A 63,453-nucleotide genomic window follows, 5' to 3' on the forward strand; every position below is an offset into this window, starting at 1 on the left:
TTTTGGAAGGTGTGTGTCCCATTACATCTGGCGTAAAAGTAACACCGCATTTCAGAAAAAGAACATCATACCAACAGCAAAATATGGTGGTGGTAGTGTGATGGTCTGGGGCTGTTTTGCTGCTTCAGGACCTGGAAGACTTGCTGTGATAAATGGAACCATGAATTCGGCTGTCTACCAAAAAATCCTGAAGGAGAATGTCCGGCCATCTGTTCGTGACCTCAAGTTGAAACAAACTTGGGTTCTGCAGCAGGACAATGATCCAAAACACACCAGCAAGTCCACCTCTGAATGGCTGAAGAAAAACAAAATGAAGACTTTGGAGTGGCCTAGTCAAAGTCCTGACCTGAATCCTATTGAGATGCTGTGGCATGACCTTAAAAAGGCTCATGCTCAAAAACCCTCCAATGTGGCTGAATGACAACAATTCTGCAAAGATGAGTGGGCCAAAATTCCTCCACAGCGCTGTAAGAGACTCATTGCAAGTTATCGCAAACGCTTGATTGCAGTTGTTGCTGCTAAGGGTGGCCCAACCAGTTATTAGGTTTAGGGGGCAATCACTTTTTCACACAGGGCCATGTAGGTTTGGATTTTCTTTCTCCCTTAATAATAAAAACCTTCATTTAAAAACTGCATTTTGTGTTTACTTGTGTTGTCTTTGACTAATATTTAAATTTGTTTGATGATCTGAAACATTTAAGTGTGACAAACATGCAAAAAAATAAGAAATCAGGAAGGGGGCAAGCACTTTTTCACACCACTGTATATATATATATATATATATATATATATATATATATATATACTTTGTGGATGTGTTCAGTAGGTTGAGTTGTGTTCGAGTTTGAATATCTACTTGATAACTTAAGAGTTACTACTGGTTAATACTGGTTTGTATTTGACCGATCACAGGGTCTGAGTATGTATGTGTTGACAGGCTTTGATAAAATGAGACATTGTTTGTGTCCCTGTTTCTCCCAGGGGACACATTTCGATGTACGTGACACTTCTGGTTTCTGGGGTCTTCTCATTCTTCCTGTTGGTGACTGGGTGTGTCCTAAGGTTTGGTAGGAATCGCCTCTGCGAGTCTATAATCAGCCTGCCAGGTATAACCAGGTGAGGGACAATTATACTCTGCATTTGTGTATCTGTGACTGTTTTGAATGTTTCACCAGGAGAGCAGCAAGGGGCCTCAGCCACCATTGAAGTCAGTCTCCAGCAGGTTCTTGGGGTTTGTTCAGTACATGAGCAGTTACAGACTGCATCAGTGTATGACCATCTGAGAATCTCTGTGTTGTGTTTAAGGTGTGAGGAGGCACAGGACAAGCCTTGGTCCGCCCCGTACGTAGGGACGCGATTCTTCTTCAATCTGCTCGATGCAGAGGTCAGTGCTGATCCACAAAGTACATACCACACAATGAATGCCAACTTCAGATGCAACCAACTATTCAGTTATCATGGATGGAACAGCATGACTATGGACTGAATTATATAATATATTATTGTAACTGCATGGTTATAGGAGTGATGAACTGCACATTTGACTCCAGAACTACAACTCTGAACAAACCTAACATTACCTAGAATTGGGATGAATATATACAGTACTTAAGCATTTACATGTTGTTTCCACATTTTCCAACTGTGGACTCCATTAAACACCATTGGTGCGCATGTGAAAAATGTATTTGTTGACACTGCTCAGTTGGCTTATTGGTGCATTATGTTTGTCAAATAAAATGTAAATGTATAATTAATACTAATTAAATATAATAGGAATGATAATGACATTTTAAATTTGGCATAACCACACTGACATTATAGTATGTCACACTGACAGACTTGTCAGTACATGAACTATAACTATTATCTTTCCACCCCCATTGTCACTGCAGTGTAGTGTTCATGTGTTGCTACTACTTGATTAATGTTATTTTACATTCAGTTACTTGTGTAGTTGCTTTCCCTAATCTGTTCCCACTACAGCACGTTTCTCTCTTCCAGACTCATGCCAACCCTACTGTCATTACATTACATTACTTTGCATGTCATTTAGCGGATGGTTTTATCCAAAGCAACGTACAGAAAAGTGCATATGAAGGTCATATTGCTCTCTCATGCCATATGTATTTGTGTAATTCTCTGTCAGACATCAGTGTGGGTGACCTTCTTCTCCTGGCTGGTGATCTTCATTGCAGTGGTTATCCAGAGGTGCCTTGATTCAGCGGTCACGGCCAGGGGATACGTTCCCAGCGTGAGCCCCTCGCTGCCTGAGTTCACGCCCAGGGGAGAGGTCTCCAGCGTGAGCCCCCGGCTGCGTGAGTTCAGAGCCAGCCGCTCTGAGACTAAATTCCTCCTCTCGGACCAGAACGGACACAGTTATTATCATAGTGTTCATGAAACTGTTATTTATAGAGAGTGAGCTCCCATGCTCTTTTGCAGCAACGCCCTGTTAATGCCCCCCACCCTTATTTCTTCAAGTTATCATTACCATATTTTCTTATTTCTTTCTGAGCAAATGTCTGGTTAATGGCACTACAAGATTACATTTTATGTGATGTTTGATATTTGAACTTAACAAAACTTTAACACGTAAACTTAACAAAATGCGTAAGGATAAAGCCATTTATTAGGGATTAATTGAACATATTAAAATGCACCAGAAGCCTCCAAAAAAACGGGGACATCATCTGAACCCCCTGGTTGGCCATTTGTTCTCTATTGCCTACTACTTCATGTCTTAGAAAACTGACAGTAGACACACATATTTACATAACATGTAATTTATTTTTTAATTAATTAAAAAATCTCCATTGTTGGGAGAATTGCTGACTTTGTACCATAATGTTCTGGAACATGATATGTGATCAATTACATAATTGGCCGTTGCATGAACCAGACTATTTCAGCTTAGGATGGGCCATTCCACTCCGGCAGAAGAGGAGGTTCTGAAGTCTTGCGAGTAAATTACACTTCCCCATAGCCTCTCTCAATCCAAACTACTAAAATGAATTCAAAAGTCAAAGTTCTGAGCCAAATTGAACAGGTCCCACAATCCTAATCTGTGGACTGCATCCCCTTTCAGGATGGTTTCTGTTTAAAATATTGGGTAATGAATTATCCCCGGGTGTGTTGACTTCTCAAAGAAGTAAATGACACAACTTAAGGTTTTAAGGCTTTAATTTATGTGATCATGAGGTTAATGTGAACCCCAGCAGGCTCTGTACCCTCTGGGACTTGAATTCCATTTCCCTGGTCTACGTTTAAAGCTGCTTATGTGATCTGGTTATCAAATACAAATTATGCGGTTGATATAGTCTCATCACATGTTAGTAGGCTGTTGACTCGTGTTGACTCACCGTCTACCTGTGTTTATAGTCCTTAAATTCAAGTTTCAAAATATACAGTTGATGACCTGACACTCAAAACATTGTATGACTGTACAATAATTCAGGTTCATTGGTTGAAAATTGGTTCTAATTGCCACAGCCAATGACATTTCAACATCAGCGCGTTTACAGAGAAGAGGGAGGGATAAACAGTGTTGTAGTTTGAAGGTGTTTGTTGCTGCTATTCCTCTCTTGACCAACAGAATTCCGAAATTACCTACTGTACCTTTAACTGCTGAGCCTAGATTAGCACTGTGTGCAGCATTTGTATGCAAAAGTCCTGCCCCTGAATCAGATAGCCAATGTGCACTCCAGGCTGCCCAAGGCCTGGAAATGGAGCAAGAGTAAGCTATAGTCCAACATTCACCCTCCCACTAAAGCTCTCTCTTGTGATGCAACATGAAAATTTTGTTTTGTTTTTGTTTTTTTACCAAGTCCATGAAAGCAGTATTTCATAGTATCTGTTTTCATGGGACAGTTATTTTTCCTCTGGCTGCAGTAAAGGTGTTGGTGTAGCAGTTGAAGGTTTTCTGGTGGCTGCTGGCTCTTTGGTAGAAAGGCACTTAGTCAGCTTTAATCCCTGAAGATCACTGAACTACAGAAGCGTTCATGTGGATCTTTGCTTGTCTCTGCTCCCCCTGCTGTTGGTTTTTATGTATAGTATCATGTCAAACCCCACAACCTACTTAACAGATTTTTTATGTTTTCTTTTCACCTACAATTCATTATTATTACTATTTTGTGTTAAAGTAGTCAAGATTTTAATTAATCCCAGACTTTATACAGTGTGACATGTTTTAAATAGGTTATTCATTTCCAAATAACTGCGATGGACTGGCGACCCGTCCAGGGTGTATTCCTGCCTTTCGCCCAATGTATGCTGGGATAGGCTCCAGCCCCCCTGCGACCCTGTTCAGGATAAGCGGGTTCAGATAATGGATGGATGGATGGATTTCCAAATAAACTCTGTTCCAGTTTACTGAGAAGGCTTTTTAAAAAAAAATATGTATAGGTTTTTATATCTTTTTTTTTTTTTTTTTACCAGAGCCAACGTGAAATGCAAAGTATATTGCTGTATGTTGAGGGTGCATGTAGGCTATATGTATCCTCCTGGTTCAACTGATTGAAATTTCTAGTGTTGCTTTTTCAAAGATGCACTGCAAAGTTAAATATGTGACTTGCTGCCTTTGGAGGGATGGAACATTCAAGCCATATTCTTCAGGTTACTAGCATTTTGGAGTTCATTATTGGTTGTTCCAGAAAGGGTGGCTTCCTCTGGGATGGGACCACCAGGTGGGGGGTGTGTATTACATTTTGAATATGTAGAGATGTTCATGGACATGTTCATTCAACTTGGATTTCAAGCTGTAGATACAACCTGGTGGCAATCAAGCTAGTAGCTTTCAAATAACATCAGCCTTCGCCATTGTTTTTCATTTATTTCCACTGCATTCATCCCCCCTGCATATAAAGGGGTTTCCTTCATTAGACGTTATACCTATTGCAATTCCTATTACAAAACCATGCCAAGATACTGGTGAAAGACAAAATCTTATTTTTGTATATAGGTGTCTACATGTATATATGAGTGTGCATGTGTGTGTCCATCTTTACATTTGAGAGTAAAGTGTGTTTTGACCAATGTATGCCAATAAAAATCTCTTTTTCGGAACTTCCTGCATTTGAGAGTGATACTACCTTCTGATAGTCTATCAAATGTTTTGGTTCTGAAATTTATTTGACAGTGATTAAGTGCAACTGTCAGTATTTTCTTTGTAATCATCAACTACGTAATATGATGAGTTCCCGCTGAAAAAAACTGCTCAAGCTAGGTTTTGAAACAGCTGGGAGCTGGTTGGCCAGCTCCATACTCAACATGGCGTGACCAGCTGAAGTTAAGTATTGAAACAACTGGTAGCTGGTCATTTCAAGCTGGTCATTGCTGGATTCTACAGCAGGAGTGATACATATTTTAGAGGTACGACACCATCTCTGGTTTTTCTCTGTCCATGCGGTCTTCCATGGCCACACAGAATTGGAAATGATTGAACTGAAAGCCTCAACCTCACGCTCTTGGGTTGGGTTGTGGTTAGAATGGTTTTTGGCAATAAATCAGGGTTTATGGTTCAACACAACTGCATTTCCTCCCATTCATATTCATAAGGAAATGCAAACGGTGACCCTGAAAGTAATGTTTAAAACACTATTCTATTCTAAAACAAATACATTGGCATTGTGTCTCAAGGAACATAATGATTAATGTTAGCTATGAATACAATATTTACCCATTTCATTGCTCGGTTAGGAATTGCTTTGTGAAACCACAACTGGAAATTATGGAAATGTGTTATTGTTATAAACACGGACATCGGAGTTCACAGGAAGTGAGACTGCCTTGCAGGAAGCTGTGCAGCCTCTGCTTTGATAGGGCACAAGTGACATAGGGGAGCACGGGGGAAGGAGGACAAATGGCGTATTAGAAATTACATTTGAATTCTTAAAATTCAGATTTTTATTCTTATTTAAATTGAAAATTGAAAATAGGGGGAGAAAATGAGAATGTGTTTGCCCAATACAAATTTATTCAGCTGTAAATTCCTATGAATGCGACCATAATGTATACTTTCAGTGCAAAATTGTCTGGCGATTTTGTGAGGAACTATCCAAGCACTTATTTCACCCTCTTCATTTCTCCTCTCTCCTGGTACAAACTTGCACTTCTTTTCCATTCTTCTCTATGTGAGTGTGTGTGCATGAGTGTGTGTGTATTGCTCTCTGTATGAGTGTGTGCGTGAGTGTGTGTGTGAGTGTGTGTGCATGAGTGTGTGTGTATTGGTCTCTGTATGAGTGTGTGTGTATGAGTGCGTGTGTGAGTGTGTGTGCATGAGTGTGTGTGTGTGTGTGTGCATTGCTCTCTGTATGAGTGTGTGTGTGTGTGAGTGTGTGCATGAGTGTGTGTGTATGAGTGTGTGTGCATGAGTGTGTGTGTGAGTGTGTGTGTATGAGTGTGTGTGTGTGTTGCTCTCTCTCTCAGAGCCGTTTGCTCAGCTTGCGGGCCTGTCTCTCTCGGGCCTCGAAGGCAGCCTTGGTGTCGAGCAGCTCCTCCAGCTGCCTGCGCATCCTGGCCATGTCCAGCTGAGCGGCCTGGCACTGCTCCCGCAGACAGCAGCTCTCCTCGCGCAGCTGATTGGCCGCTGCGGCCAGCTGCTCGCTGTGCTGCCGGCACCGCGTCTGCACCTGCGCCGCGTCCACCAGCAGCGCCTCCACGCTGCACGCCACCGAGCCCGCCCGGTCTGCAGACATCGTCTGGGTCAGGGGCGGACAGAACGTACAAATCCAGCCATGTTTTTCACCCGCCCATGCACTCACCCAGCCGTTTTCACTCGTTAGGTCTACCGCCTTTGTGCTAATTAGCAAATGCAGATGATTTCAACATAGTACTGAGGTGGACTTTTACTTTTTTTTTTTTTTTTTAGATATTTTTTCTTTATTGGACAGTATATAGAGACAGGAAGAATGGGGGCGAGAGAGAGGGAAAGACGTGATAAATTGTCAGACGGTCGGATTCGAACCGTTGACGTCGCGGCTCACAATGACCATGCGGTCAGTGCTCTGCAGGCTGCGCCACCGAGACACCTGACTTTTACTTTTTGAACCTGGATTTTCACCTCTGTTCCACTGAGCAGGATAATTGAGTTAGGTGGATAAGTGCACGGACTTAAACCCAGAATCTAATGGACAAGTAACAAGAGCTGTTCTAGGTTTTACTCTGTGCACTTATCCAGCTAATATGACATTAAAGTGCAGACTGTCGCGTAGAAATCGCATCACTTTTTATACATAGTCTCCCCATTTTAGGGGACCAAAAGTAATTGGACAGTTCACAGCTTCACAGCTGTTTCTGATTAGTGGGGTGTATTCAATCACTTCCGTAGTGCAGGTATAAGAAAGCTTTCAGCATCTAGTCTTGATTCTAGACTTTTGACTACTTTTGGAGTCTGTTATTCAAGTTTGTCAACATGAGGACCAATGTGCCAATGACAGTCAAGTAAGCCACTATGATGCACCCGACTAATCAGAAACAGCTGGGAAGCCAACTGTCCAATTACTTTTGGTCCCCAAAGATGGGGAGACTATAAAAAGGGATGTCATTTCTACACGTGTGAAATACCCTCAAATTACACGACAGTCTGCACGTTAACCTCATACTCATCGTTTAATTCCAAATCCAGTATACAGAGTACAGAGCCAAAACAACAGAAATGATAGGGATGAGACATTTTCACTTCTCAAAGTCATGCACTGTACTCCACGTGCTTTAATGTGAAAAAGATCTCCCTGAACCCCGGACGTGTCATTCTATGGCTGTGGTTAATGCTCACGTTTAATCAGAAAAAAGTGAGGGCTTCACATATATTCTCAAAATACTCTTATAATATTCTTATAATATCAGAATTTTCAGCAGACGTTTGGATGGCTTATGTGATCACAACCTATCTGGGTATTAGTGGACTGCACAACCTACAGTCCAGTAGATTACAGAACAGAGCACAAATAACCAGGGAAAATGTGTGGCCACAGCGCGGCACACAGTGGCCCGGCTACAGCACCAGGCCGACGGCAGCCAGCTCTGTCCAAATAGCTTATAGGAGCTTATCTCCCTTATCCCCTTTCTGTCCCACGCTCTCCGCCTCATCCGACTCCTCATGAAGCAGGCCGGTCCTGCACGTTATCCCCAGGGTTTTTGTCCTCAGGGTCAAAAATGACCACGTTCTGAGTTTAACAGCAGTTGCATGAAATTTGATTGCTTTACCTGGAGTCAGCACCGTTAGAAAAGGTTAATCAATGTCCATTTTCATATATTTTTTATAACAATACATCATCGGGGTACAAAGATTGTCTTATGTGCCTTTTTTAACAGTGCAGTTATGAAATTGCAAAGTTAAGGGCAACACATCTATTGCAGTAATGAAGAAAATCTATTATGATGTGTGTTTTGCAGAAAGTAGGAAAACAGTTATTCACTGATTAATGGATGGTTGACAGGTTCTTTCAAGATGAAATATATTGATTTAGGGTTTAAAATGAGATGAAGAGGCATTATCACAGGGGATCCGGTCAGGATGGGTCATTTTTGACTCGGGGAACACGGGGTGTGTACATCATATGAAGACAACACAAGGGTTAAGAGAACTGACCCCATAAAATCCAGCGCAGAAATAATACAGTGCTTAACATTTCATAACCGTCATCATTCCCATTACATAAAGGTCAATAGTCACAATGTGTTAAGTGTTAATTGTGATAAATGTGTGTTAACATATTGAATAAGCCATTTACACCCACACATACAGGAGATTTTACAAATGTTCTATAAATTTTGTGTATATTTTCAAAATAAAAACACATAACAAATTCCAGATTATAATTTACCCAGACTCAATGATGAAATGTAATGTACTTACCAAAGTCAGACTGGTTTGAAAACTCTCAGAATATAGGAATGTTTAGCTGTTAAAATGGCCTTCCTCTCTTCTTCTTTACTTAAAGTCTGTCTTATTTCCGTCCCTTCAGCACATTAGCAATATAGACATTTAGTTTTGTTTTCTAATGATTTCAAAGCAGCTCTTTGTGCAAGCCTGTCTACAGATAGTATGTCTTACCAATTTGTCACTGGTCGCTAGAAACGTGACCCGAATAAGACCCATGGCTAAACCCAGATTACACACACACACACACACACACACACACAAGTGAGAGAGAGGGGGATAAGAGAGGAAAAACATGAGTGCTGATGTAACCCATCTCCATATACACTCAGTGAGCACTTTACTAGGTATTTATTCGACTTATTCTTTAGACTTCTGCTGCTGTAGCCGATCCACTTACTGCTTCTATGCATTTAGTTGCTCCCACCTGATTGGCTGATTAAATATTTACATTAACAAGCTGCTGTACAGGTCCACGTAATAAAGTTCTCTTTGAGTGTACAAATTAACAAATTCACAAAAAAACAAACAAGTTTTTACGAGTGGGATGACGTGGACTTTGATTTAAAAATGAACATTTTAGAGTGTACTCATCTTCCCTTCAGTCATTTTTATTTATTTTCCTCTCATCGTTCATTTTTGTTATGATGCCATTTATAGCAGGGATCATCACCTCTGACCCTCGACTACGAAACCAGCCCTGGTTTTCTTTTCTCCCGGGTAATTAGTTCCTTTGATTGGCTGGACTGTCTTCACACCTGACTCTCAGGTAAAGGGAGGGTGGAAAACCAGCGCACTCTCGGGAACCTTGAGCTGCTGATCACTGATTTACAGATTCCATCTGTATTCTAAATGTCTACATACCACTAGATGGAGCTACGGGACTGAAGAGCGTCTGTTCCATGGAGTACCACATGTTATGGACTAAATAATGATTTCACTAAACTGAATAGTGTGTGCCAATGTCATTTTACAAAAATACATGAATTTCAAAGTTTCAGCCGCACCTGATTTATGCATGTTGTTTGAGGTCAATCATACACACACACACACACACACACACACTCTATTGTATCAGTCATTTGGCGGAGGGCTGGAATGATGCTGATGTCATTGGTCAATAGTGACCTCAACACACCAGCCCCCTGGAGCAACCTGCTGGGCCACAGAGACAGGCAAGCTGCTGACCAATCGACTCGCTCTAAAACTGTGTGGCAGAAGCCAATGCTGTAATGTAATTACCCTGGCCATAACTGTGGCCCTGGAGGGCCAATCTGCACGCTGGTTTTTCTCCCAACCAGTTACTTTAGTTTTACTTTTCTGACAGTTCTATAAACGACACTGGTTCAGTCCTGTACTTGAACATAGTAGGATCCTTAGGATAGTACTGCAGTCAGCAGCTGTAGCTGATGCTTATACAAATGTCAGATCAAGACAGGATTGAGCAAATTAAATAATTAAAAGCGTAATATTGTTCAAGCATCCTGAAACAGATCGGCCCTTGTTGCGCACCCCAGCTGCAAAACATCACCGCACAAAAGAGAGAGAAATCATTTTAAATGAAGCAGTTTGATTTTATTTATGTCTTCATCTCCACCACCATCATCATCCTCATCGTTTTATAGTAATAGTAATAGTAGGAATAGCAGAAGTACCTTTTTCAACATTGGGTGTAAATTTGAGTGTAGTTTGAAGATCTGATAAGGTCTTACCCACATTCCCACTTCCCCACCAAAACAGATCAGCCACAAGATAAACACAACTATGACCTACTGTGTCAAGAGTGTACATTCTCTGCTTTTACAAAAGATCTATCTTTTCACTGTCAGTACACATTCATGTTGCTTGCACAAAACATTCTGACAATGTAATTGGGATGCCACATCAACGTTACAGCACTGTCACATCAATATTGTGAGAACGGTTTCCTGCCCAGACTGAATCTGTGTAGGGGCATTCGTGTGGTTTGTGCCTATATTTAGAGGGTGTGTGTAGTTCTGTGCCCGCCCACCCCACCCCACCCACAGAAAACAAATGAACTAAAGTACAGACTTAAACAGAGGCAAATTAAAGAATTCACTACAACAATGGCATTCACTCACGCACACACTCACACATGCACATACTCACACACACGCATGTGTGCACACACACCAGATATGCTGATCTTGAAAATGACCATTAGATTGGCTAATTTGAAGGCCATTTTTCCAATATTCTATATTAAAATAGGTCAACATTGTTAAATTTGGTGAAAGTAAATTAATACTACAGTATGTCATACTATGCCAGTAATCAAAGTATGATGTTAGGCTGACACAATAAATTCATACAAGTAAAACATTTTACCCAAAATGCCCTCGATAATCTTACTAAAGGCATGCTTGGAAGATGTGATGTAAGCCCTCCTTTATTTTCAGGGTGTACTGTATATCATGATGTCAGCTTTGACAGTTCTCAGAAGCCCAATGACACTGTGTCACCATAGATATCTCAAAAATGTACAGCACAGCAAGAACCATTCACTCCAACAAAGAGACGACAGACTAACATCTGACAAACGTGTAAAACACATTATGTTTGTAAACAGCAATATTTATACTCGTAATTCAAATAATTTCCTGCCTTGACTGCATGTGCCTGGCTTTTGTGTGTACGTGTGTGTGTGTGTGTGTGTGTGTGAGAGAGAGAGAGATGATGAACACATCTGTGTTGTAGAATGCTGAAGTTCTAGAGTCCTCTGAACATGGTGTCCAGGTGTGCATATTTCTGGACCAATCACAGCAGTAGGTCAGCTATCTCTCTGGTAAGCCTGACATATTTCCAAGGCAAAATGATGTGGGCCGACAGTATAACAAAACCCTGATGAAATTGACGGCCAGAGCAAAGGCCAGGCATAACCATATGACCACTGACATGAATCATCGGCTGTCTGCCAGCTCAAAACAAGGTAATGGTAAGGACACAAGTTATTGTTATTTAATTATTCATGTCAGGGTGAGCGAAGGCAGAATTTGTTGGCATAAACCCAGGGTCATGGCTCTTAATAGTATTTTCAGCTGAGAGGCTGAAAAAAAAGAACCTGGGTAAAACTTAGCAATACCCCGGATCTGTAAGAAATTTCAAAGAAACAAATGCACAACTATTACACTTAATGGACACTGCACAGTTTTCTTGCTGAGGTTATAACTGCATTAGGAATATTAGAGAGCAGCACACCACAGAACAGATTTGTTTTAGCACAACTGCATAGTCATCCGAATGGGGCTTGCAAGCTTCTTTAGCAATGCTATGCCTCTCGCTTCAGTGGCAGAGTTCTGGCATCATGAAAAGATTGCACTCGGATAGGAACGATTACATCCCGGCAGATCCATGTATAATCAACTGAAAGCAATCTCTGCCTCGACAATGTGTATGGCTGGCTGACCTCACTGCAGGAAGCCACCACACTCCCTGTCCTGGTCTCACTGGGCTTTCTCCAAATTGTCCACATGGAGGCATCGATGGCTTATGGCGCTAATCACAGAAAGTTGGATGCCTGGCAATCGGCAGCTGCTGCTGTCAAATCTTTGTTATGATTTCAGCTGTTTTCATTCTTGATTTGGGTTGTCTTTTCATTGTGTCTGTGGTCCGGGAGCAAGGGGTGTCATTATGGGGGGTTGAGGGGTGGGGGGGGAATGTTCTTTTCTTGAATAAAAAAAATTTCATCACAAAAAAACTACTGGAAGCAATAGCTCTCCCTCTCCATAACAGGAATAAGCAAAAGCACAAGCATCACAATTCCTCCTTCCAATATCCACCAGTGAACCAATATACCTCACCTGCACATTTATATTAAAAAAACATGGGGAGATGGGCAGGTCTAGGGGGTAAATGTCCACCGTAACAACTTTTTGGGCTCACCAGCCCGTGAGCGATCAGTGAGGTCCAGTAAAATGGAATGCAGTCTACTCTACTGGTGTACATTAGAATGACACACGTCCGGCTAAGGCAGATGACAGCAGGCCTGGCTTGTGTCTGCCCTGTGCGTGAGCATCAATGCAAGAGTGGCTCTGAATCATCAAGTCATTTTACAACAGTCCATATTATCAAACTTATACAATTACAACAAATTTCTTCATGGCTAAACAATAAAAAATACCACCCCGTGTGGCACAATTGTGGGATGATGTATTGAAAATGAAATAATTCTGCAAGTTGAATAAGTTCTGCAGTTGAAAGAGTGACTATGTTTTTTCAGAGCAGTGTAAAAAAAAAAAAAATAATGTCCCGAAGACATTTGATGTACTAATGTTCGTGCAGTGACCAAAATCAGCGAGTCCGCTTTCTCTGATTGCAATTCACACTCAAATAAGACCGTGTGACCAGTCTGGGCCAATCATAGACAAGAGTACACATTGTGTCAGGAGAGAACAGTGGCTTGCATCATGTCTAACGTCCTTCCGTACGGCAATGCTGAAGAGCACAGTGCACGAGTCAGAGTCAGGGAGCAGTCCCTTGTGCGAGGCAAGACGGTGTTTTACACAACGGCACGATGCAGAGACAAATCAAAACAACAGTGCAATAACGATGTGATTCTTTCACCAAAAACAAACAGGTGACAGTCAATGTAAAGCTACAAATACCTCGAGAGCAACATTCCTCTCCCCCTTTCTTTCTTGCTCCTACTTCCTCTTCTCTTTGCTCATCCTCCACATCATTTTCTTTCTGTTGTTTTCCATTTCAGGAAAAAAGACAAGCAGGCAGAGGTAAAGCTGGGAGGGGTTGAGTGTCTCTTAAAACCCCTCTCTTTTCTTTCAGTCATCTGTCAGGTGGTGGGTCCATCTTTTGGTCAGTAAGCAATGAAAATGGAGGAGAGAAATTTCACTGGGGTTAAAGTTCAGTCATCCATCTCCCACAATCCTGAAGATGGAGGGGAGTACATTTCTCCCCTGAGAGGTAAGCAGGGTGTACAACATGGTAGGTTTACAGACACAATTGACACATCAATATTTTCTGTTTCTTTCTTCTTTTACAGTTGACTGAACATAAAAGGTGTGGCTATGACCCACACACAGGTCAAGAGGTGGTGTAGAGAGGCCGCACTCTTACCGTACGGAGACCGTTTGGGCGTTAAACCTGGGCGGTTCTCCAAAGCCCTCCTACACTTCCAGCCCCTCTCAGAGGGCCCTCTGAGGTTCCGGACCGGGAGACGCAGCACTTCTGAAAAGGTGACGCATCGAGAAACAGATCCATTCTCCTCCCATTGCTTTTTCCAGCTGTAGCTCAGAAAGGATGGATGGCGTTGAAATGTGATTGACGGGGTTGATGCTGCTGTAGACCCCTGCAGATCACACGCACTTCACAGACCACATGCGCATTTCGTGTTTTGAGAATGCAGCGGCTTGTGATGATGATGGCGGCCAGCAGCCCCTAAACCTTCCTGATGTGATACGAGAGGTCAGCGTTTGTTTCTTTGTTCGACGTGAGCTCAGTCAGAGAGAAAGAGAGAGACAGACAGGCAGCTAGGAGAGAAGAGCCAAACGTGTTCCTCTGTTTTGAACCGATTCCAAGAGGTAATGTCAGATAGTTTGTTCAACTAAACTAAAATAAAAGGCAACGAAGCAGAATTTTGCCTCCCTAAAAACAAAAGGACATTCCTGAACAGCTCCAGAGTCAGTGACAGCTCTGAGCTGTTTGTGCTCCGCGTCAGTTAGCTGGAAGACAGGCACACACTGGAAGAAAAAGGCAGGACGATCCCATCCTCCATCGCTCTCCAAAAGAAAATGAAGAAAATGTACTCCTGGTGTCAGATCTAGCTACAGTGCCCTCAAAATGTATTCCCACCCTTGATGAAGATGAGCAAAGAAGCCTTTTTTATGCTAACACAATTAGCAAAAAAGATCTGGCATTGCCTGTCTGTTATCGGACAAATAATCTACTGAATGTCACAGCTGTTCACACCCATAACAATTATTTTAAATAAGATTGGACTAACATATTCTATATGAACATGCTATTTTTGTAAATTCACCTCAATGTGGTGGCCTTCCATGACTTCCTATTTTAATTTAGTACAGAAAAAGAGAAATCAACGAAAAATAATAGTTTGTTGGAAAAAAAACAAAAACATTTTGATTGGACCAGGTATTATGGACAGATTGAGGCAAAATTTTGTTTTGGTTTTTGGTTGTTTGCGTCTACTTGTACTGCGATTCTTGTTAAGGTCAAAGGAATCACAAACTGCAGGAAGTACCATTGTGGCCTAACCCGTTTTCCTCTCTCAGGAAACTGAAACTGGGCTGCAAACGGATCTTTCAGCCAGACAACGACCCCAAACATTCCTCAAAATCATCGAATAACTGGCCACAACATTAGTCTTTAGTAATGGCCATCTAAGTTTCCAGACTTGAACCCGATCTAAAGTTTGCTATTTGAACTGAAGAGGGCAGTCAAGCACAGACCTGAAAGATTTGAAGGATCTTGAAATATTCAGTATGGAAGAATGGTCAAAGATCCCAATGGAATATGTTAATTAATTCATCTTAATATGCTGTTATCTTCACTGCTGTGAAGATAACACAGCTGTCTTTGGGCACCATGCTCTGGCTGGAAAAGCACTATACAGTATAAATACATTTCTCCTTCTTCTTATAGAAGATTTACTCAGTAATGTTTTCCTTATGAAGGGAGGTTGAACAAAGTGCTGAAAATTTGAATATTTGTGACACATATCTTTGGGTAATACATTTGAGAAAGGTGCTATTTTGGCTAATTCCACAGAATCATTATTAAGGTTACTATTCATTAAAAATATACCTCAGTAGCTAGATTTTGTGTCATTTCATTGTCTTTGTTCATTTTCATCAAGGGTGAAAACACTAAGGGCCACGGGAGGAACCCGTTAAACTGAACAGCCTGTGATTTCTCTCCATTCATCTGGCCCTGTGCCCTCTTAGGCCTAACCACTTCTGCTCTCTCTCTCTCTCCCTCTCCTTTTCCTTATCTACATTTACCTCCCATTCTTTTCATCCCTCCCTGTCTCTCCCTTCATTGGTCCTTCTCACTCTCATATGCCCACTCCTCCGTGGCAGCTCTCCTCCCCGTGCACAATCAGCACAGGGAAGAAGAAAGCATCCTGATAGGCTGGGGGCCTGTCTCTCTCCCCCTCCCTGCCCTCTTCCCCCTCTCCCTCCTGCCCCTGCTCCTCCTCCGCCTCCCTCTCTCCCACCTCCTCCTCCTCCTCTCCCTCCTCGTCCTCCCCCTCCCCCTCCAGCACGCCCCGGCTCTCCTCGTCCTGCCGGCCCCCCAGGCCCAGGAACCCCCCCCCTCCTCCCCCATCGTCCCCCCGGCCCCCGACCCCGCCGCCCATGCTGAGGGAGTGGAACAGGCAGGTGGGGCGCGAGGCCTGCAGACGCCCCAGGGAGAAGCCGCTCCGGCTGGGCACCAGCCTGCCCCCCGCCCCCCCTCCCCCTCCGCCGGCCCTCATCCCCGCCACCGTGCCGTTCATCAGCGCGTGGCCGTTGGCCCCGCCCAGGGCCACGCTGCCGCGGATCCGCGAGGGGAGCGAGGTGCTGCTGGAGGACCGGCGGCAGCGGGGGCAGCTCTGGAGGAAGTACCCGGCGCTGAGGGCCGGGGCGTTCCCGGCGGCGGCCTGCGGGGGGGGCGGGGTGGAGCCCGAGTCCAGGTCCATGAGCAGGGCCTCGGAGTAGCTGGGCACCATCTGCTGGTTGCAGCGGATGTGCCACTCCAGCTCGGTCATGTCCACCGTGTTGACGCGGGAGATGGCGCGGTAGCTGGAGCCGATGCCGCCGCCGCCGCCCCCGCTCTCGTTGCCCGCCTCGCTGCCGTCCCGCTCCTCGCTGTCGCCGAACAGCTTCTCCACGTGGTAGTGCACGTAGGCGGTGCGGAACTCGGCCACCACGCGCAGCGGCCAGGACAGCAGCAGGGCCGAGGCCAGCCAGAACACCCTGCGCCGGGCGAACCAGGGCGGGCAGGCCGGGTCGGGGAAGGCCAGCATGTGCTCGCGGAAGTCCACGTTCTTCAGGTGCATGCCCTCGCGCGCCTCCATGTAGTCGTCCAGGCCCTCGTTGTCGCCGAAGAAGCGGGCGCGCTGGGTGAGGTAGGCGGCCTCCGCGCGCGCGCTGGCGAAGCTGAAGCACTTGGTGAAGCGCAGCCGCACGGCCGGGTGCTCCGGCAGCCCCACCAGCTGCTTGGACACGTCCTTCACGCCGTGCCGCGCGTAGTCGAACTCCGAGCCGGCCGCGTGCGTGTTGACGCGCTCGTGGTACACCTGCGTGGTGGTGTAGGCGTCGCCGTTTCGGTAGCGCGTCACCTGCGAGAGAAATGCGCAATTTGAGGAAAGTGTTATTTTGGCTTGTTATTTTTAAGGTAATGTTCTACTCACTAAAATGTCTGTTAGGAGTCAGATTTTACTTTATTTCTATGTTCATTTTTTATCAAGGGTGAAAACCCTGTCTTTTTAACAGCTACCTCCCTCAGCCCTTACAAACATCTCTGAACAGCCTTTGATTTCTCTCCACTTATTTGGCCCCGTGCTCTGGCTTCCAATCTCTCATGCCCTCTTCCCCCTCTCCCTCCTGCCCCTGCTCCTCCTCCACCTCCCTCACTCCCTCCTCCTCCTCCCCCTCATATCCCCTCTCCTCCTCCTCCTCCTCCCCCCCCTCATATCCCCTCTCCTCCTCCTCCTCCCCCTCATATCCCCTCTCCTCTTCCCCCTCTCCCTCCTGCCCCTGCTCCTCCTCCTCCTCCTTCCCCTCATATCCCCTCTCCTCCTCTTCCTCCCCCTCATATCCCCTCTCCTCCTCCCCCTCATATCCCCTCTCCTCCTCCTCCTCCCCTCATATCCCCTCTCCTCCTCCTCCTCCTCCTCCTCCTCCTCCTCCCCCTCCTATCCCCTCTCCTCCTCCTCCTCTCCCTCATATCCCCTCTCCTCCTCCTCCTCCCCCTCATATCCCCTCTCCTCCTCCTCCTCCTCCCCCTCCCCCTCCTGCCCCTCTCCTCCTCCGCGCGGCGTACCTGTCGCGTGCGGCGCACGTAGTGGTAGCTGATGGCCTTCCACCAGATGCAGGGCGTGGCCTGCTGCAGCCTCTGCACGCGCTCGTAGACCTCGGCCACCTCGGCCTGGGCCAGCGTGGCCGTCTTGGAGTAGCAGTGCCAGCACTCCACCAGGTACACCACGTACAGCATGGCCAGGAAGGCCAGCGGGATGTACACGTAGCCGCTGGAGCAGGGGCTGTCGTGCTGCAGCCGGGCCCGCTCGCCGGGGTGGTACCCCCCCCCGGGGTCCTCGGGGGCCAGCACGGGCACGCGACACAGGCCGCACCACGCCAGCGTGCAGAAGCAGCCGTACATCAGCAGCGTCAGCAGGAGGCACTTCCAGTGCGACTCCCTACAGAGGGAGCCCGTCAGAGACTGCTTCAGGGGACGCTGCTGCAGAGGGGGACGCCGGAGGACAGGGGGCAGGACGTGAGCGGAGGGACAGCATGGGGAGAGGGGGCGGACAGAGGGCGGATAGAGGAGGAGGGGCGGATAGAGAGGGGTGGCAGGTAGAGAGTGGTGGAGCAGATGCAGAGTGGGGCAGAGAGAGAGTGGGGGCAGATGGAGGGGGGGGGCAGATAGAGGGAGCAAATAAAGAGGGGGCACATAGAGAGGGGGGGTGGTAGATGGAGAGAGGGGGCAGATGGGGGGGGCAGAACGAGGAGCACACACAATGGTGAGGAGCAGGGGGCAGAGAGAATGGTGAAAGGTGGGAATAGAGGAATAGAAGGAAGGGGAAATACAGAACAGAAAAGAGGGGAATCAGAGAGCAGAGGTCAGGGAAAGGGAGGAGTGAGTAAGTAAATGAGGTTAAGGGCACGAGCAAATGGAAATGTGGTGGTGTTCATGAGGAAATGATGTAGGAACATTGGAAGCAAGGGCCAGCCAGGGAATGTAAAATGAAAGGAAGAGGAGATAAAGAGTTAATACTGGGCTCAACCAGGGCAAGAACTTTCCATTTTTCATTTCATTACATCTACAACACATTCGGACAAAAAATGTAAACAAATATCATTATTATCAGTCCCAAAAAAGAGCAGATAACAAAGAACTAAATAACAATAACAAAACAGTGTTTATTCCAGGTTGTGCAAGGAAATCTGTGGACTGTAAATGGAGTAGACTATTCCCACAGTGCCTCTCAAAGAGTGAAGACATTTCCTGTGCATCAGCCAAGCTCCAGTTAAAATGCACTGTAATGATGGGGAAGTGGATGCATTAAGATTTTCAGTTACAATGCAATCTGCCAGGAAACCAGACACTCTCTGCTGCCTCCAGTGGCAGCTTGCAGTACTACAGCCATATGGCAGGACTCGACAGCAGCCAGCGGCAGGACGGGAGGGAGAGGGGAGGGCGAACTCACGCCGGGATGAACACATGGAGGAACACAAAGAGTCAGATGCAGGGTTCGCACAGACTCCCTGACAGAACGACCAAATACAGTGAGCAAGACTTACATCAAACACAGTCGCACTTACAGTTGTACAGTCACCCATTACCCATAATAAACTGCCATTACATCGCACTGTTTATGCGCAGTGGAGCCACTCTCCTGCTGAGTGACTAACACAGCTTACACACGCGCGCACACACACACACACACACACACACACACACACACACACACACACACACACGAGTGCGCACACACCTGCTCCGGCTACCGGCGTGAGGCACTGACCACACTGATGGGGTCAGACAGAGTTATTGGCTGAAACTGGAGATTACCTGCTTTAAATAACACTTCTATGTGGTCACTGCGCTGATATCTGCATGCTAACAACTAAACCTCTCTTAGTTACTTCCTCCTGAAAGATAAAAAGCTATGAAGAAGGCCTTAAGATGCGTAATGTCTTCAAGCTTAGCAAAAGGAGACTTACTGTTGGGGTGATTTGATTGAGGCTTTTAAATTCATAAAAGGGATTAACAAAATGAACCTCAAGAGATTCTGCAGGTTGAGTTCTGTTAGTAGAAGGGGGCATAAATAGAAATTAGCGAAAGGTAGATTCTCCACAGACATTATGAAGGAAGTCTTTTCTCACACAGAGACTAGTTAGTGTGTGGAATAGCTTGTCAGGCCATTTAGTAGAGGCAGAAACTCTGGGGGTTTTCAAAACCAGGCTTGATACGGTGGTAGATACTATGTGGTTTGTATGTAAACAGTGAGCTCTAGTAGGTACCCTGTAGTGGTAGGAAAATGGCAAGCATTGTGGGGCTGAGTAGCCTGCTTTCGTCATTATGCCATCACGCTAATTAGGGTGACATAATTAACAAGCTGAGATGAAAGGACGAACAGATACAGAGACAGGAAAATGCACAGCCAATCTGACCACGTGTACAGAATAGTTTTTTCACGGGTAATTTTCTCTCTCTCCATGGCCAAAGAATGCTTGACGTTATTGCTGATAAAATATTAATCAGACAGACCATTTACAGCCGCCATGCTTGTGAGGGTAAGAGGTCAGAAAAAGTGGCCCAGCAATGGCATCAGGTCAAATGCCGTTCTTCACAATCCATATACACGATGGCAACTTCCAACTCGTTTTGCTCATCAAAACAATGGACAAGTCCAAACAATTAAGCTAAAGGAACATTAAAACGGATAAAATGCAAAGTAAGACTCTCCACGAATGTGAACAGCGCAACAGCAAATAAAACCCAGTAGTTGCATGAAAATGCAAAGAAACTGGAACACAGACCACTTGGTCCCTCAGTGCCACTCACTCTTCTGCTTCAATCAGCAGAATTGTCTCTCAGACGACCAAACACAATTTTCTCCCCCTCCCTTCTCTGCATCGTATTCATTCTGTCAATCAGCCGAATTGAAGCCACTTTGCTGGCATGACAAGGATGCATTCATTTTGCCAAAGTGCAAACATGATGAACTAATGCAGCAGCCCAATAATGAATGACCTCTGTGCCAGCTCAAGTTCCCCCTTATAACCCAACGGCAAGAGGCAGCTTCCAACAATGCAGTCCTAATCCTAGGAATGGAGTGAGCTAAAGGTGACAAATAGGGTTGCCAGACGATTTCGTAAAATTCGTAAAAAACCAGACAAAATGCTGGAGGTCTGAACTGTCGGATGGGCTGGGGAGTCAATACAATACAAACTGCGTGTAAATGTATATACATTTCTAATAATAATTTGTTATTTAGCTGATTCTTTTATCCAAAGCGACTTAACAGTTGATTAGACAAAACAAGGCCAGTGCCAATCCCCCCTGGAGCAATGTGGGGTTAAGGGCCTTGCTCAAGGGTCCAACAGCTGCAGTGATCTTATCGTGGCTACACCGGGGCTTGAACCACCAACCTTCCGGGTTCCAGTCATGAACCATAGTCACCAGTTCCATCAGTTACTCAAATCAGGCATAATTACACTGATCAGTCGGAAGCACAAACTGGGACTGTACAAATAATTTGAAAACTGGACCAAAAAATGTAATCAAAATAATTCTGCAGCCCTAGTAAAAAAAAAAAAAAAAGGTGAAAGGCAGTCTGTACTGTACTACTGTACATTTTCTGTTCGACAGTATACTCTACAGCAGGGATACTGAATCTCACCCAGAAATGGCCAGTGTGGGTGCAAGCTTTTGTACCAACCAAGCAGCTCCACTTTGCTAATAACTATTCAAGGTCCTTAGCAAAGCCTCAAATGGTTGATTAGTAGAATCAGCTGTGTAGGTGCTTTGCTGGAACAAAGCCTGCATCCACACCGGCCCTATCTGGGAAAGATTGAGTATCCCTGCTCCACAGTATTCTCTGTGTCCTGTGCTGACCTTGTGTGTCGGAATCCCACAGGCAGGGGTGTCGGTTGCAGAAGCGCTGTGCGTACGAACATGCGCATTAGTGTGTGTACAATACATCCGCCCCTCCAGGTCTTCTTAGGTGAGTCTACAATCTCTCGATTATAAAAAGGTCCTTTATTTCAGGGAAGTCTAGAAAGCGTATACATTCAGATATACTCAAAATCTGTGGAAGAGATGGGGATGATAAATAGGTCAAAAGATAGGACACTGGCAGAGAGGATGACACAAGTGTCCTAGCAATTTGACCAGCTGCTCAGTCAGCATATGGCTCCCTCTCCATTGCTGCGACAGAGGGAAACTGCAACCCGGCACGTAGCCATCTTGGCTCAGAAACAATGCTCCCTCTTACTCACATGTAAGCACACACACTGACGTTGAGTGCAGACTGAAGCATAGTTACATATTTTTCTTTGTTATGCAAACTATTAAACTCTGTGGTATTAGTTGCATATACAATGACTGAATGAATACATCATCAGGTGAGGGCATTGAGACAGTACAGTATGCGGTATACTACCAATATGAAAACTTAATAAAGCCTAACCATCTAAAGCTACTTCCTGGCTTCCCCCTCTCTGTCTCGCTGTCTATTGATCAGTCTGTAACAGGAGCCGGGGTTAACTCAGCAACTGGGAGTGACAGAGTGAGATGGAGAGACAGAGGAGAGAGAGAGAGAGAGAGAGAGAGAGAGAGAGAGAGAGAGAGAGAGGAGAGAGAGAGAGAGAGAGAGAGAGAGAGAGAGAGAGAGAGAGAGAGAGAGAGAGAGATGAGAGAGAGAGAGAGAGAGAGAGAGAGAGAGAGAGAGAGAGAGAGAGAGAGAGAGAGAGAGAGAGAGAGAGAGAGGAGAGAGAGAGAGAGAGAGAGAGGAGACCGCATCTCAATTGGAAAGACTGACAACTTGAAGTCTCTCAAGCATTCTTTGCATGCCAGGGCCTCGGACCCAGATATTATCAATGAAGTCTTATTAGGAAAATACAATCAAACCAGTTATGATTGTAGCTATAAATGGGATCGGCACTCGAGAAATCAATTTCCGATCTAACTGTTGAAACTGTTACGAACTGTGGCAAAGGAAGAACCCAGATAAAATTAACGGGGTTTACACAGGACTGTTAAAGGAATATTTGTGTGGTGTCACCCGGCTGGTAGGCTCTACTTTCAGCTTGTGGTAAAAGTTAAAGAGGAATGAACAAATATTAATTAAACGGTGCTAGATACTATTTAGCCTTTAGGCAAACTAAGCAGTAAGTACAGAACACAAGTAGTGCTGGGCTGAAAGGTCTTATCTTGTCATTACGTTAAGTTAATTTGGCAAGCATAGAGCAGTGGTCCCCAACCTTGTACCTGAGATCAACCAGCCTGTTCTGTAGGTCTTCATTTCACCCCTAATTTGGCACACCTGAATCTTCTCAATGACATCTCTAGCTGGTGAGTGAGCTGTGCTTTGTTAGGGCTGGAGAGTAAAAAGCTACAGGACGGTAGATCTCCAGGAACAGGACTGGGGACCACTGTTATGAAGGGACAGGGATGTAGAGAGTGGGGGTGGGGCAGGATTGAAGAGAGCGGCAGATTGTACACCTCCAGGGAGCAGTGCTGCCCAAAATTGAGGACCCTCCCTCTCTTCCACCATCTACCACCATTCATCTCTTTTTTAATCCCTCTACAAATATGTCCATATGGAAGTCTCACTTGCTTTTCATATCAGGTTAAACCAGAACAATCATAATAGCCCCCGCAATATAAATATCCCATTTCAGTTTCAGACTTTTTTTAACCATTCATATTTTGTTTACCCCAAACCCAGGGAACAAGATAATTTTATCTTTATTTTGTACAGCAATACAGCAAGGAGTACAACAATGATCTGTCTCCATAAGGCAAGGTAAGTTTATTTATATAGCACATTTCATATACAAAGATAATTCAAAGTGCTTGACATAGGCATAAAAATACAATTTTTAAAGATTAAAATGTAATAAAAGGTTCAAGAACATGTAAGAAAAAAACTAAAAAAATAATAATACTTGATTTTTTTTTTAAGGGTGTCCAGAAAGACAGAAAAAAACACTGATATGCCAGCAATACATATTGCATTTACTTCCTTGAAGCAAAATTTTACCGACCAACATTCAGAATGCAAACAAAGTAATGTAGAGGTGGCCTTGCCGTACCTCACGGTGAACTTTAAAACTGTAAACCCAGCATTGGTAATGACGGTATGGATTTCTACATTCCTCAGCAATGACGGGACTCCCTGACTGCTGGTGGAAGAGCCATCATGTCTCCCTGTCTGTCTCTCTGTTCCCCATTAGCTCCGAGCACCACCCTCTATACACACAGAATCTCACAGTACAGAATGTGCTTTGTTCCAGCGAAGAATATACTATGTACATGTTTCTCACAACCACTGTTATCAATGAGGCTCACTACCCAGCGATAAAAACGTTTCAAATGATGTTAACATGGTATCCCTGTATCCTTTGGGTTTTACTGCTACAGACATCTGCAAGACCTTTTTACCATCACCCTCCAATTAAAGACCATCAATTACAGCTACAATTGAATTAAAAGGTGATATAATTTCTCATAGGAATGGCCCATGGGTAACACAAGTAAGGAGCCAAGTTAGTGTCGATAAAGTAACAGTTAACAAAAAATAGTCAGAATACATCAGAAAGAGCCCACCCCCTGGTGTGGTTCTGTGCAACTACAATAACATATCAGAATTGGCCCCAACATGTAACTGTATAAGCTCTTCCCAAATTCATTCTGAATTTCACCACCTGATGGGCCTCTTCAACACTGACCCATCCTGGTCTTTCGCACTTATTTGCCTGTGTTTAATGAGTCAATAAATCAAATGCAATTACGGCAATTTTGATGTATTCCCATAGGAAGGCCCGGTCACCACACATCCGTCTGATGCACTGGCAGTAACAACTTAAGCTGGCTTACCCTCATATTCCATTCAGTCAGAAACATGCAGGGCCTCTCTTTCATTTCCATCCGGTTTAGAAAATGTTGTTTCGTGAACCTGAATAATTTAATGTGCAAATGTGAACTGGATCTGTCTGCACCTGTAACAATATCAAAGAATGTATTCCTTCCTAAAATTACCACCCGATTCTTTTTTTAACCATCCTTTTCTGTGTTCTGTCCCTCATTAGTATACATGATGTGTAGTTACTGTGTGCGTCTAAATATAAAACCCAGCAAGACATTCTGCAAACAAAAAAGAGAAATGTCAGTGCAGGCCTTTTCAGTAGAGGTTTGCATGCTAATCAATTTCAAATCACTGTTGATTATGGCCTGTGCCAAATCGAGATTTCACTTGAATAAATCTGTGAAATGCAATGGATCACATTCTACCATAGTCCAGATTGATTACACACCAGGCTAAATTTCAACAGTACCATAGCAAAGCCATCAATCCCACCAGACAAAACAAATCTACCAAAACCAGACGCAACACAGACAGACACAAAGCTTGTTGGTGTATACAAAGCAACAAGCATTCTTCTACCATATACCAGACAAAACATAACTTATGAACCAATAATACTATTCATAAAATCGCGAACACAAACTTGTCTATCAATTGTGTGCAGGACAGAACAAATCTAATTTGCAAATGCCAGAACATTACATATATCTAACAAACACAGACGCAACTAGCAGGCTATAAAACATCCAAGGAAATATATCTATCAAGCACTTGACACAATATCATGTTCATCATCAGACAGAATAATTTAATTCAGCACATTTCCAAAACATTTTATCTCTGATCGATGAAACACACGCTGTATTCCAGCTAAGCTTTTTTTTTTTCTTTCTTCTTTTTCCAATATTCTTGACCAAACACAACACACATTACAGTGATCAAACAAATGAATGACCAGCTTTTGAATTTTTTTTGTTCTGATCAGATACATTCAGATAGGCAGAAGGCCTCTACAGTTGTTCCTCTGGGAGTCGACCTGCAATTATCTGAACCTTCAGTTGATCTTACTCATTAAAAAATAGGATTATTGACAAGGCTGTTTTGGGTTTCCCAGTGATTTGGTAAATCACTGCACCGGAGTAGCTTTCGAAGCTCGGCCTCCAGGGTTCTTTTAGTTTGAGTCATAGCTCTCAACTGCTATTGATTAATTGGGCAACCGGGTCGGCACAACAAGGCTTAGACACCATGGTTACAGCCGAATCCCAGGAGCACGGCAAAGATATAAAGGAAGCGTAGACCGAGGTGTGACATACGGGGACTTCTGCCCACACTGGCTATTTTACTGAACCATGCATATCTAGTAATTAATTTCTTAACATTATAATTGTGGTTAGAAGGATAATAATGGATGTTTAGTTAGGTGTGAGCCTAATTGTCCCTCATACAGTTTTTATTAAGTTGGTCATAATAACCAGCTCCTTCATCTAGGCAAAACAACCGAATAGGCTACCCGTCTTTCTTTGCACTAAATAAGGAAGTCAGTTCGTTTGCAACAGGGTTATGGGGCGTGCAACTCAGTTCTACAGTTATAATGAGCCTGCTAAGGCGTTAGTGTGGGGGAGTGATACAGTATAAAAACACTCTCGGGCAGCACGTGGAAGGATGATTGTTGCAAATGCAGCTGGGGTGGTAGCGGATGACGGCACCGGTAAGGGGGCGCCTGTTCCAAGAAAATACGGGTCTGGGGGGTTAATATGCCAGCAGTTTCTATCGGTGCCTTGAAATATATATATATTTTTAAAGACTATTTTTACATATTTGCATGCATGATGCTCCTTTCCTGTATAAATGAGGGCTCTTGGGTCAATCAAGGCCTCACACGAAAATTTGCAACCGAAAAAAGAAAGCGGATGATCGTGGCAGGCAAGTGAGAAGACAGCCGCTGGATCGGAGAGTGAGGATTGGGAACTGAGACAAGAGGCAGACGCTCATTAGAGAACGTAGAGGAGAAGAAAGGTGAGAGATGTGTGCAGAGAATAAACCATTTCCAGCGCGCAAGCATCTTCAGCTGCAATGCAGAAGCGAAACATACTGCGGGAGACGGAAGGAGAGAGGACGCGGAGCGTGAGCTGCTGGAGTGGAGAAATTCACACCGCAAAGCAGACCCAAGTGGCGGTTCATCATATAGCCCTGCCCCTAATGCACGACTGATTAAACGATTTTTTTTTTTTACCTTGCTGCCAATCCTATAGCATAAGCGTTAATGGTGGTGATGCAATATGAATGTAGTCACAAAGGTGAAAACATCAGTACGGTTTATGCATGGTTATATTCAACACCAAATACTGTGGTCCATGTAGGCTAGCAAATGCCAACGATCGGGCTACCTTTTAAAAACGCTCTTCTGTAGTGGGCTGCATTTATTTTTGCAACCTGGTCGATACATATCTATTTTAGTCGATGTCACGATAGCCTTCTGCTATTCCCCGATAGTCAAAAATAATAATATCGTAAACAAGGTATTCAGAGTGATGTAGTCTTTAAAACATGCGATGTATAGGCTGCATATAAAATGCACGACGTAAACAAAACGGGAATAGTTACAGTGTAGCCTATATAGCCTAGTGGCATGAAGCTTAGTAGCCTATGCTACTGACAGCACCAAAAACAAACAAATGCAAACAGCCGAATAGCTGCAGGTACACTTATTACTCTGCCCTGAATTAGAATACTTTGCGGTATTCAAACTCATCTTCCCCCTTCTCCAATTTCCCTGCAGTTGACTACTACTCACACATAAAACAAAAACCTGAAGCCTTTTTTAAGAATATGCGGCTGCATTGTAAATATATAGCCTACAAACAAAGGATGCTCCAGGAACGTAGCTGGCAGGCTATTTAAAAATCCCCGTAAATTGAAACATGCCTGGAGATGCATAGCTAACCTTAAAACATGACCCTGTAAACAAACACAAAGCAACCCGTAACAACAAATTTGCAAAGCAGACAGAACAGGTATTTACAAATATTAACACGTCTCACCTCTTCTCTCCCGCCCCCAGAAATATTGGGCGCTTCTCCTGTCCCCGTCACTCCTTGGATTCTCTCTCTGTCCCCCATTCTTCTTCCCCTTCGGATTCCCTCCCGTTAGCACCATAGACCAGCCCGGGAGGCACAAAACCCGGCGGCCCAGCGTCGGGACCTCCTCGCCGTGTATATCACCCCATCCGCTGGTCCTGTTCCGCTTCTCGGAGAACAGAGCCCGCGGCAAACACGCATTATCTTCACTGAAATACTCTCCGTGTCGTCGCCCCACTTTCCTACTCTTCTTATTCCAACGTATTTTCTTACGTGTTGTATCTACTCCTCTCTGGTCCGGCAATAAGCTAATGGTGTTTTGGGTCCACTGAAGCACAGGTAGGGCGGTCCGTGCGTTTCTCTAGTGTACGGTGATAAGAGCTGAGATCGAGGAAGGGCTGCCTTGAAGATGCTTCGCGAGATGCTTCTGTTAGGGTAGTGTCGGTGGCTGCGTACGCGTCCTCTCACTTAACTTCCATAATCTAATATTTCCGATTGTTGTACCAATATCATTTGATGGGTCTTTGTCCATTTCAAGATAAATATCTCAAGAATTTTCTGTTGGCATCACTTCACCTACTCATTCTTTAGTAGCTGAACGTCTGACGTCACTCACCTGCAGGCGCACATAGAGGATTTGTCTGAATGTTATGCACCGTTGTGACTTTTTGTGATAAGCATGTGCAATGTGGTGCGAAGCAGAATGGGTCTTATGACCCCGAACATACCAAAAAACGGCTAAACATGCTTGATCAAGACACAGCATTTACATACGCAAGAAATGCAACGGTGTGTAGCAGATTAGATACAAACTGTACGCATTGTCATCAGGGGGAGAAAAATAGGCGCATTTTCAGCAATCTTTATTCATACATCTTTAAAAATATGTATTTCAGCAACACGATTTCATATACAAATAACAGAGCAATTATTTTCTGCCTGCACAGAAATGTTTTTCTGTTCATTTCCAATCAGGAAAGGCGGGTTTGTGTGTGTGTGCGTGTGTAAGAGTTTCTGTACAGGATGAGTAATGTGTGAGTATAAGAATGAGAGCAGCTATGACAGAGGTCCAGGAGTGCAATACAGCTGGTACACAGTGCGGCTCAAGGCTGGGCCCACGTTCCTGAAACACACAGAAAAGCCATGCGGTGCATCACACTCTCTACATATATTACCAACATGGATTGTCCAAATCAGGATTCGGTCATTGTTTTGTAAAAAGTCATATCTTTGCTACAAACCTTTTCAATTTCCCATATCTGATGGAGGACAGAAGCTTCTCCCGATCTGTCTCAGTGGGGCACTGTTCGTACGCCTGCAGCAGACTGAGGGAGGGAGGGGGGGAGGGAGAAAAGGGGTACACAGACTGTCATGGCAACTGAGTGGTGCTTGACTGCTTGGACTCCTTTCTCCACTTTCTGTGTCAAGCAGAAGCTGGAGCTCTACCAACTCCTGGTCCCCATTCTGAAAGACCAGCACTCAAACGCATCTCAACCGTACAATATCAGAGCCTTTCATGTGCTCTGACATTGTGCTTTCCTTATTTCTAAGATTATTTATTAACATTTTCACTTTTACTCAAAATTAGGAAAGTCCATAATACTTCTGAAACATTTGCCTCTTCTTTTGGCAAGATAACAGCTGAGCTGAGCACTTACTGTCAGTAGTCTTTTCTGCCTCCCCTACTTTAACATTCCCTCAAATGGGGAGGGAGGGGGGCACATTCGAGGTGGAAATGTGTTAGCCTTGCTATTTGTGAATCCAACTATCTGAAGTGTGGCCTTGGACAGGAGGCTACATTTCAAATAGGGAAATAAACTTGGTACATACATTTTGGTTTGAAATGAGCATTTTCAAACATATGTTGCATGATTTTGATTTAAAGAATGGAATGAATACTACATACCTCTAAACAAAAAAATGCATGGGCAAATCTATAACTTGATCACCTTTAAGTTTTCTATATTTTTTAATTATTATTTTTTTATGACAAAAACAGTGTCCAGTATCCCTGCTAGCTAGTCAAGTGCAAAATTTTCCAGTGAGCTAAATTTTCCAGTCAGCTAGCTGATGAGTGATGAAAGTCTGAAATGTTTGGCGGCCTGTAGCGTAGTGGTTAAGGTAAAGGACTGGGACACGCATGGTTGGTGGTTCTAATCCCGGTGTAGCCACAAAGCCGTTGGGCCCTTGAGCAAGGCCCTTAACCCTGCATTGCTCCAGGGGAGGATTGTCTCCTGCTTAGTCTCATCAACTGTATGTCGCTCTGGATAAGAGCGTCTGCCAAATGCCAATAATGTAATGTTTGTTTTTGGTCTATGCACTTTGTTTGTTTGTGCGCTTGAGTACTCGGTGTGATTTTAATATGTGAGCATTAACAGAAATAAGTATCTTGATGAAGACCAACCATTTTTTGCACCATTTTTGCAGCAATGAGATTTGCATTTTTATTTTCCCATTTAAAAAATAGACTATACGCATTCCACGTCTGCTTTAAAGCCCATGACTGCATTGTTCTTGTTACACAGCCCCTTAGGTGAATATTTATGCCCCATAATTGGATGCATTAGATCATATTACAGCATGAAATGCCAGGAAAAGGCACATTTCGTCCACAGAAATTGAGTCATACAGACTCAGGTCTGTAATGGAGACCACTGTGCTGGAGGATTGCCAAATGCCAAGGCAAATCCCAGGCACCGGTCTCACCAGAGAAGTCATTACTGATTCTTTATAGATACATTTATGGGCCATTTATAGCTGTAATGTGGGTTCACCTTTTCATTCATTCATTCATTCATTCTGAGACAATACATTGTATAAAATGATTAATTTTTTCATTATTATTATAATTATTATTATAATTCAATTGAAAGGTATCGACTCTCCATAAAATAGCAGGACACATACAACCTACACTGCAAATCACTTTTCAGCCAAAGGTTTGTGACCGTGTGCCCATGGGAAGTAGCACAGTTGGTTCAATACTGGTATGGAATCAACACCACCAGGACCTGTGGATGTTGTGGGCCAACACAGCCTCCAGGGGCCACTGTTCTTAGTGGGGGCTTAACTAGCTTCAGCCAGATAACATCTAACCATGATCTTACATGTTAGAGCAAGGTTACAAGGATACTTTGAGTAAAATTCAAAGCTAGTGCCTACAGTGATTCTCAAAGCCTATTTGGGGCGGCCTGTAGCGTAGTGGTTAAGGTAAATGACTGGGACACGCCAGGTCGGTGGTTCTAATCCCGGTGTAGCCACAATAAGATCTGCACAGCCGTTGGGCCCTTGAGCAAGGCCCTTAACCTGCTTAGTCTAATCAACTGTACGTTGCTCTGGATAAGAGTGTCTGCCAAATGCCAATAATGTCATTTTAATTTGCCTTGGAGACTATATTTCCACTGATAGAAAATTTTATAAAAGGGTCGAAGGGGGAAAAAAAATCAAGCAGTGTGCCAAAAAAATATTAATACCCACAGGAATTCCTGTTAATTTCAATAAATTCTTATTCATTTCCATGGGCAAATTCCCATTTGGAAGAATTGTATGGTATAGCCCTACCAGTGAACATTAGAAAGTGTTGCACACAAGCATAAGATTAATCAGGCTGAATGTCAGCCCGGACTGAAGGGACAATGTGGTCACACCTCACAGCTCATTAAACATCATCTCCCTCTCTGCTGTCGTGTGTACCGAGAGCAGTCTTTCTGTGTCACTTTACACAATCTCACGGTCCACCACTCCACGGAGCCTGGGATGCACTGACGTTCATGTCAACAGCGAAATGTCTTTTCTCGGGGTTGTCATCGAGCGATATGCATTTTAATGACATTTATTTAGGCCTTTATTAATGGAATTTGTCAACGCAAGTTTTTAAAGTTCATTGAAACTTTTTTTTCTTCTTCTTCTTCTTCTTCTTCTTTCCACAACAGCACACCAGTTGGGAAACACAGACTTCGAACACTGCTGTAGTACATAAACTACAAAATTCTCTGACCATGTCCAACTGCCATAATACTTGTAAAAAAATTAATAATGCAAAATGCAATACAAATGAAACACAAAATAAGAATATATAAACAAATCGTGGAGCCATATAGGTAGCTAGCATTCAATTTAGCCAAAATCATCAAACGTGCTATAACAATGGGGACTGAACAAGCTACGTAAAACAGAGGGCAAAGGAGTGGTAAATCTTGGCATAGGAAGACGCCAGATTAATTCCTGGGATCAATTCTACAATCTAGGAAGAGCCGAGTCTTCTGTCTGCATTGGAAGATGGCGATTGTATTGCTTTTTTCAGTTTAGATACAGTTATGGCCACCATTCAATGAAACTATTGCGTGATTGCCAAAATATATATCTATATATTTTTTTTAACCCTAACTCGGGGACTGCATCGCTCCCGCTGCATTACTTGGCTAGTTCCAGTAGGGAGTCCCATGAGCACATAGGCAGCCAAAATGACAGAAATAACAGAAATAAAAGAAATAAAAGAAAGATGGGAAAACATGGCTGATGTCTTCAGTTTCTATGCATTTTTCTATACATTCTATGCATATGCGAGGCGGCCTGTAGCGTAGCGGTTAAGGTAAATGACTGGGACACACAAGGTTGGTGGTTCTAATCCACAATAAGATCCGCACAGCCGTTGGGCCCTTGAGCAAGGCCCTTAACCCTGCATTGCTCCAGGGGAGGATTGTCTCCTGCTTAGTCTAATCAACTGTACGTCGCTCTGGATAAGAGCATCTGCCAAATGCCAATAATGTAAAGCACTTCCCATGAATCCAGCATTGTAGACAACAATTGTATTACAACGTCAAAGCTGCAGAATTAAAATTCTGATAATTGATTGTTCCATAAACAAGAGAGTAACTCTTAAAAGTATGGAGGTAATCTTTTTTTTCTAGACAGCTATACTTTCTACCAATAAAAACAAATCTGTGTGGTGTCTGTCTGACACATAAATCATTGTTTTGAGCTTATGGTCTCCCCATAAGACTCTCCTGATGGTCATTCTGAATACATTTAGATTGATAAGCTGTCAGCTTCAGCACTGCTAAACCACATCATCCAAAATATATGAATGTTTGCATGTCATTAAACACTAATAAAAAATACCATGAGAGACCATTGAAATCTCAAAAACCAGCAACCAGCAGAAATCCCCCTAGACATCCTCAACATTTTCCTAAGCCAGACAAGCCAATAGGCCCATGTCTTTTCTTGATACAAAGCAATCTATCTTCACCCATACACTTCTAAATAAGACAAGACCACAAGTGAAAACATAATATATACAATACATTTTAGAACATGAACTAAATCCATTTGTCCTCTCTGGAGAAATGCATTATGTGTAGATCCGATTTTATAACATGTCAGACTTGAGTGCTCCATGCTATTACAAGATATCCATAATTCCCATGGCAACTAATGACCAGCACAGACATTCATTGAATATAACCCTGAATTTTAAAATAAAATAAAGTGCACTTTCTCTTGCTACCAAATGGTCGACCAAAGAGGGGCACTAAGGATCTCGCACAAACAAACCCTTTCATCAGCCTGGATTATTCTGGGTGCAACTTTTTTTAACCAAAACAAATTGCTGTACAGCTGACAAAATTTATACTTCTTACCATTACATTACATTACAGGCATTTATCCAGAGCGACGTACAGTTGATTAGACTAAGCAGGAGACAATCCTCCCCTGGAGCAATGCAGGCTTCATATACCTTCATATTAAACTTAAATGAATAGTCTCAATTTAAGTTGACTACACAAGAAAGCTACTGGTATTTTAAATGGCAGTATATTTTTACAGTTGTCCAATAAAACATTTAAAAGTGGAAAATTATTAGGCCTATGATGAGAAGAACTAAACATGTTTATATTATTATAAGTACACGCAAGCTTAACATATTGATTCAGTTAGCAAACCCATATGGGGTTCTAAGGTACCCGGCATGTACCTACATTTTCTGATAACTCATTTGATTTGAATGATTTTAATATTATATCTATTATTGGAAAGTGTCTTTTCTTACAGACTCTGTGTCTAATGGAAGTCCTGCAGTAATTGCAGCTCTCCCATGAGCAGTGGTATTAAAAATAACACGGGCGCATCATCAATTATGTGATGACATAAGAACTTAAGCCATCTAAGATTAGCCTGTCGAGATCACAAACACTTGTCCTTTCCGTGTACTCTTCAAGAGCCATAGAGGTGAACAGAGCAGCCATGGTAACAGTGCCGATGCTCTAAAAAAGCCAATAATAAGCGATGCCAACTCAAAGCTCAAATCCGTGGGTGAAGCATATCCACATCTTTCATGCATTTATCCACTGCATTTATCCACCAAAATGACCAATGGAGTCATTGTGCAGCAACATTCATTTCTGCCAAACGGCACACTATGCCGAAAGCCTGAGACACAACAGGCAGTTTATTCCTGTGGGAAGCCACAGCACACTAGAGTACATTTCAGCAAGTGGGCTGAACAGCGCTAAAGGAAGGAACCTTTTTTTGCAGAAGACTGCTGCTACTGCCAGGCCTTCAACTCTAACAAAATCAGAAATGAATCTCTGGCATTAGCAGCATTGTGGTTAGTGGAGCTGTGCGCTAACGGTCCACATAGACATATCACTGTCCGGTGCTAAAAGCTTTTAGCTTCTGTCCACGTGGTTAATTGGCTTTGTGAACATGTCTAGTAATGGGAAAACAGGTTAGAGGTTATATTAGGAGCATCTGTCATTAAAGTCTCCATTTTGATGAATCACCCCGGCTTTAGTTGCCCTGGTTCCCACCTGGCTCCATTTTAAACTGAGCTGTTCCTGTGCTCACCTGCTCACTGTGCTGTACTGCTCCAGAATGGCTGCAGCCTTGTCTCCTGAGATCCCACTGATCTGCATCAGCTGCCTGGCAAACACTTCCCTCACCGTCTGGCACTGGGAGAGGCAGGCAGTTATACACACCCACACACAGTACGCGTGCGCGGCCACCTACACACACTCACACGCACACCCCAGCACACGCACACACACACACACACACACACGCACACACACACACGCACACACACACACGCACACACACACACGCACACACACACACACACACACACACACACACACACACACACAGACTGACACACACACACACACACACGCACATACAATTTCGCAAGATAGATACACGCAGTCGCACACACATACACACACAAATGCACCATAGTAAGATTGTGTGTAACTGTATCACAAATATACGGACATCACAAATCTTTTCCTCTTGCAAATACACATAGGTACAAGGAGGTAAACAAACAATAAGACAAGAATAAATATCCTGAAATATACATTCACTTTACCATCTTCTGCTTTAGAGACCCCTATGAAAATATAGATACAATACTTATATAGCATAGATTTTTATTTCACATTGGTATGTACACTCAGTGATCACTTTATTTGGTAGACCAGCACCAGCTTTTTAATACAAATATTTAATCAGCCAAACACGTGGCAGCAACTAAATGCATGCAGCCGTGGTGAAGAGGTTCAGCTGTTTTAAGACCAAATGACAGAATGGGGAAGAAATGTGATCCAAGTGACTTTGGAATTATTTTTTGCCACACAGGGTGGCTTGAGTATTTCAGAAGCTACTGATCTTCTGTAGCAGCAGAAGACTCAACTCAAAAAAATAAGCCTAATAAATACCTGATAAAGTGCTCACTGGGTGTATATGACACAGAGACAGGGACAGAGGTAAACACATGGTTGTGATTCTGACAGAGCCAGCACGCAGGGGGCAGTACCTTGTTTTTGACGGCCCCGTGGTTGAACTCAGAAAAGGAAAGCAGAGAGCAGGAGACGCTCTCTTTTTCTCTCCCCGGACACGGAACCTCACTCTCTCCCTCTCCTTCTCCCTCTCTTGAGCGACAGAACAGCGTTCTGTTCTGGGTGTGAGAAGAAAAAAAAAAAGGGAGGCAGAGTCACATGCGAAACTTCACACAGCTGCTGCTAGCCTGCATGGTCTCTGTGCTCCAGTGAAGCAGTGGAGTCTAACACGCTGCTGTTCTCCCAGGAAGCAGTGAAGCTTCCCGCAGGAGGTCTGAGGATTCAGCACACATCACAGAGAGCCGTAATCCCTCCCTTCCTCCCTCTCCAAGCAATCACACACTCGCCTTGTCACAGCACACACACCTCAGTCTCACCTGGTACAGTTTCTGGAGCTGTCGGGTCATGACGGTCAGGTAGGCTGCAGACTCTCTGACATCCTGCACTCTCTTCACAAAGAAGCCGTCCACCACCTGAGAGATGTGTGGAGAGACACACAGACAGACACTGATTTTAATTTTTCTAACACGTTTTGGTAACGCAGTTTTTTTACATTGTCAGCACACTGCTCACTACCTGGGGACTAATGCAGACACAGAGACACTCACACGTCTCAAAGCCTCTACAGGTTATCTGGGGACATCAGTGCTGTGTGTGTGTGTTTACGTGAGACAGTGTGTTTCTGTGCATATATTTACTGCTACAGTTCTGTTGTCATTGCGTGTGTTTGTGTTCCTGGATGCTAATGACAATTCATGCGAGTCTCTCTCTCTGCGTAACAGGTCAGGTGTTGAGGTGTGTGTGTACATGAGCCAGCGTATACGATGTACCTGTGTGTTGGCCATGGCCTGCTGCAGGGTGCTCTCGGGCAAGCTCAGGTGAGCGCCAGCCGATCCGCACTCCTCCACCAGGTAGATGGGCCTCCGCAGACCACACCTCTTCAGACGGAACTGAGAGACAGGGGCGCACCCACCAACGGTAGGAGAGAAAGCAACACCAGCAGAGAAAATAACAAACAAGCGTAAGGAGAAGGAACGGACGAAACAGACTGTGGGGTGGGGACAGGTAGAGAGAGGGAGGGAAGGAGAGAGAGAGTAAGAGAGAGGGGTACAGGAGAGAGAGAGAGAGAGGGGGGGGTACAGGAGAGAGAGGGTGCAGAAGACAGCAGGTGGGGTGGCAAGGAGAGAGAGACTGGGTGGGGGAGAGAAAGAGACAGGAAGAGAGAGGGTGGGGGAGAGAAAGAGACAGAAAGAGAGTGGGTGGGGGAGAGAAAGAGACAGGAAGAGAGAGTGGGTGAGGGAGAGAAAAAGACAGAAAGAGAGTGGGTGGTGGAGAGAAAAAGACAGAAAGAGTGGGTGGGGGAGAGAAAAAGACAGATAGACAGTGGGTGGGGGAGAGAAAAAGACAGAAAGAGAGTGGGTGGGGGAGAGAAAAAGACAGAAAGAGAGTGGGTGGTGGAGAGAAAAAGACAGATAGAGAGTGGGTGGGGGAGAGAAAGAGACAGAAAGAGAGTGCGTCGGGGAGAGAAAAAGACAGAAAGAGAGTGGGTGGGGGAGAGAAAAAGACAGAAAGAGTGGGTGGTGGAGAGAAAAAGACAGAAAGAGAGTGGGTGGTGGAGAGAAAAAGACAGATAGAGTGGGTGGGGGAGAGAAAGAGACAGAAAGAGAGTGCGTCGGGGAGAGAAAAAGACAGAAAGAGAGTGGGTGGGGGAGAGAAAGAGACAGAAAGAGTGCGTCGGGGAGAGAAAGAGACAGAAAGAGAGTGGGTGGGGGAGAGAAAGAGACAGAAAGAGAGTGGGTGAGGGAGAGAAAAAGACAGAAAGAGAGTGCGTCGGGAGAGAAAAAGACAGATAGAGAGTGGGTGGGGGAGAGAAAGAGACAGAAAGAGAGTGCGTCGGGGAGAGAAAAAGACAGAAAGAGAGTGGGTGGGGAGAGAAAAAGACAGAAAGAGAGTGAGTGGGGGAGAGAAAAAGACAGAAAGAGAGTGGGTGGGGGAGAGAAAAAGACAGAAAGAGTGGGTGGGGGAGAGAAAAAGACAGAAAGAGTGGGTGGGGGAGAGAAAAAGACAGATAGACAGTGGGTGGGGGAGAGAAAAAGACAGAAAGAGAGTGGGTGGGGGAGAGAAAAAGACAGAAAGAGAGTGGGTGGTGGAGAGAAAAAGACAGAAAGAGAGTGGGTGGTGGAGAGAAAAAGACAGATAGACAGTGGGTGGGGGAGAGAAAAAGACAGAAAGAGAGTGGGTGGGGGAGAGAAAAAGACAGAAAGAGAGTGGGTGGGGGAGAGAAAAAGACAGATAGGGAGTGGGTGGGGGAGAGAAAGACAGAAAGAGAGTGCATCGGGGAGAGAAAAAGACAGAAAGAGTGGGTGGGGGAGAGAAAGAGACAGAAAGAGAGTGGATGGGGAGAGAAAGAGACAGAAAGAGAGTGCATCGGGGAGAGAAAAAGACAGAAAGAGAGTGGGTGGGGGAGAGAAAGAGACAGAAAGAGAGTGCGTCGGGGAGAGAAAAAGACAGAAAGAGAGTGGGTGGGGGAGAGAAAAAGACAGAAAGAGAGTGGGTGGTGGAGAGAAAAAGACAGAAAGAGAGTGGGTGGTGGAGAGAAAAAGACAGAGAGAGTGGGTGGGGGAGAGAAAGAGACAGAAAGAGAGTGCGTCGGGGAGAGAAAAAGACAGAAAGAGAGTGGGTGGGGGAGAGAAAGAGACAGAAAGAGAGTGCGTCGGGGAGAGAAAGAGACAGAAAGAGAGTGGGTGGGGAGAGAAAGAGACAGAAAGAGAGTGGGTGAGGGAGAGAAAAAGACAGAAAGAGAGTGGGTGAGGGAGAGAAAAAGACAGAAAGAGAGTACGTCGGGGAGAGAAAAAGACAGATAGAGAGTGGGTGGGGGAGAGAAAGAGACAGAAAGAGAGTGCGTCGGTGAGAGAAAAAGACAGAAAGAGAGTGGGTGGGGAGAGAAAAAGACAGAAAGAGAGTGGGTGGGGGAGAGAAAAAGACAGAAAGAGAGTGGGTGGGGGAGAGAAAAAGACAGAAAGAGTGCGTCGGGGAGAGAAAAAGACAGAAAGAGAGGGTGGGGGAGAGAAAAAGACAGAAAGAGAGTGGGTGGGGGAGAGAAAAAGACAGAAAGAGAGTGGGTCGGGGAGAGAAAAAGACAGAAAGAGAGTACGTCGGGGAGAGAAAAAGACAGAAAGAGAGTGGGTCGGGGAGAGAAAAAGACAGAAAGAGAGTGCGTGGGGGAGAGAAAGAGACAGAAAGAGAGTGGGTGGGGGAGAGAAAGGGACAGAAAGAGAGTGGATGGGGGAGAGAAAGGGACAGAAAGAGAGTGGGTCGGGGAGAGAAAAAGACAGAAACGGGGTGTCCCGGTGGCGCAGCCTGCAGAGCACTAACCGCATGCTCATTGTGAGCCGCGACAATTTGTTGCATGTCTTTCCCTCTCTCTCGCCCCCATTCTTCCTGTCTCTATATACTGTCCAATAAAGCTGAAAAAGGCCTAAAAAATATCTAAAAAAAAAAAAAGAAAGAGACAGAAAGAGAGTGGGTGGGGGAGAAAAAGAGAGAAAGAGAGAGTGGGTGGGGGAGGGGGGGGGTAGAGAGAAACCGGGTGGGGGTGAGCAGGAGATCGAGCTGGGGGGGGGGGGGGGGTTACGGGTTGTAAATAGAGAGTACACAGGTTTGGCCCTTTTCTCCGCGTCTCCCTGAGATCCGTTACCTTCTGCTCCCTGAAGCGGCCGTCGATGATGCTGCCGCACAGGTCGTCTATCCTCTTCCTCTCGATGACATAATCCAGCACCAGCTCCCTCGCTGTGGGCGGCCGCAGCTGACCTGGGGAGGGGGGGGGGAGCTCAGGTTTCAGCTCCCGCAACTATAAGAACTATCATCATCATTTTCACCGCTATTATTATTAAGCCTCATCGATTATCGGAGGCCAGCCTCCAGGGTGCTCACAATTTTAGCTCCAGTGCTGTCCTTTCTGTAACCCAACCCATTCATAAAAAGACTATATAACAACAGTGGAATTTGCATGGAATTTGACCAATGTTGTAACCGCTACAAATCACTGAAATTTAAACTGGAGCTTCTAAGGGATTTGAGATTCGGGTCAAGCTAAAAGGACAGAAACAACCATGACAGTGACATTGGGCAGTTACTGACGAGCATTGTGTTGTATTTCTTACAGTAATTCTAAGGTTACAAGTTCAGATGCCCACCTAACATGCAACTGATACTGCCTGGGTGGAAAAGAGGATTGGCTCACAGCACCACCAAGAGGCCAGTAACGAGTGCTGCAGCTAATTGTTAGCTGCGGTTTACGAACCAGCAAAGAGAGGACTAGTGGACATAAATAGACAGAAAGCAAAGGGAGTGGGCATGCTAGAATAGACATAGAGAACAAGACTAAGCTTGTTTGTATGTGTTGGTGTGGGCGTGTGTTTATTACCTGGTACTGGTGTAACTCTCTCCCTGGCCACCCATAGGAAGTCCCCCACGTTCAGCTTCCTGATGTCAAAGGTCACACCGTTCCTCTGGAGCTCCTTGACAAGTTCCTGCTTGCGTGCCGTGTTGCCCCTGTGCACGGAACACACTACAGCGTCTGACTAGAGCCACAGCTTCAGCCACCCACCCAATGCCATACAGCTGAGTCCTCAGCCAGCCTCTACTGAAACCATGCGCCCCACACCGTGCCATAGAGCACCAGTAATATACCGAATGCAACACAGGCCCGGGGGGGGAGTGGGGGGATCCACGTCGTACCCGGTCGTCTCGATGAAGTCCACACACAGCACGATGTCGTAGCAGCTGGGGAGAAGAGCCTCCCCTGGGGGTGTCCTCTCTGTTTCAGCAGCCTGGGACCTTCCTGTGACCCCAACCTCAGACTCAGACTCAGGGAGGACTGGGGTCTCTGCCGGGCTGCAGAGAGAGAGAGAGAGAGAGAGAGAAACTCATTATACATTAACCTGTGAGAGTGAGTGAGTGAGTGAGTGAGTGAGTGAGTGAGAGAGTGAGAGAGAGAGAGAGAGAGAGAGAGAAGTTCTATATCCACCAACACTTTTTATGCGTAGCCCTGCATTTAAATGTTTTTTAACTAAAACTCTTTACATTTTAATGGATCCCTATGGGAACTGGTGGGTGGGACTAGATTAATGCAGTAGTTGCCAGATATGCAGTAGTTACTACAAGGGTTGTTTCTCCAGAATAATTTTTTCATTGAGTTAACATGAAAATTAGTCAGGTGAAACAATTCTTGTAGTATCTACTGCATATCTGACAGCAGCATGATGGCTTATTTCATACCTTGGACCATTGATGACTTAAAGCCATTTAGCCTACAGATGTGTTCTACGCTGTATCAGTGTAATTTACAGCTGAATCTAATCCTACTGCCCAGTTCCCATAGAGATCCATTCAAATGCAAAGAGGTTTTAGTTTCGCTTGTAACTAAGACAACCTGAAAGTAAGATATCCAGACAGGTGACGTTGAGACTTCAAGAAGACTATTTTATGATATTCATTTCATGAATTATATTAATTTGTCTCAAACAATGCTGTAATTACTACAGTACATTGCAAAACTAAAATGAATAGAAATAGCCTTTAATAAAAGCTCTGCGCTTTGAACACTAAAATATTAAATCAGAAAAAGGGAGAGCGAGAGATTGCTTTAATCTTGTATCACAGACTGAAAGGTGAGATTAGCACATTATTTTCCACCGCGACAGCGCCCCATGATCCTGTCAGGACCACATCACAGTCCCCTCAAACAGCAGGGATCGGCGAATGAAGTTAAAGTCATTCACTCACCAGTCCTCCCTCTCCTCCTCATCTCTCCCTTCCTCCGTCTCATCCTCCGTCAGATCCACGGTGGGGGGCTTGACTGTCGCTCGTTCGCCCGCACTCCCCCCCTCGCTGGCCTCCAGCCTCTCTGCCAGGGCCACGCCCAGCTCAGTCAGAGAGTACCTGTCACACAGGTGAGGATGAGCCCCAGTGCCTGTCCATATATCCTCACAAACCCAAGCCCAGTTCACAAGCCCTATTTGAACACCACCTGCAATTTCAGCTGTCCCAGTGCTTAACCCTTTGTAGAGTACTTTTTTGTAATGTTTATATATTTTTTTGTGTTCTAGAAATCCACAGCTTTCCATCACCAGTAGTGATCGTTAAAGCTGGTTTGTACTAAAATCGCAGAATGTTCATGAACGTTCTACCGTCGACCGACATTGACTATGGTCGTTGTTTAATCGAAAACATATTTAATTTATGAAGTATAAACCGAATGTCACCGCGACCGGCCTTTACACCAGCATTCGAATATTCAGTCAAGAACATTGTAATCACATATTTGTAATCTCACACCTAAGGGTTAAAGCCCTAATTGATTACTGTGCCGCTATGGAACATTCCAGATAGGCTTTTGACATTAGAGTGGGTATCAGCCTGCAGAGCGAGGCAGCAGAGCGTGTCCCTTCTATCTCCCTTATTTCACTGGCCTGCTCATCGCCATCATTTCCCGTTACTGCAGGCTTCATGGCCGCAATGCCGCTGGATGGCGAGCTCCACAATGATGATGATGATGATGAGGATGATGGGTGGCATTGTGGCACATTAAACACGGCACCGGGCCTGAGTTTTGTAGCTATCAGTTAGAACATGGCTGCTCAGAGGTACAAAAAGTGTCTCTCTCAGTCAGGTACAGGAGTGAGTTACAGATGTCAACCAGCAATTTGATTCTTTGTTGCCATGGGCACCCTGTGTTTAAGAACATTCAAAAAGGGTTGCATTCATCTAGGCCCAGATTCTGAAATTGAGTACTATTCAAATTTTAATTTGATCAGTAATAATATGCTCTTAAATGTTTCAGAAAATATACATTTTCCCCATTTCAGAAAATATGAGTTATATTACTTTAACTTAAAGAAGATGTAGGCTGTTATTGTCTCAGTTACAGCCTGTCTGACTGACTAGAAAGGTATGTGGAACCTGTTCAAGCGATCGATACAAAGTAAACAAAAGAGAGCCATCTTTGTCTTAAGGAAGCAGAAATCTGTGCGAACAGAAAATCAATGTGGGGGCCATTTTGCATTCTTTCACACAGAGAGAGGATTCTCTGCAACAAAACTGTAGCGAGATGTATAGCACATCAGGCAGGGAGAATAGCTGGAGGGATGGCAAGTGGTGCTCAGGTAGTCAATACATGTTCAACCTCTCCCCTGACAAAAGCTTCCTGTAGGCCAGTCTTCAGCTGACTACAATATAAGCATGCCATCATTGACTACTTAAATACTGTTAAGACTACCACCTCCATAATACAAGGGTTCATAAGTATTACTAGCTACATTTGGATGAATGGGGCAAGTGCCATCCATTCCTTGAACTTGATGCTTACAGATACTTTACTGCAATACTACATTCTGAGAAAACCATCTTAATGCAGGGAAAAAGGAAGAAAATTATAAATTAGCTACATGTACATTTTGTGCTGATTGTTTGCCACTTCTGGCTGGTTACGGTTATGAACACCTTCTGTATGTAAATGAGTGAACCCCTTTAACACCTGGCATTAACATACGTTGCGTATCCAGATTGTATCTGGATACGATTTAGCGGGATTACATTTACACCTGGCAGTAACATGCGTCTTCACTATCTACTATCTGTATTGAGACCAAATCACAAACTGATCTCCCTTTCAGCTCAAACAACCACCCATGTGACGATCTCCTCTCCCAAGCACGAAAGTCCCATCAAAGATACTGTAACTGACTTGTTGTAGGCTAACTTGTTTGCGATAAAAAGGGTCCCGTGAAACAAAATGGCGGCCGTCCATGAAGCCACATGAACACACATTTCCGATTACATACTGCTGCATTTTCATTTACATTTGTGTTCAACGTGGTCTCAATGCATCCCTGACCATCTCCAGAGGTTTGGAGGTTTGGCCAATCAGCTCACAATCGGACCTCAATGCATCTTTGGAGCATTCACACCTGTATGTCAATGTGGCCAAGAGCTATTACAGACCTATCACCAGAGACAAACGGTAATGCCCATATGTAAAGGGGGTCAGTGATGCATTTCAGGCCCCGATACCGCACTCCCTTAACCATTTGACAGTACAGCAGAATCTATCAGTAATCTATCACATATGCTAGCCGTGTGTGTGTGTGAGAGAGAGAGAGTGTGTGTGTGTGTGTGTGTGTGTGTGTGTGTGTATATGAGTGTGTGGGCACGTGTGTGTGTGCGTGTGTGCATATCTGTGTGTGCACGTGTATGTGTGTGCGCGCGTGTGTATGCGAGTGCGTGCGTGTATGTGTATGTGTGTATGTGCTTGTGTATGTGTGTATATGTGTGTGTGTGTGTGTGTGTGTGTGTGTGTTCGTGTATGTTTGTGTGCGCGTGTGTGTATGTGAGTGCGTGTGTATGTGTGTGTGTGTGTGTGTATGTCTGTGTGTGTGTGTGTGTGCGCACATGTGTGTGTGTATGGCAGCACACAGGATAACAGAGCGGCGCTTGCTGTTCTCAGTGTGATTTACTGACTGTTTCAGCTGAACTGTTCTGCTGTGGCAGCACAACCCGAGCACAGCCACATCAGCCTGCGCACACGCTTCAGAGCGCCACCGCTCATTCAGCCTCTCAAAACTCATTCAATTACCTTTTACTCTGGACAATAATGAACAACGTCCACCTTCTGGCAGACTTACAAATCACACTTTAATATCTGCAATTTCATCCTGCGATGCATGGGTGACATGATTGATACAATATAGGTGTATAGTAGTAGTACAACTTCACGCATATTGTACCAGCACATGTTTCAGTGAAGCTGACTTATCAAATTCCAATTTACCTATATTATACTGAGGGGAAATTAAACAGTGCTGGGCATGCAAAGCATGAGGGCAAAAGGTAAACATATAGAGTAGCTCTGCAATAATGGAAGGCACAGCACTGTACTGCAGGGTATCCCTGCCTCTGTAATTTACATCCTAATTAAACTGTGATCAAGGTAATCATTAAATATTTATATTGTACTAAATAGCTACAAGTCTAAGCCATGTTGTAATTACGTGCTTCGATGTACTAGCGAACGGAATAGCCACTTCTGCGACGTGGCCAGTTGTGCAATGTTAGGGCGGTGTGGCTCACCTTGCAGGACTGTGAGTCTTCTGCAGCAGGTCCTTCAGCACCAGCGTGCTGACTGAGGACCAGGCGGTGTATTTACTGCCCACGTCTGGCTGCAGAGTGATGACAGGGGATGAGAGGGAGAATGAGGAAAAGATGTGGGTAACTTTCACACGTATATTTGTATAAAACTTGTTTCTGATAGGGGGTATTGCAATAGATCAGGGTGGGTATTTCACAAAGCAGGATTACCAAATTTGCTTGATAACTCCACTGCATAAAAAAAACCCAGAGCAGCTCTTTTTACTTCAGTCCATGTTCCACATTTGGGAGGGTTGTGGGTTGGTGCGTTATCGGAATTCATCCAGCTAGCTCAGTAATCCTGCTTCACAGGGCCCAAGCTGCCCAACCCTGTTCCTGGAGATGTACCGTCCTGTAGGTTTTCATTCCAACCAATTTGGCACACCTGATTGTACTAATTAGTAGTAAGATCTCTCGCTGCTGAAAGAGTTGTCCTTTGTTAGGGTTCGAGTGAAAATCTACAGGAAGCTCTCCAGGAACAGGGTTGGGCAGCAGTGAAGTAGAATTTAAAAAAGATATACAGTGGGCTCAAAAATTATTGGCACCCCTGACAGAAAATGAACAAACAATACTCGAAAAAATTTGAAATAATATATTCATAGACAAACTCGAAATACCAACATGTGATAAATACTGTGCTATATTAATGTTTCAGTGGAACCAACAAAAATCCTTTACTGGTTTAATTTCCTCCAAATCAATGTTTCACAATTTTTGGCACCCTTAAAGATTATTGTAAATAACACCTTCCAAAATTAAACCAGGTATTAAATTCCACTTATTTAAGTTTATCTATGTGTTAAGGAACTGTATTGGGTGATTACATCACTTCCTGTTTCACTAGGGTATAAAAATGAGGTAACACACATGCAATATCCCTTTGTCATCCAACACCATGAAGAAAACAAAATAATTGGCAGTTCAAAAGAGGCAGATGGTCGTAGACCGTCATAAACGTGGTAATGGCTACTAAAAAATTCACAAACGATTGAATATACCACTGAGCACTGTCAGAGCAATTATAAAAAAGTTCAAAAGATATGGAACTGTTGAAAATCTCATGGGTAGAGGATGCAACTGCATCTTGTCCCCCAGGATACTGAGGAGAATGGTGAGAGAAGCAACAAAATCCCCAAGGATCACAGTGAAAGAATTGCAGGCCTTGGTGGCATCTTGGGGTCACCAGGTTTCAAAAAGCACCATCAGACGCCACCTCCATAACCACAGCCTTATTGGAAGGGTTGCCAGAAGAAAGCCTTTTCTGACCACAAGACACAGAAGAAAGCGCTTGGAGTTTGCCAAACGTCATTTACATTATGACTGGAACATGGTTCTCTGGTCAGATGAGACCAAAATTGAATGTTTTGGTCAGATACAGCATCGGTATGTTTGGCGTAGGAACAGAGATGCATACAAGGAGAAAGCACCTCATACCCACAGTGAAATATGGTGGTGGGTCAGTCATGTTTTGTGTATCGGTATTTTTAGTTGGCTAGGTAAGCAGTATTTGAATAGTTAACTTTGGTCACTTTTGCTCTGTTTGTTTGTTTGTTTGTTCAAAAAAAAAATAAAAAAAAAATAAATGGCCCATGTCCTTATCTTTGTTGTACAGGTAGCAGTTGAAATTGTACTTCCCTCTAGGGTCTTTCAGCGAACTTATCCCTGGTTATGGGTATGCACTTTGTTGTACGTCGCTCTGGATAAGAGCGTCTGCCAAATGCCAATAATGTAATGTAATGTAATGTTTTGGGGCCGTTTTAATTCCAGAGGTCCAGGGGCACTGGTTAGGATTGATGGCATAATGAATTCCAGCAAGTATCAGGCAATTTTGGCTGAAAATCTGGTTCCCTCTGCCAGAAGTCTGGGACTTGGTCGTAGGTGGACTTTCCAACAAGACAATGACCCAAAACACACCTCAAGATCCACACAGAAATGGTTCCGTGACAACAAAATCAATGTTCTGCAATGGCCATCTTAGTCACCAGACCTCAATCCAATCGAAAACCTGTGGGCTGAGTTGAAGAGGTCAGTTGATAAGCACAAACCCAAGAACGTGAAGGATCTTGAAATCCCTCCAAATGTGTTCCTTAATCTTGTCAAAAATTACAGGAAGAGACTCCATGCTGTTATCCTTGCCAGAGGTGGTTGCACTAAGTACTAGGTGAAGGGGGCCAATAATTCTGAAACCTTGATTTTGTTTAAATTTATTTTTTATTAAATGATTGTTATGATTTTGGTTGTTTCCATTGAAACATTAATAAAGTACAGTATTTGGCACATGTTGGTGTATTACCTTTCTCTATAATTATATTATTCTTTTTTTTTTAAGCCTTGTTTGTGCATTGCTGGTGAGGGGTGCCAATAACTCTTGAGCCCACTGTACCTTATTAAGGAATGTAAATGTAATTATCAAACGAATAGAAAACGAGAAGATAGATGGGGATTGTCTTTCCCTCTCAACTTTTAGTACAATATAAAGTTCTTACAATGTTTGGGCATACTTTTAAACTCCGCAAATTTGATAATATACATGAAAACATTTAAGGTGCTTACTCGATAGCAACACATTTCTGTCTGCTGACAACTTAAACATCTGAAGCGGTCGGCCACCATTTGTGTCATCATATCCGCATACATTTCATTTTCTCTTGCTTGCATTATGAAATGGTGCATGAACGATTCAATCCAACAACCTCTCACAGAAGAATCCCCCCCACCCTGCTCACCACAGAGAAGGACTTGTCACAAAGGGGCTGAGCCTCCCTCTGCAGCTCCATCTTGAACATGAAGCCTTTACTGCCTGGAATCTGAGTAAAAACAAGGCAGACCGTCAATACTCTGCATATATCTATTGCACGGCGTGGATTGACTCTGAATCCACTTGGGTCAATATTGACGTGAGGAGGTTGTGGCTTCTTATCTTCTAATGTAATCAACATATGGGCAGCCGCAGAACGCCCAATATTACATTTTATCACAGGGGGGGACAGAGAATAGTGGGGAAACGGCTTCTATTTCACTAAACCTGAACATCCTTTCACAAAGACCTTTTGACCCACATCTGAACAAACACAGCAGAACTTTTCAGACAAGCGTACTACCGCTCGCGCACAAGTGTATTGTTCTCTCATTATAAATTCCTCTGTAATACAGGTTGCTCCCACGGGGAAGGTATTATCAGCTACGCTACCTCAAACAAACTACGCCAAATACGGCTTACACAAAAAGCACTCCAGGAAACACTGAAAAGGGTGTATCTAGGTTAATAGGCATTATGCCCTGTAATGCAATGTAATGCACACTACCACAGAGGAAAGGTCATATGGTAAGGGTCTACCATATGTAAACTATTATGAAAATAAGCACCATGTAAATACCTGGCAGTGTCTGTACAGGGCGAGAAGGACAGCATGGCCGCCTGTCCTCTTCTGTGGCACATATTCCCTCTTCTTTTTCCCCCCTTTCTCCTTCCCTCCGTCTCTCTGTAGATTCTTCTGTAAGGGTAGAACAGGAGAGTGACTCAACTCCTCAGCAAGCAACTGATCTATTTTCAGTGGAACCATCAAATGACATACATCCATGCATTTCCTTCAGACAACAGAAAAATGCATTTGCAGATAATAAAATATTTTTTATTTTAATATAAAGATGAAGGTAAAAGATTTCGACTATCATTCTTCAGCCGTCAGAACAACTGTAGCAGGGTTAGCTTGGCTAGTTCGGTAGTAAGCACTCCCATCTCAGACTCTCTCCACAAACAACCATCTTTAGGACATAATGTAGCAATGCCTAAATTTTAAATATCATCATAGATTAGAAAGGCTGCTTTTAGAAAGGCTAATAAATGAGCTGCTTCCGAACATCCGAACTTTTTTTAAACACCAGAATTATGCTATGTGGATTTTTCTTATCACAGTCTACTGAAACAAATGTAAATACAAACAGAGAAATAAACGTGAAGTGCGGTGCTAATATGCTGTGAATGAATGCACCAAAGTAGCACATTAAATGCAAGACAATATTTTGACATATTTATTTGTAATGGGCTGTCCAGTTGTGTTACCCGCCCTCTTTGCGGCAATCTTCACTTATATAATTTGAAAAAACGACGTTTCGGCTTTCTTTAAATGTAAGGTGAAACACAAAACATGACTTCTTGTATGTGTTTTATATAAAGCATATTGTCGTATCCTGTGTTTAGGGTAACACTGTCACTCACAGAATTTCCATTTCCCCGGTCTGAGGTATCTCGAGAGGTTTCCGAGAGGGGCTTGGAGGTAGCCAGCTTATTACTGCGCCTGCGTGGGGCATCAACCCCGCCGGCGAGTGAATGGATCGGGGCGCCTGCACCTGCAGAAGGACAAAGACATGACACATTGCAATGCTTAAAGACTGTCCATCGTCCCCTCCATCAACATATCCCCTGACGGCTCACCGTGGTCTTTGTAATGCTTTTGCAGCCTGTCCTCGAGGATCTTACAAATCCCGTCTCCAAAGTTCTGCAGTATTTTGGCTTCTTTGCCACTTCGCAGAGGGAGGGGATATTTCTTAAGAGAGTTGATGGCCTGGGTGGACAGTGAGATAAACACATTAAAGATAGGGAAAGCTGCACTTTATCGTAATCCTTGTCCCCGCGGGTTGCAGACGACTCACCCACCTTATGGTAGACGTGCTGTGTTTTCAAGCCTCGCTCTTTAGCCTGGTCTCTCAGTTCGGTTAGCCAATGGAGGAAAAGAGGATTTGGACATGGCGACAGAGCACGCTTACGACCCAGACGGACCGCTTCAGAGGCTGGCATCCCTCTACACGCTGAGAGACAGAACAGAATGTCAACCTTTAGCTCCCTTGTTTTGCAGGTACTCCATGTCTCGTTAAGTTCTGCCTTGGCTAGCTACCCAACTTATGAAGTTATTGCGTTGATAACGTTACCTAGCTAACGCGTTAGCAAGCGCTCCGAAATGGCATACTATTAACATATGCGCAAGTATGCAACTAAGCATATTCATATCCACATACCCCACAACTCTTTCATATGAAAGATTCGATTCAGTCCCGCAACTTCTGCATTCAAAACAGTATATACCATAAAGTTTGATTTAAATATTGGTCGCCATATGTCATCGAATGATTTCACAGCGCCGCCTGCAGTGTTGGGTGTATTTTTGCTTCGCCCCAGCTCTATTTTTAACACATTTTTCCATATATTTGTCCGAGAATTCATTAACGAATACTGTCGAGTGAAAGCTCCGCATCCTCGGTGACGCTAAAACTATTGTCTCAAGCCCTCGGGACTGCCGGCCACGGTTACCACAGGCTAATGTAAGGGCTGGCTTCCTGACTGAAAGCGCATCAATGCCTACTGTATCTGAATGCTCTATCAAACCCCCTGAATGCTCTATCAAACCAGCTTAAATCAGCCCTAATTAATTTGAATAGCTTGACCTTTTTCCACGCATTAGGTAACTATAAATCAAATCTAATTTTGTATTTATGTAAACCACCATATTGGTGAGTTATTGTTTTAATATATTTATTTAAATGAATATTTAAAGATTGAAATGAGATACCAGCGTTATGGATGTGACATGTCTGAAATGCATTGTTTGACAATATACTTATCAAATTTTATCATAACACATTTTAATGGTTTGAATGTTTCCTAGATGGCCGCCAAATCGCACTGATTTCAATTGTAATGGGACTAATAAATAAATTTTCCATTAGCCAACATTTTATCAGATTTATTTTTTCATGCTCAAGTTGACATTACTGTGGAATTGCCCATATTCAAATACATAGCCACTTATAGCAGCCACTCGGCAATCATTTGTTGCCACTATAGGCTATGTGGTGTAGCAAGGCTCCCAGAATACCGTTAGAACCCAGGAATCCTTTGGTAGAATGCCGGGAGAGTTCAGTAGCTGGATTGCACCGACAAGACTCAACAAAACCCTGGAATCTGACTCACTCCACACACCCATACACACAACCACACACCCTTGCATATACTTTTTCAATTCATACCCAGGTCTAACTTTGCCTCTGATGCCCAAACAAACTGTGCTGTCAACACTACAGCACATAGTCATGTATAATTGATGTAGACACAGAGACAAAATTAATACTGTAAACTGATTTCAGGTACCATTCATTTAGCAGTTGAACAATCCCACAATAATTCTTAATGGCTTACAAACCACCCTTCATTCCCACCCAGCACAACAGAGCAGCAAATAAACACCTTGCAACATAGTACAAGGATGTGCAGTGAACCAGTGTATTACAAAATATTACATTACAAAACGGCATGGTTAAGTACAGTGGACTGTATTATAACCATTACAATATAGTTACAACAGAGCACATTCCAACTGCTATACAGTGAGTCACACAATACATTAAGAGTACCAGCCATGAAATGCATTGCATGATGTAGCACAGCGACAGATGGAAATATGGGGTGCTACATTGCTGTACAAAAACAGGGCTGCATTGGGAGTAGATTTAACTGTGCTGCAATTCGATAATTTGGCAACACCATTACAGAGCCACAGAACCACAGTAAAGTGTCATTGTGAAATACATTCAAAAGCAAAAGACAGCCCTGTATTGCTTTGTCATCACACATACATTATATATGCTACTACTTTAAAATCCCCACACACAACACACCATTTCACTATTTACAAATAAGGCACCATTTTGTATGTGTATAAAATATACTTAAAAATAACAAAATAAATTCCCTTCTGGGTTAACAGTACAAACAACACACCCTGATAAATATTAATCTCTATGCAAATATGTGTATTTAACTACAATCCAGTAAGAAGTTATAATCTCCAAAAAACATTTCATATGTTCATGGTCCCCCATTTCATGTTTCTGTAGATGATTGCAAAACAATTATCACATTGCAATTACATGCATAGACACAGTCACAGTAGTGTACCTACTGTAACTCTTTTGAAGAAAGAAAGTACCACAGTATCCATAAATTGGATGAATTCATCTGCATAGTCCTGTTAAAATTATACTGCCTACCTAAACAACAAAGCAATCGTGTAAAAAAGTGACATGTTCCCAAAAAACAAATCAGTTATTGTTTAGCCTCAGCCACCATGCATTTCAGATACACCATCTTACATTGGAATATGTAGTGTTTGTACAATTTTAAATTCACAGGAGTCTGAATTGTAAACGTCAGTGTCAAATCAAGTAGAAAATAGTCTGGTCTGGTTGGGTCCTCTTCCCATTCCTCTCAGACCCCCCCCCCCCCCCACTGGTCAGAGCACACTTTTCAGCACAGTCATTGAAAAATGCCATTAGGCCGCCCTCCCCCCCCTCCCCTCCCCTCCCCCCTTCGTCCGCCCTCTCGCGCCGCTCTACCTCCCCCCCGACCCCGCGTCGTCGCTGTCGTGACAGTGCTGGGACAGTGGGGAGCCGGAGGACAGGGACTCGCGGTCGGTCCCGGCCGTCAGCTTTCGGCCCTTGCCCCGGAGCAGGGCGCTGTGCGGGTGGAGGGTGTGCAGGTGGAGCAGCAGCGTCTCCTGGGTGGAGGCGGTGTGGCCACACTCCTCGCACACGTACAGCTTGCTGCGGCGCTCCTTGTAGGCGTACTGCTGCGTGACGCCGTGGATCTTCTTCATGTGCGACTCCAGCGAGCAGCGCTGGGTGAAGGCCTTGTCGCACAGGCTGCACTTGTAGGGCCTCACGCCTGCGGAGGAAACGCATCACAGCGGGGTCAGCGCATTGGCCAATCAGAGAAGGAGAGATACACCATGGACGTTTCAAAGGAAGAATGGGCAGATTGAGACTGAACGATAGGGTCCCTCTCTCGGTCATGCTGACCCGTTTGTAGCCTTCAGTCCATCACTGTCTGTATGCAGTTTTTACATAGGAGCAGGCTATAACTGACCATCTACCTAACTGCATTCTCCTTCTTCTTGCAGCATAATGATAAGATACTTTAGGTAGGGTTTAATAAGCCTTATGGAGAGTGCATGAATCTTAGAATCAGAAGTAATGTACCACTGTGTTCATGTCTGGTCATGCATGCAATTACCCAGATATGCATCAGCCAAATATTCACAAAACAAAACCCTCGAAACATTACCTGAAACTGAAAATGTTTAGGGCTCTATAGTCCTCTGAAACCAGTTAGTTATTTGTCTTGCAACCACACTATTATAGTTTAACATGTACAGTTTTTTCTAATTTAATACAAACTTTTAAATTACTAATTATATTATCATCATAACAGTTTGAGCAAGTTGAATCTTTCAAAAAATTCCATTAATTTCAGAATTTCTCAGTATTTGGTATGTCCACCTTTTGCTTGAATGGCAGCACGCACTCAAGCTGGCATGGACTCCACAAATTTGTGCAAAAACCTGATGATTCATGTTATGCGAGCATTATTTGACAATGTTCCAAACAGCATCTTGTGATGCTACTGAATGCTTGGCTTTTGTCAGTCTTCAAGTGTCCCCATAAATGTTCAATGGGGTTAAGGTCAGGTTGACTGTGGATTGTCCAACACTCCTTGATCTTTGAGTAGAGAGTTTGAAAGCTTTGGAGTAACATTTGTTTTATTTTTTTCAAAATCCTAACCACCCCCCCCCCCCCCCCCCGCCTCCACTGTATATCTGTTTTGAAATTGGAGATGTAGGTATCTCTACCCACTACTCTCAGGTGGGATGTGCCATGAGACTCCTCTCCACCCTCTGCAGAAGGGACGCACAAAATGGAGGCACTTACCAGTGTGGGTTCGCACGTGCCTCTTGAGGTCGAAAGTGTCGTTGAAGCCCTTCCCGCAGAAATCGCACGGGTGTCTCTTGGTCTCGTTGTGGCACTTGAGGTGTCGGTTCAACATGCGCTGGAACTGGAAGGTCTTCTGACACACCTGACATGCGAACGCAGGCGTTCCCTGGGCCGCCGGGCTGCTGGAGGCCGGCACCACGCACGGAAGCTCACCTGACGTCACCTGGAGGCAGAAGAAGCACGTGGAAGAATGAAGCCGGGGACAGGAGAGCGGATATACTGGTTGGGGTTATAGGCAGAGGCACAGAAACCTCCACACCCATGTAATCAAGCGCTTTTGAATATGACTGTAAATCTTAATGTATTGCCGTCTCGCAGCACATTCCCCCAAATACTATTTTTCACCTAGTGAAATTAAAAGCATATATTCACACACACACACCACAAAAATGAGTTACTGTGAATACTGAGTTACTGAGTTAGCTGGATAACTGCATTAAAACCTCCCAAATCTGGAACAGGAACTGAAGTACAAAGAGCTGTTCCGGGTTTTACTCAGAGCAGTTATCCAGCTAACTGTGTGAAATAACGCCCCAGGTCCCCTCTCTCCCATGTGTTCTGGCCCGCTTCCTTCCAGTCCTCACCTTGATCTTGGAGCGGATGTAAGTGCTGTCCTCGGCCCCGTGCTGGTACTCGGGCTCTGGGCTGGGCCCCTGCCCCTGCGCACTGCTGGAGGGCAGCTCCGCCGTGTGTGTGAGTGTGTGAGGAGCGCGCTCGGGCACCAGGGTCTGCCGGCCGAGGTCATGGCGCTGGGAGAAGAAGTGAGCGGACTCTGCAGGACTGGCTTCAGACTCCTCCGTGAAGTGAGGACGGACTATAGAAACTGAAGGCAAGAGACAGGACAGACTGATTAAGCGCTGTTGATTTATTTGGTTGGCTACAACTGCGTGTCTATTGACTGGTAACTGTGTCGTTAATGTGTATCTTCTGGACCTGATGACAAGTTCAAAACCTAGATAAGACAAGTCGTACATGTGCACGTCAATAGATTTTCAAAAAAGGATGTGAGCCAGCAATTAGAAGGAGTAAAGAAAAGCACATATAAAATCTCTACAGCTGCCAGACATGAGTCAGTCCTCTACTACATTGGACACACTGTACATGTCATAGTGTGATGTATTATTTGGGAGACTGGCATCAATACATCATTTCTGCATCCCGGTATTACCATGCAAATAATATAATACGCCACTTTATATTAATATATTAAATAATATAATCTCCAGTTCCCATTGGTAGAGAGCACAACTTTCTATATTCATCTTTACTTTTAATGACACCGCCACTACACAAAATCGCAGATCCAAAGTAATACTGACTTCTGCTCCGTGGTAGCAGGCAGTGTGTGCGTTAGGCTGCTGCGTGAAGTATGTGAATGTGTGCGCTTGTATGTATTGACGTCATTTACTCGTGTTACAGTCCTACCTGTCTGACAAGCCAGGCCAGAGGTACAGGCTTTCCCAAACAACTTACATCACACACAATAGTTATACGCAGTGGATACAGCCACACGATTTTACGAATCTACTAAAACTGTACGATTGCATACGCTAGCCTGCTGTACATACATATTGATGTGTTTTTTTAAATTTTGAAACCAGGCCTATGGCGCGTAAAATAAAGTTAGAATCCAATGAACATAATGTTAGCCTCAATAATTATAGTGAATGCGATCGTTTAATTAATTTGTCATCATAAATGAAGACTGTAGGATAAGAAAATGCAGGTAGTCGAAGTCGTGGGTGCAGACACGTTTAATCCATTTGAGGAAACTGCCTGGAGTGAAATCGGATAAATTGCAAATTATGGTGCAAATGAAGGCCGCTCCATGGGTAACGGTGTATAGATACAATCATGAAGCAAGAGGCTTATAATTTTGCTTCATCCATTAGGCTACATTAACGGCTACAAAAGTTCCCCGTCCAGATTCAGCGTTTTTAAGGTAGTGACTGCCCTCGCCCCCCACAGCAATCGCGAGGCCTCCTGAGCGCTAATCAGAATTGAAAGAAACCGGAAAGTTGGGGTGGTAACTCTGTTATTTTTCAGGGAAATCCTTTTTAATAAAGTAGCTGATGCAGAAGATAACTATTAAGCAACAGTTGTCTATCTACTATAAGACTTTACCGGCATAAGGCCCGGAGCATACCTTATTTATTACGAGCACAACTGATGGTGAAACAGATTAGACTACAAGACTACCTTTATTTTCAACAAACTTGGGGCCTAATTTACGTAACATTGAGTTTGCTACCAGGATAGGTCAAATCACCATAATGTATATTCCATCTTTTTAATAAGGCCATGAAGGAGACACCCATGAATAATATCCGTGCGGATATTAAGATATTCAGCATTTGAAATTTCTCAAAACTGTTATTGTAACTGTTATTTAACTACATTGATTGAGTTGATTGAGTTAAATTCTGCAATAACCAAAACAGGCTACTTTTTATTGAAATATTTTGTTGAAAATATAACTTGACACATTACGTTGTATGATATGATTTAACTGATGTTTGGAGTAAACCTATTGGTGTTGATTCATAGTGCCATATAACGTAAACCTAAATTAGTAGATAGCCTACAGATCATTAAAACCATCAGAAAGCTTTGTATAACCAATAATCGTTACAAAGTAGTCAACGCTGCATAAAAGCATATTTACATTGAATAATTTCAGAATATTACTCAATTATCAAAGCATAGGGTGTTTGTAAAAACCAAGCCGATTATGGTTGGAGCACATCTATTGTAGGCCTCGTCTTGGTTGTTGCTTGAGATTGGGATATTTGTTTTATCATAGCATTTCCTTTGCCGTTACCAACGGTAAACACGACGTATTATCCATGGACACTGATAGGCCTTCATGTTAGAAAGAAAAAATAGTACACGGGTATAGCGTAAATGAAGAAAACGAGAAATAATGCGGGTTACATAGAGGGTTTGAGAATGAAAAACTAAACGGTTAAATAAAGCAGAGGGGCGCAGCAAAATGTAGGCTAAACGGAGGCTAATGAGTGAAAGGACCGTTCCATGTTTGCTAAAGGTGTAGCTTGGGCTGGCCAGAGCAGCACAGTCCGTTATTTCCTTCACCGCACTAAACATTAACTCACCACACAGCAGCCAAGGCGCGCGCAAACGCACCCGCACTCTCTGTCACACGCATAGCCTACACACACGCCGATCTCTCTATCGGTGAAAGAGAGATAAATAGGCTACATGAACGCGCCAACTGATAAATGATACGACAGGTCCTTGACGAAATCGCATAAACTCTGATTACTCCTCTGACTAAGGTCAAACCGGAGTAAATAATTACTTGTGATTACGTAAAATTTAAATAACTGATCAGACAAATGCCATGCAATAACCCTCGTATTATAACAAGCTGAGATATAACCTGCAGGTAGTGAAATGTAGCCTAAATATTTGAAATAGGCTCATAACAGTAGCCTACCAAGTTTTATATTTCTATTAACTGGTGATCAAGCAACAACGGTGGACATATCCATTCGCTAGTCACTGCAATTAACATATGTATTAGCGGTAACAAGTGGAGCAGGAGGAACAGGTAAATCCCGAGGTAAATCCCCACAGAAAGTCAGAAAGTCCGAACCGAGCGAAAAAACCTACTAGGCTGTACCAAACTGACCCTATAGACTTTTTTTTCTGCAATACTCAACATACTCAACAACTCCACTCGCATACTCTGCTACTATTTAATAGTTGCATATATGCTGTGCACTACATGCAAAAGGTGACCAAAAATTGAATTCAATTCAGTTCAACACTTGAACTAAGCAGTTGATAGGATTGCGCCTCAGTGTGCCGACAAAACATTTTAATTATACAAATTATGCAGTAATAAACATCCTAAGTTTCATAAATCCCTCCATTATTCTGAATAATAAATAATAATAAATACAAATAATTAAAAAAATTAAAAAAAAATTAAAAAAAATTAATAATAATAATAATAATAATAATAATGAGGCAATATTCTCTTTGGATAAATCAGTTTTGATTGGATTATGTGTCCTATCGAATCAAATAATTGGAAGAACCAATAACAGTACCACTAAGATTGTCTGTATCATATAAAACGAACAAGAGTTACAGGAAATTAGGCGCACCACCTGTTACTGTCATGGCGTGGCCCGTTTCATTAATTTACTTAACGCTGATTTATAGGATTCAACCACTTCTCTAACTGACTGTTGTTGTTCTGACTTCTTGTTAATGTTGACATCTGTAAAAGTTTAGTATCCTGAATGTGTTCTGAGCTCTGATGAAAATGGTAAATGATTACAAGTAAGTCTGAGGAAGCGCGGAATGGTTAGGGGGAGGGGGGTCTTTAGGCAATAAAATCTGTGACGCTGGAAGCATTCCGTTATGAGCTGGCTACTTTCTTTTGGTTTTTATATAGGTTTCAGAGAAGCCTATAGGCTATTTGGATGTCTCAAGGTTCTAAGTGAAAATGTCCAGTGACATTTATAGCAGTCTCAACAATAGTCCAGTGAATAGCAGTCTCAACAATAAACAGTTATCTTTTAATGCATGTGTCTCTTTTCCTTGAGAGAAAAACATATTTGTATAAGGTTTATTTATAGGAATCGCAGTTTTAAATGCCTATATGAACATATTTATATTATATCTGACCTCGAAAAACGGTTGTCTTATCATGCCAAACTAAACGGCCGGTCTCGACGAGGCAAATTGTGCGTCGCGTGGTGTTGCAACTGGGTTTCAAGCTATAAGGAAGCCCGGTGGGTTTGAAGGTCAAAAAAAGGAGCACTAACGGCTCCCTTGCAATTGCTTTCTGGATGACGCAGACAGACATTATATTAAGTGATTATTAAGTGATATTTTTATAATCACATGGTAACACATTCCCAAATAGATTTTTTTTAATACAAAGAAGCAAAAGTAAGAGATCATTCGGATGCTATAGCCTAATTAGTAGCCTAAATATTCACATTCCGAAGACATTATTTGAGGAGTAGGTTACTGAAAGCAAGGAATAACAGTTTGTTCATACAGTTAAACGAAATCAGCACAATAAGTGATTTTTGGAGGACATCCGTAGTTTATGTATTATCCACCGTTATTTCCACCGTTGTAGCAATTAAGAAACTTATCATCTCACCTGGTATGTAAATGTCTCCACGTTCATGGTCTGGGACCTCGCTCCAATTCCGCTTGCCGGGCGAAACACTCGCCTTTTTCACCAGGAAGGCTCGGGGCATGGTTAATTTCAGCTAGCTAACTCCGCTATTTTCGCCTACGTTTCCAATGTACTCTTAACTCTTGACAAATGAGTGAAGACTAACACAAATATATTATATTATTTTAAATACTTCTTCGCTGCAAACTATGAAAACAACCCTTACTCAACAAAAAGAAAAGAAACGATACGGTCTATGTTTGTTTTACGTGCTCCTCCCTCTTTTTCTCTCCCTCTACAAACTTCAAGGCGACAGTTTTCCTCAGTTCTTTTAGCCCTGTATTTATTCACTTTCTTAAGCGTGCTCTTTTCTCTCGTGCTCCTTTCTGCCTCGATAAACCGGAGTGTCTTCACCAAAGTAAATGCGTAGCTGTGCTCCAGTAGACCGGTGGATCCTGACAGGTATGTTTAGGTAGTAACGGAACAAACGAAATCCGCCAGTTAAATATAGAGCCACACACTCCGGCTCATTCAAAGGTTGGACTTACCGCAGGTACACAATTGAGCAGGAAACAGGTAACACCGCGCATGCGTCTGGAAATAACGGTGACAACAAACCAAGGCGAGCCTTTACGTTTTACCTGTTGGACCGGTTTCTTAACCATTCCGCTCTGAGGTGGGAACAGAGAAAGAGAGAGAGAGAGGTGGTTGATGTAGAAGTGTGGGGGTGAGCGAAGACGATGAATGCGTTGGTGGAAGAGAGCGGTTTGTAAAATATAAGACAAGGCAAAAAAAAAAAATGTAAAGGTAACCGGTTAGTTCGCTCCATCAACAAGGCATAGACTATGCCTACTTCATTCTTGCTTATTAAGAGGGTGTTTAGTCGTCGGCTACCGAACGGGTGGGGAAGCTTAGGGGAGTGTTGCACAACGCAGAACTGATACATAGGCTACTGTAGGCTGCATAGCCTACAACTGTAAGTCCACACGAAGGTAGACAAGCACAGCCATCCATGTTAAAAAAAAACATAAACTCAAGCAACGGAGGCACACACACACAACACCGCTATTACGGTTATGTCTGCAGTTGGCTCTGATTTTCCTGTAACTCAGTTTATTTTATTAGCACTGGTGTGTTGGTCATATGCACTTACCTGTAAGCCATTCTGCATAAGAGTGTGCCCAGTGCTCTTTTTGAATGAATTCAGGCACTTATGAGTGCAAAACATGACTTGATTAGAGAGAGTGGAGTGGTGTGGTGAGTGTTGTGAATGGATACAGTCGATTTTTGCTCCTTGGCAGGGTGTGTATGCATGCGGTATCAGTGCCAAAACTGAAACGTTGTAATTGACAGGTTATACAGTATGGTTGTAATTGACATAAGAAAATTAAATTATAATATAAATACAAATACAAATTGTAAATACAAATAATAAAATAAAATTAGATTAAGAAACAACAAATAAGAGATTGCAGTGCTTTAGCTTTAGCTTAAGCTTACAAATGTAGGGCCTATTGTACTTATATTTAGATGTAGAGCACCCGAAAGCAAGTGTTTGAATAATTGCAGGAGAGAAAATCATTCACACCCACATGTGGGTTTCTGCTATCAAGTGTGTGAAAAGGTGTCATCTCCTTTCATATCTCAACTGCCACAATCGGCTCCACACCCTCACTGGTGGAAAGACTGGGGCCGTCATAAAAGTGCCCATTCTGAAATGAGCAGCATTGGAGCATCAGCATCTGTGCAGAGCACAATGTGTTAAAGGAGTTCCCATCATCTTCACATAACTTGTTTACAAAATCAAGCCCCCAATTTCTCCTGTCTTTTTTGGGGGGTGAGCTCACTGCTTTTCTCCATCTCCATTCAACATGTTTGAATTATTCACTTTGGTAATAATTAAGTGTAATGCCTGACTATAGACAAGCAGTAAAATTCGTATTTTCTTTTCTTTTCTTTTCCTTAGTATTTTTTCTTTCTGTTTGTCATTGTGTATGTCTTCACTTTTAGGCATACACACTTGTCCCCAGGATGCTAGTGTTCAGGGTCGGGTGCATCTATGACCAGGTATAGACATTTTAATGTGGCAATGAATATGAAGAGTTTGTTGGCTAAAGCTTGATATTAATCCTCTAGCTCAGCGGTAATGGATAGCTTGTGAGCATTAGAACTATACAAACTTTAATCTGCCATCATTGTTTCTCTAAGATTCCTGTGTGGTTAAGGCACAATGTTTAATAGTGGACATTCCGATAACATCTTTTATTGTAAGAACGTCTGCATTTCCCTAAGCAGCTGATGTTTCTCTTTATCTTTTGGATAATCACTTGTTTAAATGTACTTAAATTTAGGTTTCTCCAGTTTTGGGCTTTTGGAAGAACTCCTTGTTGCTTAAGCAGTATGTTTGGGACCACTGACTTGCTGTTGGATAAAGTACTGTCCAATGAGTTTGGAGGCATTTGGTTTAACTTGAGCAGATATTTTGTTTCTGTACCCTAATAATGAATTCTGCTGCTGCTGTCAGTGGTCACATCATCAATGAAGACAAGTACCAGTGGCAGCCATACATGCCAAATCCATGAATCTCGGGCAATGGGCAGGTCCTTTCAGCCTCACACTTTTCCAGAACTCTGTAGGCTCTTTTAGGTACTTCTTAGCAAACTGTAACCAGGCTATTCTGTTTTTGCGGCTTACGAGTGGTTTGAATCTTGCCGTGTAGCCTGTGTAGTTTTGTTCCTGAAATCTTCTGTGGACAGTAGTCACTGAAACATCCATGCCTTGAAAGAAAATGTACTTTGCATGTGTATTATCCTTTTATCTAGAAATATACTGGACAAAAAATACATGTTCAAGCTGATTATAAAATGTCCTGTCATAAGAACAGTATTTGCTCCCTTCCTGATTTCTATCATTGCATATTTGTCACACTGAATGGCTTCAGATCTTTAGACAAAATGTAATAATACACAAAACACATTTCTAAAATAAATATTTCATTTATTTAATTAAATAATTTATCAAACCCCCAAATCACCCCTGAGACAAGTATTTTTCCCCTTTAAATGTAATAACTGGTTTACACACCTTTAGCAGAAATAATTGCAACCAAACACTTCCTACTGTATAATTAGGTATTTGTCTTTCAGAACGCTGTGGGGGCATTTTATCCTTTACCCTTTTTGCAGAGCTGATTTCATTCAGAAAATGGGTTGGTTTTCAAGCTTGTTTCAGCCCCTGCCACTTCACATCTAGAATGAGTACAGATGTCTTTTGGTGCTTAGTAACAAAACATTGATAATGGGTGTGCAGGAACTGAGATATCCACAATCAATATTTTGGTGTTGGAATGTTGTAGGAGTTGTTTTCTATTTTGATTACATAATGAAATAATAATAGCATTTTATATTCTGTCTAATTTGTAATTATATATAAATTAAATTATATTAAATATTGCCCATGATTTGTGACTCATTTTAATGATGGATATACTGTATACATTTTGTGTATGATCGCAGGATTATTTAGCAGCCTAACATATTGTACCATAGCTATGATGCCAGCGATGCTATGGAGAGGCCAATGCACATTCCCAGGGATCTCACTCTTACCGTGTGAAAACCTTCCAATGGTCCTGAGAGGTATCTAAGGGGAGGGATCGGACACTGTGGCCTCACAGCAAGGAGTTCCTGGGTTCGAATCCCCGTCGGCCGGGGCCTCTCTGTGTGGAGTTTGCATGTTCTCCCCGTGTCTGCATGGGTTTCCTCCGGGTACTCCGGTTTCCTCCCACAGTCCAAAGACATGCAGGTTAGGCCGATTGGAGAGTCTAAATTGCCCGTAGGCATGAGTGTGTGAGTGAATGGTGCGTGTGCCCTGTGATGGACTGGCGACCTGTCCAGGGTGTATTCCTGCCTTTCGCCCAATGTATGCTGGGATAGGCTCCAGCCCCCCTGCGACCCTGATCGGGATAAGCGGGTTCAGATAATGGATGGATGGAATTGAATTTGGAAACTTGGCTTACATGAAAGTGTGTGAATGATCTGCCTTTTATAGGAGACAGTGAGTGAACTTTGATCTTGCCCATTTGTGTATAGTCGGTGAGATGGCTGGTTTATAGTTGATCGTGTGGGTTGTTTGCTTTGATTCTCCTGCTCGGGGTACTGTTATTTATCTGTAGATAAAGGTGATAATGCTAAAACAATGGGAGATGTTGGATAGTGCACTTACTAGCTGTTGATGTATTTATTTCAAATTCACAAGAAATAGGCTGAACAAAACCACATTACATTTGCAGGACTGGTTCACTGGTGGTGGAAAAGTATTTTCTGATTTTGTGTTGAGGAATTTGACAGTTTTAATACTTCATAAATAATAATAAATAATTATGTCCTTTAACAAAAGACAAAACACAATGTGTCAAAGTATGTATGTATTATTATTAGGTTTTTTGTTATTTTTATTTATTGTGAAAAACTTTGTGTGACACTATGTGCACTAGGTGTATGAAATGTGCTTTATTAATAGAGGATGATTGATTGAAAGTTGTCCCCACTTGGAATATAACATTGTCTTAATTAATGACAAATAATTGCTTTTTTATACTACGACTGTATTTCCCTTGTCAAATTTTGGAGGGGACTGAGAAATGTGTCATGTTTCAGGTGAAATTTCATTGTTTAAAAAAGAAAAACGGAACA

The 63,453-nt window shown here is 43.5% G+C and overlaps 4 protein-coding genes across 6 annotated transcripts in view; 1 reads left to right on the forward strand and 3 right to left on the reverse strand.

Annotated features, from left to right (window-relative positions):
• LOC133123415 (transmembrane protein 179B-like) overlaps positions 1-2,422 on the forward strand; it is a 5,766-nt gene extending 3,344 nt beyond the window's left edge. Inside the window, exons 3-5 of the mRNA XM_061233880.1 lie at positions 982-1,116; positions 1,306-1,384; positions 2,150-2,422. Coding sequence (XP_061089864.1) covers positions 982-1,116; positions 1,306-1,384; positions 2,150-2,422 — 487 coding nt within the window. The remainder of the gene's footprint in view (positions 1-981; positions 1,117-1,305; positions 1,385-2,149) is intronic.
• A 13,504-nt stretch (positions 2,423-15,926) lies between these two features.
• Positions 15,927-28,248, reverse strand: LOC133125047 (transmembrane protein 151B). Its single transcript, XM_061236746.1, has 3 exons — positions 27,710-28,248; positions 17,897-18,310; positions 15,927-17,192 (listed from the first exon to the last, which is right to left on the reverse strand). The coding sequence occupies exons 1-3, from the start codon at positions 27,785-27,787 to the stop codon at positions 15,927-15,929; spliced, it is 1,758 nt and encodes a 585-aa protein (XP_061092730.1). The 5' UTR covers positions 27,788-28,248.
• A 372-nt stretch (positions 28,249-28,620) lies between these two features.
• On the reverse strand, positions 28,621-49,920 carry mus81 (MUS81 structure-specific endonuclease subunit). 3 transcript variants are annotated; one of them, XM_061235860.1, is made up of 17 exons: positions 49,789-49,920; positions 49,430-49,581; positions 49,208-49,337; positions 48,992-49,122; positions 48,150-48,263; positions 47,499-47,579; positions 44,716-44,804; positions 41,374-41,529; positions 40,327-40,482; positions 40,013-40,140; positions 39,284-39,396; positions 36,417-36,536; positions 35,964-36,059; positions 35,565-35,705; positions 34,595-34,698; positions 28,987-29,070; positions 28,621-28,868 (listed from the first exon to the last, which is right to left on the reverse strand). In XM_061235860.1, exons 1-17 carry the CDS (start codon positions 49,856-49,858, stop codon positions 28,802-28,804), a joined length of 1,932 nt encoding a protein of 643 aa, XP_061091844.1. In that variant the 5' UTR covers positions 49,859-49,920; the 3' UTR covers positions 28,621-28,801. The 3 variants fall into 3 exon arrangements, with proteins under 3 accessions (XP_061091844.1, XP_061091843.1, XP_061091845.1); XM_061235859.1 differs by having other exon boundaries at positions 28,622-28,868; positions 48,150-48,266; XM_061235861.1 differs by lacking the exon at positions 49,789-49,920 and having other exon boundaries at positions 28,622-28,868; positions 48,150-48,266; positions 49,430-49,773.
• A 2,229-nt stretch (positions 49,921-52,149) lies between these two features.
• ovol1a (ovo-like zinc finger 1a) lies at positions 52,150-59,329 on the reverse strand. The gene is made up of 4 exons (XM_061236564.1): positions 58,742-59,329; positions 54,180-54,418; positions 53,533-53,758; positions 52,150-52,489 (listed from the first exon to the last, which is right to left on the reverse strand). The coding sequence occupies exons 1-4, from the start codon at positions 58,839-58,841 to the stop codon at positions 52,158-52,160; spliced, it is 897 nt and encodes a 298-aa protein (XP_061092548.1). The 5' UTR covers positions 58,842-59,329; the 3' UTR covers positions 52,150-52,157.
• Positions 59,330-63,453: the final 4,124 nt, after the last annotated feature.

This window comes from Conger conger, chromosome 3, assembly GCF_963514075.1.
Source record: "Conger conger chromosome 3, fConCon1.1, whole genome shotgun sequence".
Taxonomy (NCBI): domain Eukaryota; kingdom Metazoa; phylum Chordata; class Actinopteri; order Anguilliformes; family Congridae; genus Conger; species Conger conger.

Bases quoted from the DNA above. Each gene is read 5' to 3' on its own strand.
- mus81 (XM_061235859.1), bottom strand. From the start codon at position 49,858: ATGGTATATACTGTTTTGAATGCAGAAGTTGCGGGACTGAATCGAATC. The intron at 48,267-48,991 runs GTGAGTGACAGT...CTACCCTTACAG, and splicing joins ACCGGGGAAATGGAAATTCT to AAGAATCTACAGAGAGACGG. The intron at 40,483-41,373 runs GTGAGTGAATGA...CTCTCTCTGCAG, and splicing joins GAGGAGGAGAGGGAGGACTG to CCCGGCAGAGACCCCAGTCC.
- LOC133125047 (XM_061236746.1), bottom strand. From the start codon at position 27,787: ATGGGGGACAGAGAGAGAATCCAAGGAGTGACGGGGACAGGAGAAGCG. The intron at 18,311-27,709 runs GTGAGACGTGTT...CCCCCTCTGCAG, and splicing joins CTGGGGGCGGGAGAGAAGAG to CAGCGTCCCCTGAAGCAGTC. The intron at 17,193-17,896 runs GTACGCCGCGCG...TTTCTCTCGCAG, and splicing joins ACGTGCGCCGCACGCGACAG to GTGACGCGCTACCGAAACGG.
- ovol1a (XM_061236564.1), bottom strand. From the start codon at position 58,841: ATGCCCCGAGCCTTCCTGGTGAAAAAGGCGAGTGTTTCGCCCGGCAAG. The intron at 54,419-58,741 runs GTGAGATGATAA...TCTTGCCTTCAG, and splicing joins TGGAGACATTTACATACCAG to TTTCTATAGTCCGTCCTCAC. The intron at 52,490-53,532 runs GTAAGTGCCTCC...TTTCCTCCGCAG, and splicing joins GCACGTGCGAACCCACACTG to GCGTGAGGCCCTACAAGTGC.